Source organism: Sardina pilchardus, chromosome 7 (genome assembly GCF_963854185.1).
Source record: "Sardina pilchardus chromosome 7, fSarPil1.1, whole genome shotgun sequence".
NCBI classification, from domain to species: domain Eukaryota; kingdom Metazoa; phylum Chordata; class Actinopteri; order Clupeiformes; family Clupeidae; genus Sardina; species Sardina pilchardus.
The window spans coordinates 30,984,957-31,056,288 of record NC_085000.1 but is presented as its reverse complement, the minus strand read 5'-3'; the positions used below and the strand labels follow the sequence as shown (position 1 = coordinate 31,056,288).

Below are 71,332 nucleotides of genomic sequence, written 5' to 3'. Positions count from 1 at the left end.
AAGCAGTAAACTCTTGTCTGGCCTCAGTGGGACACAGATTAAGGCCATGTCCCGCTTATTCCCCACTGGAACGGTAGAGCTGTATGTATGTAAAATTGCGGCCAAAATCTATTAAGAAATTAAAACAGCAATAAAGACAGTTGAAGGTTTTTTGGGGGAATGTTTAGGAGAATGAGTCTGAGAGGATTTTGTTCATCTAAAGTGGCTTTTCAAAAAAAAAAAATATTTTCTAAACAGGGAAGGGTTGTAAGGGAAGCCTAAATGTAGACCTCCCTTTCAGTGGCTTTGGGTGGGTTGAATAGGCTTCTGTCTCCTCAGGATAATAATAATAATAATAAACAAAATAATGCATTTTATCTATAAGGCACCATTCAAGACTAAGGTTGCTTCACAGATAAATGTCTGAGGATCTTTTTACCATGAGGCCTCCCGTGTTGGAGAAGACTTTACGGGAGAGTTGGGTGAATGCAAGTGCACAAGGGCTGATGGACAAATGTTAAAAGATTCAGAAGCTGTATCCAACTACTAGGTGCAAGCACTTATGCTAGCATGTAAAAAAATAAACTGTAAACATCTCTGCACTGTCCAGTCCTGCATGAAATACGGAACATTGAAAAAACGAAAAAGTGAACTGAACGAAACTGATGTAACATAATTCATCAATAACTGCTGTACAACCTCCACATTTTTCTATGATGAATTGAAGGAAAAGGGAAAATAGGTTGATCAAATAGAGATGGATTATCTGAATAATTTGATCCCTCGAAGGCTTATACCCCAAATAGAGTCTGGAGACTCCGACACTCTCACAGTGCATGTTCTCTCTAACATATCACCCTCAATTGTTTGACGTTCTTGTTTGTCTCCATAATTTGGTATTTTAAACAAATTTAGCAGTTTTGGCTATAGTTTTAAATTAGTTGGCTGTTTCATGATTAAGTTTATGTAGGCTATAAGGCATCAGAGCTGCTAATGGAGACCATTAGGATGCATTTCAGGATGAAGAACTATCTTGCGCTTTGTCGTTAGATACATTTTAACGACAACTTGCTTGTGAGTCAACTAATCAAAGCAATAATACTACTACTACTAATAATAATAATAACAATATATAGCAATATATAGTAATGATGTAATATGATAAGAACAATATATAGTAATATATAGCAATATAAAATGGTTGATACATAGGCCTATATTTTATGTTTTAAATTGCTTCATTATACTCTTGGGTATCTTCATCTAAAAGGTTAACTTACCTGAATATGTGGTCTCAATGAGGTGCTGTTGAGGTGTAATTCACATCAGAGGGCCTTTATATGCAGAAAAAAGCCACTCCCTCTTCACTTACAACAACTTTGCACACATACAACCAATTGTGTGTATTTGGCACTTGTTTGTGAATGCTTCATGTAGTAACTTAACAGAGCTCTGCCCTGACTTTTGCCAATGCATGCACACAGACAAAATCAAATTTATTAAAGAATAAAAGAGTTAAAAAGTTATTTCAGTATGAGATACTGCCTATAGGAGGCAACTTAATTTTGCAGCAAAAATCATTATCTGTCAGCTAAATGTGCAGTGTTTTGTCACGCTATATCGTGAAACTTGCTGACAATCCGGCATGACTAAGAGGACTAAACTCATGTACAGAAACAGAAATGTGAGCATGTTGATTCGTCATAGCTTTCTGTGGTTCCAACTGTATGCAACCTAGAGGGAAAAATGGGAGAGAAGATGCTGAGCAGGTGCTCAACAGAGGCCACAAGTGAAAAAAAAAAGCGAGAGCGTTTCACCTGAGCTGTCAGAAGCTGAGGAGAGAAATGAAATACGGTAACGTTCTCATACGGGCAGCATATCTCTGTGTGGTGTGTTTTACCGAGATGCAGCATCAGATTTTCAGGCAAGGTATACTGTATGTGGTGTATGTCTTGAAGGATAGTGGTTTCCAGGAAGCAGGCTACAATAAGACAGACTCAGCAGTTTACCTCCTGAACAACTCTGATGGTAGAGGGGTTGTGACTGAATCCTCTATGGCCTTAATTTAACATGGAGTAACATTACACAAAGGTATAACCCTGACATTATCCAAAGGGGCCAGAGGCTCATCTGAATGTACATGGAGCTTAGGAGACGGTTTGAACTAATGGAGAAGGACCTTGTGATGCTTTATTCGAATAGTAGCCTAGAAATAAGAAACTGGTACTGTCATTGGCAAACTTTGTATCTCTGTTGTCCCTGTGTCCCTGCATAAATCTACTTCATATTAGTCCTAGAATTGAAGGTTTCTTTTTAATGGTGAATTTGGCAGTGTATTGTGATGACGATAACACTGAAAATACATTAGTAAGCGCATAACAACAGCAGCCATTGGGTCAAAGATCCTGAACATTTTTATTGTTCTTTTATCTCCGTACAACTTTGGACATATGGATATCCCCCGATAATCCGTGGAAAGAAATTATGGAGAAAAGCATGAGATGCTTAGAGGAAAACCCTGTTACGTCTTTGGAAAGTCCGCGGCGGGGGGTATATGACGCGGGGCCAGGCCCTCACACAAAAACATGGTTACGGCATCTCTGAGACCTGCCATGCCTCTCAAGATCTCTCCTCTCTTCTCTTTAAGAAGGAAAACAACACAAGTGCAAAAAGGTCACTTCTGGGTTTTTTTTCTGGTTTTATTTGGTACAAACTGTGCTGTACTTGTTTAACAGGGCTTTGTTTCCTCTTTGAGCTTCACCTCAATAATAGTTTTGTGGCTTTTTGGCTTCCGTGATAAGGACACATGTTAAACGTGACATGGACTTGGCCGCTTTTTGGGCTTTTTCTCCGTGCACGTTTTTGTACATGCGAATGTGTGTGTGTGTGTGAGAGAGAGAGAGAGAGAGAGAGAGTATGCAAGAGATGCAGGTGTTCGGTGTGTAGGAGGGAGTGCAGGTGTGTGCGTGTGGTTGTGTGTGTGTGTGTGTGTGTGTGTGTGTGTGTGTGTGTGTGTGTGTGTGTGTGTGTGTGTGTGTGTGTGTGTGTGCTAATATTCTGTGGGTTTTCAGATGATTATCAGTGCTCGGTATCAGCTGTGAAAGGATGAAGGTGTAATGTGCTTGAGCTGCTATTCTACAAAGTTCTGCTTCTAAATAAATACATAAATAAATACACATTTCATATGAATGACATTGACAAAAAGGTCAATAAAATGTTTTGAATGTTTTAAATAGTAAAGAATTGACTAATCTAAAAATAAAATTGTATTTTAAGTACAAGGTAGGCTATATAAAATATATCCCCTGGTAAATAGAAATATAAACAGAGGATGCATGGGTAGGAACATGGACAGAGCTAAAATAATAATAATAATAATAATAATAATAATAATAATTAGGAGAGTGTAGTGCACTCCAAGCTCTTACTCATCTATTTAGAACTGAAAAAGAACGATATAGATAACTGACGTTAAAAAGCGTCCTACAACATCTAGTTGGAGCCATTCTTTTGTTTCCACATGCTAATGGAAATACTTATGATAAAGTTCAATAGGCTATGCAAAATGTGTTAAGAGGCAGATTTATCAAATGTCTGAATACTGTTTCTTCATTCCTTATCATTTTCCTCCTTTTGTATTTTCCCACAAGGCCTAGGCCTACTCAGGGGTTTTATCAGGTCCCTTTCCACAGGTGTAAAAAATATCAAGCACCTAGAATGTGCTTGATTAATACACATGTGCAAAGGGACCTAATAAAACCATGAATACAAAGGCCCTGCTTTCTAGGATATCTCAGTAGTTTGGAAAGAACCTCAGTCTAGCAGATGCCAATCGCATAGAAGCAGCTGCATGTATGCCTTCTAGATACAATTACAAACTGATACTACCATCTAGTGGGCTTTTCACTAGGAGGTTAACTGCACCATGAAAGTGAATAAGTCGCCAAGACGACTGTAGCACGAACCTGCAACCGTGATGGCAGTCAACCCCTAAATTGATATTGTTTATAGTTAATATTGCTATTCTCCCTATAGTCTGACCAACGTTTTGAAATTGTTCACTGTTAAATGTAGGCTATCGTTGTATTGTTTTTATTTGTATGTCGCTTTGGATAAAGGAGTCTGCCAAATAGCATACCCATAACCATAATCATAACCTACTGCTTTCAAATGGGCGCGTTCGTAAATTGCCACTCCGTTAGTAGCCTAAATTCTGAATTATCGTGTTTATTTAGAGCGTGTCAGATTGAATGTATGAACGCACCCGTAGCGCTCTATGATCTTTGGGTCACAAATGTAATTTTGTGACGCAACAAACGAACCATGCAGAATTATAGCTGTGCCGCCAAACAAATTTCAGTCCAGTCTCCAAGTCCGGGTTAAGTCTGAAGTAGGCTAGGGTATCGAAGCCCCGGCAGGCTACAGGGCCCACCCACATAAATGACAGGTAGGGTGCGATTTTGTACTCGGACTGGTGCTACTGTCACGTTACGTCCGTATTTTCTGTCGGGGGAAATAAAAGCACCTCAACTGGCTTTTAGAGGGGGGCGTGTATGTTTGGAGCGACCGAAAGTAGGAGGGGGGGAAGAGGCTACCACCAACACGCAGCTATTCCTCTCGTTTTGACCGCGGTCAAATCATGGACACATAATTCTATCTATAAATAGAAACTTATTCTTGTCGATCCAAGCCGAACATCTGCTATGCGCGCAATGCACAGTAAAGTATCGGAATCACTGGGGAATAACGAAGCAGAATTCGCCTCCAACGCTGCTCAGTTCTCCACTGGCGGCGTGCAAGGAGACACGTCCTAACCGGGTCTAGACCTAAAGGGGTGGATGGTTTAAGTTGTAGCCTTCAATAGGTTAACGAGTTGCATTAGAGTGGTTGCAACAAGGGGCATGGCTTATATTAGCTGCTAATCGAAACATGACAAGATGTCACAAAACAATAAATTCTTAGCCATCCCGGATCAAGGCGATCTCTTCGTCCCGGTAGGGAATGGAGGATCTGAGAAGCGCAGCAATTCTCCCGCGGATGACGAGGACGAGGAACCCGAGGATGACATTCGACTCATACCCAGGTCCTCTCCCGTGCCCAGGAAGCGCGGCCCATCAATTGCTGATGAGACAGCGGAGTATATGCGAATTCGACTGGCTTTTAAACGCCGAGTGTCATTCGCCGATGCCACAGGTGGAGAACTCGTGGATGTGAAAGAATTTGTGGCCTTTGATTCAGATGATGATGAAAGCGCCGAAAGATGGGAGGCAGAAGAAGCCCGTTATCGTGCAGCTGTGCGCGAACCGACTTACAGCATGTATCCAGAGTTTCAGGGCTTAACCGGCGATGATTTGAAAGCGTCGGTGCGCACCCACAAAGTAGAAGTGGAACCTGTGTCTTCTGACCCTGATGATCCGCTGACATTCTCCGGAACAATTCGTGTTCTCAATATTTCGTTCCATAAGTCAGTGTATGTGCGCTCTACCATGGACGGTTGGGGCACCTACTTTGATTGTCCGGCAGATTATGTGGAAGGCTCTTACGATGGAGAATCCGACCAGTTCTCATTTAAATTGTCGTTTGCTCAACCTTACCTTTTCCACGGCGCGCGAATTGATTTTGTAGTGCGTTATGAAACGTCAGATGGAGAGTTCTGGGCTAACAACAACGGCAGGAATTATTCGGTTACACTTATTGTTACGTTTGAAGACCGTGCAACTCACGCCTCTGCCATGGATATGCATAACGTACGAGGTATACTTAAGCCGCCAAGACCTGGGTAAGTATTTTGAGTAGCCTAGTGAGTATTTTGACCGGTTAACCTAGAGCACTAGCAGCGGAACATATTGTACTATGTTGCCATGCGCGCTCTCTCTCTCTCTCTCTCTCTCTCACACACACACACACACACACACACACACACACACACACACACACACACACACACACACACTGTTGAGTGGGGAATTGAATAAAGGCAACCGCCTCTTCCTTAATTATAATATACCCCCAGTGGCATTATTATCAGTGCCTTTGCTGCTCTCAACGGAGCGTGAGCCTTGCCTGGCACTAACTGTAGCCTACTGGCTGCTACGTGTTTTCAGGCAGGTTCGTCTCCGAAGAGGAAATGCAAACGAAAGCCATAACACTTCGCATATGGTCAGAGATGACAAACGTCACTAGTCTGTCAAGTCATTCCACTTGCAGAACATCCAGATCTGGCCTTCAGTCGATAGTGCACACACCCCTCAGAATGGCAACAATCCAGGAGTGTGAGAGGAGCTTGAAAATAGGACAAGGCAGGTGTCGCTTTTAGCCTGATTTACCCCTGACCTTTCTGCGGCAAGTGGTGGGAGACAGAAAGAGAGAGGAGTGGGAGACTGGGCTGACTGACTTCCTGCTCTGACTGCAGTGGTGTCTGTGACGAGGGCTGAGTGATCATCATTTTCCTCCTCGGTATAGCGACTAACCCCCCACCCACACCCCATCCCTGACACACACACACACACACACACACACACACACACACTAGGCCTACCCTTTCAAACCACATCATCATTCAGTGCGTTTAACGTGAAAGGGCAAAAAAGAGTGGGGCCCAAACGGATCCATACATGACAAGCCATAAAGGTTAGCTACATTGTAAAGCGTACCTTACCTAGTCTAAGCAGTCAAAGGTGGATTCCAGTATGGCAGTTCAAAGGATGTGGGTGTAGCACCTTCACATGTGATGTTACTGAAGTAGGCTAAAGTTACTCGGGCATGTTCTAGACTGCTAAGTTGTCAAATCTACAATTGACAGCTATAATATTATTTCTCTTGTGCATTTGTGCATGTGATCTTACTTGTGCACTTATCATACCGGTGTGTCAGGTTAACATTTCATACACCAAGCAGAGACTAGCACTTGATGTGCTATGTGTGTCATATGTTACTCATGCAGTTTATAGGCTATTTATTTTATCATTCTCATAGATCTACTGCAATACCACACGCAGATGCCGTGCAAAACGACTGCGTTTCTTTGGAGTGATAACAAAAGAGGACCGACTAAGATGCTCCGCATTGTGGATACATGGCCCAGCAGATTTACAGGGTGCTAATACGATGGCACCTCGCAAACCACATAGGTGACCACGAGCAAGAGCGAGAGGCCATCACGCGAAGCCAAGTATCCTAGCAAAGGGTAATTAGAGCAGGTTTTGGGCGACTGTGTTTGGTCAGGTATACCGCGTGATTTGTCATCCGCATGAGGTCACATGTAAGGGGAAAAGGGTGAAGGTTTTGAGGGGGCGCGGCAGGTGGAGGAGGGTAGGGTAAGATGGGGCGGGGACGGATAGAAGGCTAGGAGTGTGTGTGTATGGGGGGGGGGGGGGGGGGGGTTCAGGACAGTCCTCAGAATCTCTGAGGTCCTACGCTGAAGCAGCTGAGATGGTATCACTGGAGGCAAATGCCACCAGGGTCATCGTGACTTTCCACTGGCGGCTCTTAAAAGGAACGGCAACAGGAACAGGCATGTGTCTCGTAGGACCTGGCCTTCTGAGGAAAAAGGTCACGTAAACGTACACCGTAAATTGCCACAACTTACTACTGAGTCGTATAAGAGACCGGTTTCACCCTTATGGCCATTGCGTAGAAGTGCATGTGATAATGGCGACTCTGAGCCAATGTTTCATCAGTGACTTTTTATTAGTTCATATCATGCAATCCCCCCCTGCCCCCAATAATGATGAAATAGACAACACGTTACTACTCTCCACTCCAAATTGGCTAAAGGTATTTTTAGCTTCCAGTGAGAAGAGTTTCTTCTCCTCCATTGCCAGATTACAGCACAGCCTTTCTGTGATCTTCACTACACATTAATCTCACCATCTTCCACTAAAAGAATCCTTGTAGAGCCTTACATCCCACATCAACTCCCATAGGAGTCAGTGCCAAAGGCTAAATGTGCCTGCTGTTGACCAAATTAGGCCTGTGCATTCTGATGTTTACCTACATATTCTCAAGTCATACATGACCACTACATTCGTCTAATTGTTTGAGTTGGCTGAGTGGCATGGAATGTGATCTTTTCAAACGACCCTCTGTTCCTCCTCCAGAATGGACTATGATGACTCTGAGGACTACGATGATGAAGGTACATGTGAAAAGGCCCGATTTAGCCATTTCGACACAGCGCTGAAAGCTGCTGTCAGCAACGTAGTGCATGAACACTTAAAGGTTAAAAGTTTGCAACTGTGGCGCAAGAAACGCCTAGGAATCACACTTACCATGGATATTACTCTATAAATCTGTGGTAAAGAGCTTGCCTGTACATTTTGTACTAAAATGGCATGACGTCTTTCCACACGTAAAGTAGCTCTTATAAAACATGTTTTTTATTTTGTTATTTTGCTGAGCCCTTACAGTAAATTGTGTTGACTGTTGACAAACGATGATTGTCTAAACTATAAATAAACATGAATGAGTTTTACAGAGCTATTTTAATCAGTGACAGCTAGTTAGGTTACCTGGCATGGCATGGCATTGCATGCTGTTGAAGCAACGTGTTGAATGACTGGAATTGTGTGGTCACTGTTTCCATGAACGATGCAAAACAGAGCGAAGACAATAACGTTTTTATGAGCACACAAATGGAACCAACAGTTGCAGGTCAGGACCATGAGGAGCAATTAGGCTAACGGAATCTGACAAGAATTGTTTTGTAAGACATGTGGTTTTCACCTTTCGTCCTGGACATGGTTAGACAGCAATTGAATCAAATAGATGTTCTAAGAAGAGGTCTGGGACTCTCTTAGGCATGGTAATCAACACCTAGGGGCCTAATTTTAATGACACAGTGCAAAGTCTTAAGTCTAACTAAAGCTAATTTAATCTCAAATCAAGGAAAGTGTGCCAATTCGCGATTTTAAACACTATAGACATGACCTTAAAGGGATAGTTCGGGTTTTAAGACACGAAGTTATATGGGTTCCCTGTCAGCAACGTTGTGCATCAGCACTGACTTACCCCCCGACAGCGTCCTGTGAGCCGAGATCCAGCCGGTTTTTGATCGTTTTTGATGCCGGACTATTTTCTTCAGCAAGTTTCTGGGGTCACGAAAGTAAAGTGTTTTTCTTCTCAAAACCATATGCGTTCAACAGAGTGATATATTTGCACCACAAAAACGTTGTCCAGCTGTCAGTAGCGCGCAGTGATAAGAATCGCGAAAAATAAGTAGGCCTAGGCCTAAGTGATAACGAGGTTTGAATTTTTCCTGGACAACGTTTTTGTGGTGCAAATATATCACTCTTTTGAACGCATATGGTTTTGAGAAGAAAAACACTTTACTTTCGTGACCCCAGAAACTTGCCGGACTACTTTCTTCAGCATCAAAAACCGGCTGGATCTCGGCTCACAGGACGCTGTTGCGGGGTAAGTCGGTGCTGATGCACAACGTTGCTGACGGGGAACCCATAACTTCGTGTCTTAAAACCCGAACTATCCCTTAACCACAAACACTGATGGGTCAGCCCTGTGCTCCCACATGTGTATTCATGGGTTTCATCAGGTCCCTTGCCACAGGTGTATTAAATCAAGCCCCATGCATTCTGTATTCATAAACTAGGTGCTTGGTTTTATACACCCGTGGGAAGAACCTGATGAAACATGAATAGTTCATGCGCGAGAATTCTGCTTGTTGATGACTTGATGATTTCTTGTTGTTTTGAAAGTGGCTGTGGTAAACGGCAGTAGCAACACCTGCAAACATCTAACATTTGCAGTTGGAGGAATATGTAAATTTATACAGCAAAGGTAAATACATTGTTTCCTGACTGCCCGATGTGGTTTATTATCAGTTTGTAAAGGTTAGACGAAGTAGGAAGTAATGTTACGATTCCCTGAGCAATGTGATTGGGCTGGCCGTGCCAATGTCTACTCCATTACATAACATTTCCCAATGAAGAGAACCCAGGCTGTCTTCATGAAGTGAAACAGAGTAGTGAGTCTGGTGAAACCAACTACTGAAATTGCACATCAGCAGGAGGCCATGGGCTCATAGGTTTTGGTAATAGGAACTGAAATGCGATACATTTACCATCAAAATGCAGTGCTGCATCAAAGTGCTCATTTAAACTCTTTACCACAATGCACAGCACTGTTTGAGCTGCATACAATGTACTTCACGCTGCATAGTATGATGAAATCATGGCAGGTTGTTCAGATTAAGAACACTTTTATATTTTCAGAATAGGTCTCTGGAGTCCTTTGCTTTTAGTTTAGAAGATATATTAAGTGAAAGCATGATTACGGTGCTAGTGGAGTGACTTGGGGGGAAAATGGGGAAATGTTTTATTGTGGCCTCATCAGAGTCGACTTCCTGTTGAGTCATTAGATGGTTTCCTGTTCTCCTGTTTTAACACAGGGGCTAGAGGGGAGCCAGAGAACCAGCTACGTCCGGTGCACCCTGTGATCGTTCATCCTGAGATGGACATAGACGTAAGTAGGCCTGCCACAGTACCACTCAGGCACTTAATCCAGAAAGAGAACACTCAACAATGCCTTCTTAAATATTATTCTATCCATCAAACTATTTTTAATATTCTAGAGTAAAATACAGTGATGTACTGTAGGCATAGAAAATCACAATATTCACCTTACATGTGGTAGATGTTTAATATAATATAAAACAGTTGTAAAAGTGAAATTGAAAGGTCACTCAATTTGTATTTCAACACATATCTTTTCAACATCAATATCCTAGAGAAATAATGAATAGTCGTGCTTGTTAGTGGTCCAATTGTTTGATGGATATTATAGCACACACACTGATTCCACAGCTGGCTGTAATTGTGTAACTCTTATTTAAATATATAAAACTGCTCTCGGACTTAACCAAATATGTCATACAGTGTTTTAAGGGCTGACAAATTCTGCAATACTGGATGTTGATTAAACAACATTTATTTCACAAGACTTACAACAGACACAAACAACATAGCATTGACGCAACACTTGTGAAAAAGGAAAGTTAAAATAAATACCTACATACATAGTACATGACACAGATGCAGAAATACATGCATAATACAAACGAGCACAGAAATTAAATACATTCATTGTTGTTCTAATTATAACTCAGGAACATCATGTTGACAAATGTATCTGATGTAAAATACTATTTGCTTATTGCTGGCAGAATTAACCCTGATAATGTGTATGTATGTATAGATGTTTGTGCATCTAATTAGTTTATGTACATGTGACTATATGTTTGCGTCTCTTGTTAATATGTTTGTGCTGTACATATAGGCTGTATGTCTGTTAAAGTAAAAAATGTTATAAAAGCACAAATATCCGCTGTTTCTGGGTCGTTATGTTGGCTTCATTTATAAAGAGAATGGAAACATCATTAAAATCATTAAAAAATGATTCATTCAGACCAGCTTTGCTGCTAATCTCACGTCATTCAGTTATAATGTCAAGATTAAACATATTCGTCCACTTCTACAAACTGACAATTTAAATAATAATTTCAGATACTGCAGATATACATTTGAAACTTGTTATATTTCATATTTAATATGCCATATTATATATCTCATAAAATATTCTAATGAAATTCTTTTCCCATTGCTAATAATGTTCCTCCTAATGGTTATGTTGGTTTTTTCCTGTTTCACCTCAATGGCTGTTTTTCTGTTGAACACAGCTTATTGAAGCTTCCGCAAGACATTAGGTAATGTGCACAGAGCTCGTTAACTGTCTGTTGTTAGTTCGTCAACTGTCTGTCACCTGCATGCGCTGACCATGCCCCCCCCCCCGCCCCCCCCCCCATTCACCCATGCATCTCCCAGATGTATTAATATCGTGATAGAAACAATAACAGAGGATGGCCTCTCACAGCCTGATTCATCTAAAAATCATCCTTCTTAATCCTGCCCCTGTGAAGCCACACTACAGCATGGTTTAGTCTCCCAGCTTGAACACACTGGATAGAACTCAGCTGATAGTGTGTTGTATTGGCTAAGTGGAATGTGTTCAGATTCTTCTGTTTCCAGCAAAAACAACAGTGACGACAGGAACAGGATTGAAGAATGCTCATGAAATAGATCTAAATAATGTGAATTAATACTCTTTCATACACTTTCAGTGATCACCTGGAATTACAACACTGGACTGTGCTTCCAAAATTGGAAAAATGGAAACCTGTTCTTAAAACACATTACAATCATACATATTAATATTAATCATTAAACATTTTGCATTTCATACAGTATGCCATTGTAGTTAATGGTAGTAATTTAGTGTCCACTTAAAGGTGCAGTCAGCAATTGTGCATGTCATTGCATTTTTCTTATTTTTATGTTATACTTAAAAGTTCTTAGCAGATGCTTGTCCAAACAATTTATTGTTTATTTTAATCAAGGACCAAACCAAACACACCAGGGAGGTATATCACCCCTCCCTTCAGCATTCTCAGAGAAACTTCAGACAGTGTTTTGTTTTTGTTTGGGGGACAGGCTGACCCCAATTTGTTTGTTTCCAGTTTTTCGGAGCCTGAGCTGCCTACAGAGACCCTTTTTTTCCACAGTGTACGGGATGGGCAGCTAGTGGATCATGAGTTTGCTGAATGTGACAATCACGTACGATTGCTGACTGCATCTTTAATAATGAAATAAATACGATAATCAACAATCGAATAAAACATAAATAAATACATTTACATCTGTGTCATAATACAGGTACATGTTTTTAATCTAAAACAAAAACTTAATTTATCACATATCCAGAAGAGTTCTAATTAATGTTTCTGTAGGGTATAAATTCATACACATATTGTAACTGTATTACAAACTGAATTTAAGGATGATTTGCAGAATGACAAGTAGAATCAGTTTCTGTTATGCTTGGCTACTTGATTTTTGTCAAGTGTGTTTGTGTTTTATGACAACACAATATATCAACAGGAAACATTTCTGCCTTATATCCTGTATTAATTTGATTTGAAACATTCCAGTGCCATAATATGTGTGTGTATTGTCTTTTAATTTGACTTTGAATATACATTAGATGTCAAAATGTTGACATCTTTGCTTTTCATGTACTGTATGTCTATAGGAGCTTCATTGCCACACTAAATGACGCATGGTTGTGCACTGATGTGCAGTTATGTGATGCATTGTGTTCAACAGAGGTGTACTTTGAATATACAGTGAGGAGAAAATGTATTTGATACCATGCTAAAGTTGCCTAAAAAGAGGAATATAAAATCGTCATTTGACAATTGATCTTAATGTCTTAATTCAAAAATTGAGTAAAAATAAAACCGCTAAGTACGCCAATTTTCTTTGTGATGGAAGAATGTTTCGTAAATAAATAAATGTTCTTCCTAAATGCTAGGGGGAAGTAAGTATTTGACCCCCAATGTAACCCTATGGGAATTCAACACATAGGGTTAACATAGGGGCGGGCAGATTTTTATTTTTTAAGGCCAGCTATTTTATGGATTCAGGATATTATGCATCCTGATAAAGTTCCCTTGGCCGTTGGAATTAAGATAGCCCCACATCATTACATACCCTTTACCATAGCTAGAGATTGGCATGGTGCTTTTTCCAGTAGGCCTATTAGCCTGTTTGATGTTCATTGAGCTCAATGCAAATCAAACAGGCTAATAGGCCTACTGGAAAAAGCACCATGCCAATCTCTAGCTATGGTGAAGGGTATGTGATGATGTGGGGCTATTTTAATTTCAAAGGCCAAGGGAAATTTATCGGGATGCATAATATCCTAGATCCATGAAATAGCTGGCCTTTAAAAATAAAAATCTGCCTGCCCCTATGTTAACCCTATGTGTTAAATTCCCATAGGGTTACATAGGGGGTCAAATACTTCCTTCCCCTAGCATTTAAGGAAAACATTTATCTATTTACGATACATTCTTCAATCACAAAGAAAATTGGTGTCCTTGGCGGTTTGATTTGTACTAATTTTTTGAGTTAAGGCATTAAGATCAATTGTCAAATGATGATTTTATATTCCTGTTTTAGCAGGGTATCAAATACATGTGCTCCTCACTGTATATATAATTATGTTTAACGATTTGACTGTAAGAAGCATGGGGATATGTACATAGTGAAGAAACCCAGTACGCCAAGAATGCTCACTATATGTTGAGACTGAATAGAGGCTCCTTTATTTGGCTCTCTTGGGAGACAGCCAATGGGAATTGAAGTAAATGGGAGGACACAAAGCACTTCCTGGCAAATTCCCTTAACTACAGAAGCTGAAAATATCCATGCACTATGTGAGGGGAAGTCAACTAAGAATGTGGATCACCAAAACCTCTTCTGTGGTCTTTTTGACATTACGTATTCAAACAAACACCCAAGACCATGTCACACAAATTATATAGGGTGTTTGTTTTGTTTATTATCCTTTTTAAAAAAAAAAGAAATCCTCATACATTTCTATTGTCTATTGTGTAAATGTCACCTGCCTTTTGTTTTGAATAATGGTTCACTGAGCACCCCTGATGAGTCAGTTTACTGCTTCAGCATGGTGTCTGAAGGCTCAGTACTAATTCTTTGGTTCTTGTTCTCAAACGTCAGGGTTCCCACTGTCAGGAAAAAATTGTGTATTTATTTCTTTAAAAAATTATTCCCATGCCGAGCCTGCAGACATTTTGGATTATAGTGGATATGTACGAAAGCTCTTTGAAAAGCAATGCCATGTTATTTTTATGTGTAAGTGGCATGGTATTATTATTGATTTCATGTTTTTCTTTTCTTTTAATATAACTAAATATAATTTTTGGTGTTAACGTGTACGTATCAAAATATTTTATTGATTCTTAAAGCTACCAGATTTCATAGGAGCCAGTTTTTGTGCTCTGCATGATCAAACCTGTGATAAATGGTCATGAATAGTCACAAAACCTTTGTATTTAGGTTAAGGAACCCTGATTATTGTCATTAGCTGGGATTATTGTATCTGTGTTTGTCTGTTGCTTGTATTGCCTGTCACTCTCTGCCTCTGTATTACAGGTGGGAGGTCAGGAGCAGGGATCTCTCTCCAGCACAGACCCTTCGCAAACAACAACAAAAACAACAACAACAACAACTGCAGCAACAACAACAACAATAACAGAAGGCACACCCTATTTTAGCACTACCACTGACCTGACTGCTCCAACCACTGAGTGGAGCCCATGCGTTCAGCAAGACACCACAACTCAAGCCAGCACTTCCCTGCCACTGCCAGGACCAGAACTTGGATCAGACCTGAACCACCCACCACAACCACGGCAAGAGAGCCAAGACAGTGAACCAGCAGTCCAGGATGAAGTCCAAGATGTAACTTCAGTCCCAGCATGTCATGGTGAGTTATCAGCCCTGGCACAACACACTATCGCTGAAGACAACCTTGGATTGAGGTCACCCTCAGAGACCAGAGACACAGACCCTAAGCCTGAAGTAGCAACAGACATACCTCATCAATCAGACCTTCTTGCCCGAGCTCCCCCGTGCCTGTCACTGGGTGAAGAAATGGATGAGAATAAGCACAAAGACACAAGGCTCATGTCTGCTGAAGAAATGGATGCGAACAAGGACAAAGACACAAGGCTCACATCTGCTGAAGATATGGATGCGAACAAGGACAAAGACACAAGGCTCACATCTGCGGAAGATATGGATGCGAACAAGGACAAAGACACAGGGCTTACATCTACTGAAGAGATGGATGCGAACAAGGACAAAGACACAAGGCTCACATCTGCGGAAGATATGGAGGAGGATTTTGAGGAGCTCACAGCGTTAGCAAAGCAGGAGCCTGAGATCGAGGAGAAGATTGACACCAGTGAGAGGTTTGAAGGGTCAGAGGAGGAGCCTATAGAGGTCGAGAAGACCGATAACAGTGAGAAGTTTGAGGCATCAGAGGAGGAGCCTGGAGAGATCGAGGAGAAGATTGACACCAGTGGGAGGTTTGAGGGGTTAGAGAGAAGCACCATCACAGAGTTGGAGTCACCAACAAGCTCGGACATCCTTGAGGAACATGTGAGAAATGGGAGCACAGAAGTCGTTGGAGTGGAAATTGTTCTGGAAGAAAATGCTGACCTCGAGGAGGTCCCTCGGGTGAGCCTGGGCAGTCAGTCGGAGATCTCTTGGGGCCCAGAGCTCCGACCGACAGAAGAGTCTGTTCAAGCTGCAGGAGAGGTTGTGTCTTCCTCAGCAGCAAGCCGTTCACTGCCAACCCACCAAAGCCCCATCCACCCAGGGCCAACAGGCGAAGACAATACAGCCCTGAGCCAGGTCTCTCTCTCTGATACCATCTCTGATGCTGACAAGTCACCAAGACCACTGCAGCACCCGAAGAAGCCATATGAGCCACCTGCATTAGAGGAATCAACTGCCTCCTTGGATTCAGAATATACCAGTCATGAAGATTTGGCAGTTACGTCCGCTCCCAGACCAGACGAACAGAAAAACTTTGCAGAAGAAATGGCCTTGCCACAGTATCTCACCATAGACTCCCACACAACTACACTATCAACCAGAGATGCATCCCACGTCCCAGAGGAAGACTATCTTGACGTCCCTGCTGGTACTAAGGAGAAGAAGTCCCCTGTTGAAGCCTCCTGTCCAGCCATCCTGACCCCGGGGGTCCCCGAAAATGCACTGGAGTTGCCCGGAGACTCAGTGGGCACCCTGGACGGTCCCGTCAGCATCTGGAGGACTCTGAGACCTGCCATGTTTGGCATGAGTGTGGTCACCTGTTCCATCGCAGCCGTGCAAGAACCCAGCATTCTCCTCGTACTGGGACTCTACTTAATTGTTCACTGTTTCTGATCCATCTTCCTTTCTTTCCTTTTTTTGCTATTCTTTCTTCACTTTTATCTTCTTGAGTGCCTTATTGATCAGTCCAAACCTATCACCAACATACATTGCAATGTTTGAATTGACACATTTCAGTTTCTTTCATTCATTTCAAACCCATAAGCACCCATAAATATGCATACTTTATATATTTTTTAAGTTATACGTCAGTGCAGTTTCATCTCTACTAACTCTGGTCTTTAACCAATGCACAATTTCAGTAACTTTTTGCATTAATATTTCAGGTCCACATGACAAAGCAGCTAAATGTAGCAATCACCAATCATATCCGAAACCACATCTTCAAAAATCTTGAATGGTGCACTCAATACTGTAACAACATTCATAACAATGGCGATCTAGTCTACGTGTAGGGTGAAGTCAATTATATTTACACTTTAACATTGGCAGTGTAATGAAAGTGTCTGGCGGTTTTTGCCTGGGATGTGTGTTTTCTGAAGGTTTTAAGCATGGTATATGATACGCAGTGGGTGCCATATTAAATTAATTATGATCCCAATTTAATACATTTGAATGAATTGGGGAAAAAAGGATACAATTATACAAAACATACAATCATGGCTGGCTTTTATGTAAAAAAACTACAAATATGGCAGGCTTCCCACTGGCGATGAGTGTGAGGGCATCCTGTTGAAGGATATCTGTGCATGAAGTGAATGGTCTGTGACGTGCTGGAAACGTTGGAGAGGACGTTGAGACAACAGAGATGGAAGTAATGTCTAGGATCAGACATATTTTCCCCATGTATGTTTATTTTCCCATAAGTAGTTATATTTTTGTGCATAGAAAAAGTATTTAAATCAAAGGCCAGCAATAAATCTCCTTTATGAAAGTAATTTAAAGAGGATAGGCACGTGGTTGACATAATATGTGCCAATAAATGGTTTGATAGATGGTTTGCCGAGATTAATGGTAAATTTCCTTTTGTGTGTGTGAGTGTGTGTGTGTGTGTGCTGTGTGATGAGTATTCTCTGTGTGTGTGCGCGTGTGTATGTATGTATTTGTGAATATGTGTTCCTGTTATAAATACTCTTCAGATATAATGTATTACATTCAATATCACTGCATGGATAACATGTTTCTCGTCTTACAAGAAGTGTTTCATTTACACTAAAACTGTTGTATTCAGCCATTAACCAACAAAAAAAGCACTGTTTTAACCATATCTGAATTGATGTGATTTGTCATATTCTTTGAGTGTCCCATTGAGTGTTGGGAGTGTATATGCAACAAACCTAACTCAAATCTCACTGTGGTATACATGTTGAATCTGGGACTGCAATTTCACGATTAAACATGTTCAACAGCACCAAAGCGTGATCATGCATGCAATTGACCCCTGCACCCTTCACACGGTTTTTGGCTGTAGGAGTAGGCGTACAGTAAGGAGAATCCTTTACATGTTTACATTTGCAGGCTAAGGCAGGAGTTTTTATGTGTGTATGTATTAGAGGCAGCTCTTGTGCTTGTGCACACAGACTGGATGGGATTCATTTAAATGACCTATGCCACTGATATCGCTGGAAAGGTCACACATTGCATAGAAGTCAAGGCTTCATGTTACTGGGGAGGCAGGCCACCATTGTAAACTGAGACAGGTGTGAGGGGACGACAATCCCTGGGGCTCAGACCGCCCACTTCAGGCCCTGTGTGTGTTTGATCCGTCACTGTTCTGTAGGCTATTTATTAGATTATGTAGAAGGGCAACATACATTTCTCATTGTTTACTGAGAGCATTTATATAAGGTCACTGAAAATGATTTATTGATTTCTTTAAAGACAAACATAAATGATATAAACATTGTTGCAATCTTTGAAAAGCACATTGTAAAACACATTAAAGATGACATAGAATGGATGAACGAAGTACTTTACCTTGTTCTCTGATGTTAACACAGAAGGCATGCAACTTTGGCCTGTCAACAACATGCTCACATGCTGGTTTACAAGCTGATTTACAACCTTATCATTACTATGGGGAATAATAATACGACCCATTTTGGCAGATATCTAGCGCCCCCTCATGCTTATCTGGCACCCACTTCAATAATTAAGTGAGTTGTACGCTGATGGGCTTCCTGTTCTGGTATTTTCATTCTGTGCCATCCTTAATTCAATAATCTGGGGCACATTGTGTGTAAGCTGCAGGACAGTGTTTTATGCAAGTTAAAAGAAACTAAACCATATAAAAACCATATTAACTGTGCCCGTGTATTAACCTTTTGCAAAATCAATGTATAAACACGGCTAATAGTCTGGAAATGACTGTACACGTTTTTAAAACTACACTCAGTACACTACAGTTTTATACTAATGTATAATCCATAAGTGTCTCCCTCACAGTATGAGTCAATCTTGGGAATAGGTCTACCTTCTCAATGTGTTAATGTTATTTTGGATGCTGGGTGTGGATGCAAGCCTTAAACGTCGTGCAGCGTATTTAAACCTTAAATAAATAAAAGATTTATTTTAATCTAGTAGGGTAACGTGACATGGTACAGGAAAAGACATCTCTCTGTCCAGTTGTTTGGGCTATGGGATCTAAATTATGATTTAGGAAACTGCTGTCATATTGTGGCAGATTTACTACTGTGAGGGGAGAAGTCATTTATTGGTCCCCTGTGCACATGTACAAGCATGAGACTTACATAACTATATGGAGGAACACATAGACTCATTGCTTTCTGTGTAATTTTGTTTGTATGTTTTCAGATGCTAAACCACTGAAATATTAACAAATTGAAACAGTCCTGAGGGTGTATCGGAATAACAACTCCAGATTAGAGAAGTTTGAAGCGTATATGGAAATAAAAAGCAAAGCAAAAAAGCAACTGTGAAGATTTAAGTGAAGTGAGCTCTATTTGGGGCTTTTTGGCTACTCTGTCGCTCCCTGAATAAACTGTTGCATGCCCCTCTAAACAAAGGCTGCTTTCTTTATCTCAGCAATGCAGTTGCTGCATGTCTGAGAGGCCTCTTATTTCTTCTATGTGCAAATGTGATTTCTGAAGAGCCAAATCAGATTTTAAAAGCATGGAAAATTAGTAAACGTGGACATTTAAACAAAAGAAAAGAAAACAAACAAACCAAAAAAACACCACCACAAACCAAACACTTCATTTGGATTTGCACAGAAAACTGTAGTGGAAAATGAAAACGCTGGCATGGAGAAGGCTGAACATTGTCTCACATTTTTGTTACAACCATTCAGCCACATAATACAGGCATCAGCTGCCTCTCAGCTGCGTAGATCCTGACACAAAAACATGGCGATGGGCATAAATTGCAAATTCATGAGCATGCAGCCACCATGTTTGTTTTTCTTCAGCAACACAAAGGCAAATGATGACGCAAATGATTACAAGGGGAAAATGAACGGTCAGAGCACTGGACTGTATTGAGTCTTGCAGAAATGTTGCGGAAAAGCCGGAGATAAATACAATGCAGCGACTCTCAGGTGATCACACTCTGAAAAGGAATGTGTTGAAAATAACACATCTCTATGTCCAGATAAGGACAACACAGTTAGTGTTGTTTCTAACACATCCGTTTTTAGAGTGCAGGGTTCAGCTTTCCCTCAAAATGAGAAATGACCAAACAAGTAAAACTGTCCAAAAGACTAAACTAAACAAAACAAAACGTAAGCAATGCCGACAGTGATTTGCACAGTAACAACAGGAAATAAAAGGCACAGAAAATAACTCCAACTCCTAACATGGTCATGATAAATTGAGCAATGGTCCAGAATGAACCTCAGATAAAGTCATCACAGCAACTCTCTCAAGGCTACCGTTTAGCTCTGACACACAGATGACCAAATAAAGAGAGGGAGGCTTCTCTTTTAGGCCCCCTGACTTAGTCGGTCCTCTAAATAAATTGGGGTCTGTCCCCGCTGAGCCAAAGTTCACTTGAGTGTCTCAGAAGAAGATCAAACTGAAGACAGATTTGAGTTCAAATATTAACCCCTTACAGACTACTTCAAGTCACGCTGTGGTTTGAGCAAGAAATCACACATAAGTCTGATGTTTGCAAAATGTTTGGACAAAAAGGGCAGCGTGAGAATTTCAGGCTTCAACAGTGCAAAGAATCAGTTGAAGTTTTTTTTTTTTTTTTTTATTTTTACCCAAATCACCCACACCACCGGGCCAGAGGCGTAAGGTCATCCCACTTCCATTACACAGTAAAGGCTCTCAACCCACATGTAAACGTATCACACATAAGAAGCCAAATGGATCTGATAAGACTAACTGCTGTGTGACTTTGCTAACACCAAAAACCACCGTCTGAAACTACAGAAATTACATGTCAGAGAGTGCCCCTCGAAAAAAAAAAATTGTTTCGGAAATGGAAAATGGTGACTTTGGTAGGACAGTTTGCAGCTGGCCTACTTTCAGAATTCAATTTATTTAAGGGTGTCTGAAAGGCAACCGTGACAGGGGGGTTTTCAAGCTATTCAGAGACAAATTCTGCAAGGTCACACTGGGTTCCCACACATTTTTCACCGACAAAATTTCAAAACTTTTCCATGACTGTTTAAAATACCCAAATTTCCATGATCGTTAACAAACCTGCAAGTAGAATAGTTATTTATCAAGCAGTTAGGCCTAATTAATTATTGAATGAAAAATAAACAACCACCTCAATTTATTTACTAAAAGGTTAGAAATCGTTAGAATAAGTTACACCATAATAATAGTGAAAACACCATCACACTTGCATTCGTTCGATAAACACAAACTTCATTAGACCTAAATAGAACAAATGAATTAAATTACTTTTCTAAATCCATTATTTATCGAATATGATACACTGCTCAGAAAGTTAGGTATATCTGGCTTTCGGGTGAAATTTAATGTACAGAAAGTACTGAAACATTGAACTGTTAAATTCACATGTAAAAGTTAGAGTGGATTTCATGTTCATTCTGAAATTTTACCAGAAAGACAGATATCCCAGACTTTTTGTGAGTAGTGTATATGAAATTTCTAGGCCTGGAAAAAATAAATCTTCCAAAATCCAACATTTTCAGGACCAAGGGAACCGTGGCAATAGTGTGACCTCATAGACAATCTACTAAATCAGTTCATCTAAATGACCAATAAACAGCTTTGAGATAGACATTTTACTCAATGATCAGATAAAAAAAACTATCAATTTTGAGAACATCTGCCAAAAATACCTTTATAAAACCCTATTCTATGAAATTGTGTTTCTGGGGTAACCTTTTATTTCACAGTACATGTTTTACAGTAAGGCTTTCCCATTTTATCATCAAAATACATGATTTTTAAACAGGACAAAACAGCTAATTAGCTCAATTTGAATTTCAATTGTAACAATATCAGACTACAACTGCCTCTGGCTGCGTGTACTCATCTCACTCACACAAAAACAAGAGAGTACATCAATTGAGCCAGTTCTGTTTTCTTTTCTTTTTTTAGGTTTAAGGCAATACATCTATCATTTACTGAAAATATTTTATCACATTTCTTTTTTTAAAGTACAGAATAAAAAAAGTATAAAACATTAAAAATGACTTTAAAGGGTCAAATAAAAAAAAGAATAGAAAATGGCAAAAATAAAATAAAAAATCATCTCAGTGATAAACAATCGCTACCAATCCCCCCTAAATTACCACGAATAGCTCCCTGTACACTGACCCTTATGATTGCTAATGAATTTACAACAAATATTTTATAAACATTTAAAATCACAAGGTGTGAATGATGTCCCTTTAAAAAAGAGAGGGAAACAGTACTGAAATAATATAACTGGTGTCATGTGTCAAAATGCCAAAAAGTAAAAGGGAAGGGGGCGTTGAGAATGACATAAATAACAGCAAATCTATTTGTATCTAAAAAAAGTGCTTTACATATTTACACAACGGTATCCATGGGGAAAAAAATAAATGTATATAAAACATAAACTACAGAGTTCTTTTTCGAACAGAAATATAAGCTGGAGGGCATTATGGATGTAGTCCTTCGACATACTTGAGAAGACAACTTTTTCTCCGAAAAAAGAAAGGTTAAGAAAAGAAAAGAAATGACACTTACATACACTTCAGTATAAGCTAATATCTCTCAAAGATGGTTGAATAAAAACATTCTTCATGCAATCATGTTCTGCACACACATGGTTTTGGTATCCAGTTTCTTTTTTTTGGCATCGCCAATCTAGAAGAGGTATTTCCGACAGGACTCCACACCACACTTGCACTCCACACGCATGCGCTTCTTAGGGGAGCCCGGGAGCCCAGTCACATTGAAATTAGAGTCCATCTTTGTGCTTTCGGCATCCATTGGATCAACTGAGGGAGAGAAGAGAGAGAGAGAGAGAGAGAGAGAGAGAGAGGAGAGAGAGAGAGAGAGAGAGAGAGAGAGAGAGAGAGAGAGGGAGAGAGGGAGAGAGAGAGAGACCAATTACACACACTTCACACTTCAACACTATGCATATTTATTCTTTCCATTCTGAGGTTGCTTTTATCCCAAGGGAACATGCAAGACACGTAAGCATAGATCAGGCTCCCTGCTGATGATGGGATGTGTGTATGTTTTTGTTTATTTAGGATGCCCACTAGCTGCTCATCAGTGAGCATGCTAGTCTTCCTGGTAAGTTACAGAAACATTCAACAGTCAAGTAATGGTATTTACCACAGACCTCCTGAACTCAGAAATAAAACCTCACAACTTGAAATTAATCATGTAAAATCATGTGAAAGTTCCACTGGTAAAGAAAAGAGTGCCTGTCCAAAGAGAGAATGTTCCAGAACACTTACTCTGCATTTTGTAGTCGAAGGTGAGTTCCTCTCCAGCTTTGATGGCGCGTGTGGCGAAAAAGGCTATCCTTGGTAGCCTCTCGTCCAAGTTGTCAATGAAAACGTTGTAGACTTGAAGATTTGGATCGCACTGGAGAGGAGCATCCATAAATGAAAACCATTTTAAAAAACAAAAAACAATCACTTTAACTTTAAGTTAGAATCTTCTTCTAGATTCATTCAAGGGTTTGATTCCCACCCCATGGTCCTTTCTGGATCCCACCCATGCTCTTTCTCCCATTCACTCTCCACTGTCCTGTCATTAGGCATAAAAAGCCCCAAAAAAGACAAAAATCAATTCCACAATTCTTGAGTTTAAGCCAAATTCTAAATGCTTCACTAAATGACTACTGCAGAAAGATATTTTTGAGTTACAACGAAAGTTAGACATTAATTTTAAAGAGAGTTAAAAGTTTTAAAAAGTATGCAGTTTGGGCAAGTTCTTCACTGTTTCTTCACGTTTTTTGCTCTCAGGGTTCTCTGCAGAGCTTCCCCTACAGGGTGTGTATTTTATCATACTCCTCAATCAGACAGTCTGCTGTTTCGCGAGGCTGCGAGCCTTTCTGTTTGTCAGTGCAGCAGCCCACCAGCCCCAAAATGGAAAGGGTGTTTTTTCCACTCACAGGTGCTTAGGTGGATGCGAGACAGCCACCATTTCAACCCGACAGCCACCATTCAAAGACATATAACCCTTCCAATGACTCCGAAGCTGTTCAGTTAAGGTAAATTAAGCTAAAATAAAAAACCCTGCATAGTTCTCCTTTAAACAAGGTGCTCCTCTGCTCAGGTATACACATCACACCAGGTCCTCAGCTTCTGCCGTTGCTCTGACCCTCTACAGGCCAATTTAACCAGTGACTGACTCATCCAGATCAAAGCATCAAAGTCCTACTGAACGGGTCAAAGGTCACCAAAAATGATATTGATTTTATCTTTTAATTCGATATTAATGATGGCCAAAAATACACTTAAGTTCAACGTTCAAAACTGAGAAAATTATTTTCCACTGTATGCAGTGGTGTGTGTAATCTGACTATCTGCGATTGCTCTATTTTTATGTTTTTTTGTTTTCATTCTGTTAAATTTCTAGTCTATTACTAATATTGGTACTTTGTATTATTATCACAGGCCATATGATTTTTCTTGATACAGCTCATTTTAATAGCTATGTAACATTTATTGATGTGATTGTCAGTCATGTGAAGTAAAGTAAAGTGATTGTTACTTAGCAGACACTTTTATCCAAAGTAACAGACTCTGGTGTGTTTGTGTCTGGTGCGTCTGTGACTCAAACCTGAACCGACCAATAGTCAGGTGGTGACAATACTGCCGTTTCACAAAAATCCGCGAAAGAATGGTTTACCTCACATGCGTCTACTCTACACACACACAGGCAGGCTATAGGCATGTCACTTACACTGTGGTTGACAAAGTGGGAAATGTTGCCATAGTGGGCTGCGTCGACAGTGTACTCATCGTCCACATAGTCCAAGTCGAACAGGTACGTGGTTCCTTCTTTGTCGTAGATTTGACCTCGCCTCTCCGCTTCCTCTGTTGTGATGATCTGGAATAGACCAGAACACAATCACGGGTCAGATGCTGAGGACATTTATCCAGTCAAAAGTAAGAAAATTAACAGGGCATTACGATTTTGCATACGCTGGTACTTTAAAAAAAGGTGCTTTTTCAGGTGAAGCACTGCTACTTGGGCGGAGTGCTTTGCATGCAATACCTGAACAGCTACAAGTTTACTTCTGGAAATTCCAAGTAGCAGTAGTTCGCCCTGCATGAACTAGGTGACATATGAACATTTTGCTTCTTGAGCACTACCAAATATATAATTTTATGTCTCTGAAAATGACTGAAAATCAAAACAGTCCCTTATTTCATCCTTAATATATCTTCATGCTCACTGCAGGTAGAACATTTAAATATGGACACATTGGTAATGTTTTTAAAGGAAAAAACAAAGATCGATACCAACTGGATACAACAAAACAATACAATGTAATACCCGCAAACCTCTTTTTGCACTTTTCCCCAAATCTATGGCCTTGTAGAAAATCAATGAGCATGCCATACACACTTTAAATGGTTCAATCACACTAAAAGCATGCTTGTTTTGCATCCTACAAAGTTTGAGCTGGCTATGCCAAAACATTGCTTCCCTGATAATTTCAGGCTGTAAAACAAATTTTACAGGCCATGGTTTTGGGACCCATTCAAGATACAGAGGGGTTGAACAAAACCTGAAATGGTGCAGCAACAACCTGTGACCTGAAACGACCCATTTATGGCGTCCACACAAAGAACCCTCGATTGGGGGGAAAAGGTCTATGTCTACGTTGTTCTTCAGAGATCTTCTTTAGAAACAGGCCTACTACACAGAGGCAGGGATAGCCATCTTTATCAGGTCCTGAAGACATTTTAAGGGACATTTTAAAGCTATCCCTACTCTTTACATCCGGGATTTAATATGACTGTAACTGCCCAAACTAAACAATGTATCACTCATCAAAAGGTGAAGAAACCTTCGGACACAGAACAGACTGTTCCACCGGGACAGGATAAAACCCTCCGTATAAACAGACAGTTCCGGTCCTTGATTATGATCATACAAATTATTCTGCTTTGTACAGCTGTGATTGAATAACATCTGTATTACTCTGGCTGCCTTACTTTGCTTAGCGGAAGAACAATGATTGCTATCAATAATTTGTTGCATTCTCGGTTACAGTGTGTTTATTTTATGAAACCTAGACAAGTATACAACATCTTGCTGTAAGTCACTTTGTTTGAAAGCCTCTGCGAAAGGATTAAAAGTATTGTATTGTGCTTAACAACACCGCTGGCAGTTCCCTGCAGGAGCTTTGTTAGTATAAGTAAGCATAAGTATACATACTCTTTTGATCCTGTGAGGGAAATTTGGTCTCTACATTTATCCCGATCCGTGAATTGGTGAAACACACACAGCACACAGTGAGGTTAAGCACACACCAGCAGCACTCGGGAGCACTAGGAATTAGGCACCTTGCTCAAGGGCACTTCAACAGTAGATGTGGGCTCAACCACTCCCCCCGCCCCCCCGCCCATATTTTCCCTACTAGTCAGGGATCTAACCGTTAACCCTTCGGTAAGAAACCTGAAGCCGTACCCAGTAGGCCACAACTGCCCCCCAAAAAATGATTCCCATTAACCATCCCTTTGCCTGACCTACCTCTCCCACATACTCCATGACGAAGCTGTTCTTCCGTATGCGCTCCATGGTGCGCACGCCCCAGCCGCGACCGTTGTCCGTGCGGAAGATGCACAGCGAGTAGCGAATGCCGCGCTGCACCACGCGGTTGGAGCACTCGGGTCCGCAGCGGCAGCGCTTGTTGCACTCGTATATGGGCATGCCGGGCCGCAGGCGCACCTGGCCCAGCTCGTTGTACGCGAAGCGGTGCTGGGAAGCGCCGGCGCAGCAGCCGTTCGCCGGCTCCTCCAGACAGTTTGTGCACTCGCAGCCGAGCGCCACCTCGGTCAGCGAGATGCCCTCGCCCACCTTGTAGTCGTTGATGTAGGTGAAGTGGCGCGGCGGGCCCTCCAGGTCCACGTCGTTGCGCACGAAGATGCGGCCGCCGCCGCCGCGCTGCATGTTGAGCGCCGTCAGCTTGCGCTCCCAGTGGCCCAGCGTGACGTGCAGCTTGGCGCGCTGCACCATGTGGGAGGCCGTGGCGGGGTCCAGGCGCCGGGGCACGGCGCGACGCTTCTGCCGCCGCATCTCCAGCGCCAGGTCGTCCCAGAAGCGGCTCAGGAGCCCCACGCACTTGAGGTTTTTGCGCGGCTCCCACGTGTTCATGGACTCGGGGAAGCCACGCCACTTCACCAGAAACATCTCCTGCGAAACAAGAACCATGACGATGAAACATGGCAACTAGGCGTGTGTACTGTAGGTGCATATATCCATACTGAATCGTTTAGGTACAGGATAGTAGGTTTTATATGTATACCAAATTGAGTCTTTAACAGTAATCAATACCAGGCTTTTTCCACTTGCGGACCACGTTTCAAATTTCAGAGTTCCCACATAAACATACTGTATGAAGTGTCCATATGTCCATATGTCAGTTTAGTGTCAATGTCAAAAAACATGACAACTTTTCAAAATAATATTCCCATTGCGCTTCAGCAATATTGTCATTGAATCTTAGGTCACTTGTACCTACTGCCAGTGTTGGGGGTAACAAGTTACAAAGTAATGCGTTAATGTCATTTCATAAATGTATTCAAATTTCAGTAATTAAGAGTTGCCGAATAACTGAAACGTCCGTTCCTGCCTTACTCACAGTATCTCTAATAGACTTATTGCGCAAAGTAGTAGTATAGAATAGCCTAAATAAAATACACACCAAAGTGTGATTTTTGTGACTTCCTCCTCTTGAGCAAAATATGCAAAAATATCGCATTTTCGTATTCCTTTGTCTAGATTGGAATGTTTTTCTCTACCACTTAGCTTGGTCCTGCACTGGACATGGGAGTCCACACTCTTGATCATATAGGAGGCATGAATGCTCATGAGTAGGCTACAACCCATACATGGGTTAATTTCCAGCACAGCACAGTTGTAAAACCGTTGTGTGAGAGTTCTCAAATAATTGTTTGTGAAATTCGTAGAAAAAAACTATCTTGGACTTCCATTTTCACAATGAAAACAGACATGCTGATCATACTTTTAAAAAGGCATAACATAGAACACCAAGTATTTAACATCAGTCACATCAACACACCTAGTATTATGTCTGACCTTACACACATACTGATGATCAATACTCTGTTGCAGCTACCTTTACTTTCTGTTCAATTTACAACTACACAGCAATGTGCAGTATGCTTGTGATAATGTCACAACTTGTATTGTTATATTCTTGTGATAATTAATCTCACAACTTGGAAATCACTTTTTAAGCAAGTCGAGCAAACAATTCAAACTAATCAATGGCAATAAGTTAACTTTTCATCACAAAAGCAGTTCACCTGTGGCGGTGGAGTCATTCCATTCTTTAGCTTTTCTGTTGGGACTACCCTTTTGTAGCTGCATAGATATTCCACTTCATATTCAGTCAGGTTATGCTTTCTAATTCCCAGATCTTTGCACGTCACTCCCTCCACACGGCAGAGGGACTCCAGCTCGTCTGTGGTGGCTTTGCAAGGAACTCTGCATTCTGTGGTCACAAGAAAAGTCGGGACGTTTTTAGGAAGGTTAACAAGTTGAGCAACTGTAAGAAAAGTCAAATACAAATGCAGTGTGTATGAAACCACGTCACTGTGAAGTTTGAGCACGAAGTATTTGAAAGGGGCCAGACAGAGCACTATTGTGTAAGAATACGTCTGGAGTGGGTCGGAGTACGATTCTTGCAATAGCTTTTTTAAGGAAGAGATCGGAGCTAGTGCAAACATTTAAGTAACTAGTCCACCACACTGAATCCAAAGATCTTCTTTGTAAATCTACTTCCGATTGTGCTACCTAAAAGTTGCTTATGTTTTACGACCCTGAAATTCATAAAGCGTTTAAACTAAGTTTCAGGCTCAGCCTGTTGCTTGAATCAATCGATGCGACGGGTGTTAACACAGAATGCTCTTAATCTTTATCATGAAGTTCTCCCAATATAACAGGAGCATATTAAAGCTAGACTGATTCTGGGATTTAACAGACACTGACGTTACGTACCGTTAAGTTATTCATGATCATAATTAATCCACAACTGGTGTTAAAGAAACGCTATACGAAGCATTGCATTAAATTAATTGCGAGCATGGGCGGAAAACGTTTTTCAACACCAAGTAATGTTAACGTTAACGTTCTTGCATGTCTTATCTATCTGCACCAGTAAGATAACAATGGATGCCAACTTACGTTGAGCTAAGAACACGATTTGCTATGTAGCTAGCTGAAGTTGAATATCGTTCCTGCTAGCCACATAGAGCTAATTGCCAAGCTAACATCAAATGGAAATATTTTTCCTTGTGTGATGTAAAACGCACAATCGTTTTGACAACAGCACAATCAGCTGGCCTAAATCATTTCGGTGGATTGTCCTCGAAGACATAGTTAGCGGTTCTACCCGGCTAACCTGCTAGGTAGTTAGCTACATAAGTTAAAACTTGGCGCTAACCGTGAGCTGTAATAAGGAATGACAACAATCAAAGGAGATTCTTGTTGCAGTTAGATCTTATACGTTTCACTACACGTTCCGATACAGGCACCATTTGCTCCTTGTGTTGTCTTGGCTGAGATGATTAGCTACGTGGTGATGTGGTACTTGCTATTTTGTTCCTCTTTTTAACTTGAAAGAGTAGTCTTACCTTTCAAATTTTCCGCCATGGTTCCTACCACCGCCAAAACGACGAAGTAGTCGCTGTCAATCATTGGATAGGAAGTCGTACGAGGGATAGTCTGAACAACCAATAGGAATTGACTTTGGAATGCTACGTATAATGATTTGCACTACTTTGTAATTCCGATGGGGGCGCCGTTTTGGTTGCACTTGGTTCCACTGGTGCTACAAAGTGCATCTGTCTCAATAGTAAATTCAGATTCAACCAGCAAATAGTGAGGAAACCACCAATGACCTGATATATGTCATTTATTAACGTTATTTCGCAACAATGCATATCATAAATACAACAGAGAGTGGTTTTGTAGTGTAAGCCGGCATGACTTTTACAGTAAACACACAAAAGAGATAACATCTTCTAAGAGGTCCCATTTTGATATGTTTCTATCTCATTTATATTAGTTTTTATGCATTTTATTTATTTTTTACTTTACATTAGGCACTGCAGTGCAGTGCCACATAGTGTCGTGCAAACATTTTCAGACCAACATTGACAGCAGACAAAAATGCCCACTGAAATAAGGACATGTAAGGGACTTCCCTGCCAGTATAAGTCAGTCAGTCAGTATTTTCTAAGCAACTGTGATAATAACGCACTTACAAACAAACAGGTAGCAATGCACCTCTTATTGTTATCCAACCCCCCCAACCTTTTTTGTCAGACAAAGGCGATTTTCTCTTTGACGGCTTGAGAGCCTGGAAGAGACGAGCGAGTCTTTTACCCAGTGAGGTAAAGGTCTAATTGCAAATGATGGGAATGGACAGAGGAACAAACGGACGGAAAGACCAGTGCGCAAGCTGTGGTCGCTAGCGCCGCGTGGAAGCATGGTGTTGGTTGCTGTGGTTACTTCTGCTCCCGCCTCCAGATGATGACCATGCCGGTGGCGTCCGAGGAAGCGAGGAGGGACTCGTCGCAGTTGAAGCTGACGTCCAGGACGGGGCCGCTGTGGCCCTGGAGCTTGTTGACGATGGCCTTGGTGTTGCGCTCCACGTCAAAGAAGTACACGCACGCGTCCTCACTGCCCGTGACTAGGGAAAGAGAGAGAGAGAGATAGACAGTTAAGGTGAAGATCAAGGTGAGACATCAGAGAGCTTGCTAAGTTGCTATCATCATTCTAATAAATTGTGTCTCGTTCTTAAAACAATAAACCACATACACAAGATCCTTTCCAAATGTCTTAAATATAGAACAGGCTTAAAAAGAGAATAATATTCTGCCTTGGGCTGGACATTCAGCAAGGTCACACAAATGATGCTGAGAAGTGTTGACACATGGATGGATGCTTTTGACAAACCTAATTTATGCTTCGTCATGGCGTGGCATGTCATGCAGCTTGACTGCAAGCATCTGGTGATGTGATATTTTGGGGACTCAAGTCGCACAAATCCTCTGCGGTAAAACTGAGGTTTGTAGTTTTTGATTGAAATAATTTGCTAATGGAAGATTATGACAGCACAGTTCTGTCATAAGAGCCATATGAATCTGTCTAGTTTTCTTTTAAGATTCAGTTCAACTTGCACCTATCCCATGTATCCCTACAACTGATGCTAGTACTAGACAGATAAAAACTATTACACAGTGAATGAGCTGGATGGGCCCCAGGTGTGATAACATCCACTCTCTTTGGGCCCAAGAATCAGTTCTGTTCATGCACTTGAACAACTTTATTGTTGTACCAGACGAGCTCCCCGTACAACGTGGATCATTGGGTATTAGTAGCAGTCACCTACCTATGCAGGCTCCCTGCCTGAAGGACATGAGGGGGCAAAAGATGCTGTGGAGGGGCTGAGAGCCGTGCTGGATAGGGAAGCTCCTCTTCAGCTGCAGAGTGCCCTCGTTGTCCACCACCCTGTTTGAAGGAAGACACACACACACACACACACACACACACACACACACACACACACACACACACACACACACACACACACACACACACACACACACACAGAGAGAACACACACACAGAGAACACATACACACCCATTTAGCTCAGAGGTGATGTACAAGTCCATGAGATGCTATTCACAACACTCTGAGAGAAAGTAGTCAAAGATGTTTCAACATACTGACAGCACAAGTGTGTGAAAATGGACCAAGTGCTAACTCTGTATCGCATCCTTTCAAGCTATGCTTCAAACTACTAGGCATTTTTTTTATTTGAACCTGTTCAGCTGTCAAGGGACATTTACAGTAGATTAATTTAGAAATCATTCGTGAGTCAAGCAGCCATGCCACTCATATGCATGCAAAAAGAAAAGCATCTGAAATATGTTCTCCAACATTTTTCCCATTCTGGAAGGCTCTTCAAAGCTATTTTTGGATCCATTAGAAGTAATTATAAAGAAGCCTGAGGGGGTCTTTTGATGTAAAGTGGAGCAATGACAGACAAAATCTCTTCAACGCTTTCACTTCTAAACAGAATCAGAAACAGAAAGTTCTGAGGCAAGACAGCGGAATCCTTGAAGAATTCCAAACAGCTGCTTTCACCTCTATACGAAAAACCCTGCTGACCTGTAGAGGAGCAGCTTGTTGACGCAGGCATTGACCAATAGAGAGGGGTCCCTGGCCTCACGGCTGATCCAGGAGCGGGCTGAGATACTGGAGATGGGGCTACCCTCTGTCACCACCAGGCGCTTCGCTTTGGTCAGTTTGCCTGAGGAAGATGCACACAGGGGACCGGGTCAAATACTGTACTCATCTCCACATCAAAACACCTGAATGAAGTTTTAATCAATGGCACATTTAAATTAGTCATCATACTATATAATCAATCAATATTACATTATATACGTGTTTCTATTACAATGTTAGCTGTTATGTCATAACAGAAGTATTGCAAATGTAATAGTTTTATGTCATTACAGAACTATTTACAATGTAATAGTTATGCGGTTATGCAACTGCAGGAAAACCAAGCCAGAGATCATCTATCTATGATTCTCCAGCAGATAGTCAAGATGACACCGTACTGTACCTGTGGCCATGTCGAACAGGAAGGAGAATATGCTTCCTCTGTCGTCTCCGGCCCACAGGATCTTTCCGGGCGCGTCGAAGGAGAGGGACATGACTCTGCCCGTCAGCTTGCTGGAGCCTCCCTTCACCTTCTTCCCCGTGGAGATGTTCACCACCTGCAACAGGTGCTTACTGTTCCCCACCTACACACACACACACACACACACACACACACACACACACACACACACACACACACACAAATTGAATATACTAGACCATATTACGCCTAAACAAAACGCACAAGAATTGTGCTTACACTTTTGGCTTACACTTAAAGTAGTAATGGTAGCCTTACTGATTTGCAGTAGTTAGTCATGGTAGAGTTAATTATTGGCTTACAGCAGATAGATAGATAGATAGATAGATAGATACTTTATTGATCCCCAAGGGGAAATTCAATTCAGTAGTTAGTAATGGTAGTCATACTGGTTTTCAGTAGTTAGTAATGGGAGTGTTAATTATTGGCTTACAGTAGTTAGTAATCGTGTTGTTAGTTGGGCAGACTCACCACCGTGAGGTTGTTGTTCATGGGCTGGAAGGTGCAGCAAAGCAGCTCACTGGCCTCGGGGTCGCTCACTTCCCGGATGCAGCGCCCGTCCTCCGTGTTCCAGATCCGCAGCGTGCCGTCCTGAGACGTCGACACGATGACGTCATTGCTAAGCGACCAGGCAAAGTCAGTGACCGGCCCCGCGTGGCCACGAAGCGTCACTTTGACCGCCGGAGGAGATGGAGACAGCGTCATGATTGACAGGGTCCCGTCCAATGAGCAGCATGCCAGTAGATGCTTGTCGTCATTGGCAAACTGCAGCCTTGGAACTACATGGAACCCATGAATCAGACAGGAGAGAGAGAGAAGACCAGGAAAGCAGTTAAAACCACAAATGGCTATAATGTTGGTGGAACTACATACATAGCCTTTTTGACATCAGACCCTTCTGAAACTGAGAGTGGGTCTGGGTATAGGTTCATTGATTTATGACTTTCAGAAGGGAAAACAAGCAGTGAAAGTAGACTTAAAGTGGTGCATTACACTCATTCCAAAATCGTTTCAGAAGTTTAGCAATCTTGTAAATTAAGGTTTTAAATATAGTTGTTAAAGCAATTCCAAAGAAATACACGTCCATGCCAGATTAGTGATTGTATTTGCGTGCTTGCGTTTTAGGGACAATGGAAATGGGCTCTCTGCTCTTGCAGAGCAAGTCCCAAATTTGCAGAAAGTTCATATGGGTATTCCCAGGCTGGGAACTACACATTTTACCCGCTACTTTCCAAGGACTTTCCAAAGTCGTGAGGCTACTACTAGTACACTACCTCATGACTTTTTAAAAATCATTTTGATATGTATAGCATTTCATCCATTTGAATGTTTTCTTTTTCCTCTCCCTAAGAGAAAACACACAGCTATGACAGCTTATGAGTCATCCTCTGCCCCCGCAGCTATTACTGCTGAACACCACTTCTGCTGAACACTATTTCCCTGACTTAGTTCACCTTCACCAGCTGTCGCGGTCCACTGAGAGGGAATGAATCAGCTGAATGTATGACAGACAGATGCCGACGTCCCGCCGCTGTGCCCTCAACTACCACGACAACACTGTATTTGGTGTGTACGACATAGCTAACTCTGACCTCTGCCATCTAGGAATGTGCCAAGTCATAACTGTCTAGGATTTACCAGTACAATTCCTGCCCATGATAATAATTTGTAATATGACAATATTAAGGATAGTCTATAGTTGATGGCATGTTTGAATATACGCCCACAACGTGGACCAGCTCACAATGAAAACAAGCATGGCACAGAACAGAGTTCAAACTAATTTCTGATCATTTAGATAATCATAGCAAGAATTAATACTGTGATATAGTTTAAAGTCTATATATGGCCCATCCCTCCTGCCTGGCTGCTCTTCCTCACCAGCAGAGTCCACGTGTTGGTCGAAGATGTGGTGCATGCCAGCGAAGGCGTAGTTCTCACTCAGCGTGGTGTCCCCTGCCATGGCACGGCTGGCCTCCGCCACCGAGGTGGGCACGAGGCTGCCAGGGGGCCTGGGACCAAAGAAGGAGTTTGGAGAATAACGTTAACAAATACTACATAATGTCGTATAGTTCATGTTTTCAAGAGTACAGGTAGTTCTTTTGACGCAAACGGATATGTTGTGCACTCTCACATTAGTCAATAAAGTCTTTGCAATTTAGTTTTTGTTCCTGTGGCGCAATTGGTTGAGTAACTGCTGGAACAAGGTGTGCTACTAACAACACCAAGATCAGGGAGCTGAGTTCCACATTTATAAGAAACTGATGACAATGTATAATTGTTATGAATAAAATGATCTGGTGATTAATAACCAGGTTTTTCTGTGTTCATGTAAGCTCCATATCCTGAAAAATCGGGATACGCCTCATAACCAGGATACTGAAGAGCAAGTAAACGCATTCATAGATTTAAGCAATAAGCCCTGAGAGGCCGTACTTGGCACAAATTTAATAACAGCTAAGGGACGTTGTTAGGCATGACACGCAGGCGGAACTATCCATTTTAGAATCATAACTTAAACTTGTCAGCCTGATCAGGTCCCATCCCAGACGTGTTGCTGTTGTTGTTGTTGTTGTTGTTGTTGTTGTTGTTGTGGCATTACCTCTCGTCGTAGACGCCGGCGCGGTTCATCTGTGCTTGCAGCTGGTAGGAGCCTCTGCTCACAGAGCGCCTGTGGCCCCGAGCTCCCTGTGCCCTAGGGTCCTCCTCAAAGTCCTGAGAGGAAGACGGACGGATGGAGCGATAGAGAGAAAGAAGGACAAGAGAGAGAGAGAGAGAGAGAGGGATAACAGATTGAGAGAGACAGAGAGACTAACTCTCATGCAGTAAAAGCATGCTTAATTACAACCTCATTACACAATGCAGTCCCAAGCCATGCAATGCAGACCAACAGAATTAAAAAATGATACAATCATGAACAGAAATGAACATGGCAACTTAAGAAGGCACTATCAATACAATCATGCATTTATGATAATGAACCTTTTCACTTTCACATGAGGCTGATTGGCACTGAAAGTGCCTCTGCCTCTAAACAAACTTCCTCAAAGATTATTTTTTCCACTATGACCGTGATAACCCTGTTTTTTTTGTACTTTTACTATGTCTGTTTAGTATCCCTTGCAGTGCTGTTACTGTTACTCAAGTACATTTTAATGTCTTTCTTTCTCAAATGTTTCTCTCTCAACCTTCAACTTTATCTCTCCTTACTTCTTCATTATTTATCTCTGTCTTTCTTAGGCTCGTTCTGTACATTCATGTCTACCATTCCACGGTCCATGAAGACGGAGTGTCATAAGGGCTATCTATATGTCTGTATCTGATCTGTAGTAACCTATCATGACAACCTCTCAAAATCTCTGTTCATGTTTCACTCTCTCTTTTGTTTTTCACTCTCTCTCCTCATTCTCTCTAATCTCTAGTTCAAAAAAGCCTTCATCTGTCTAGTGTTATGCTGGAGAACATTGGTTACTCTAACCTTTATATTCAGATCCCTACTTCACTTCTGCTCCGCCCCTTCTCTGAAGCTAACTTGCTGTTGTTAAAACCTGCTAAGACTCAAGAGTCATTCTCACTGTCTGCCTTCTCTCTTTTTCCTCTTCTTCCCCTTCTCTCTCTCTCTCTCTCTCTCTCTCTCTCTCTCTCTCTCTCTCTCTCTCTCTCTCTCTCTCTCTCTCTCTCTCTCTCTCTCTCTCTCTCTCTCTCTCTCATTCTCATTCTCTCTCTCTCTCTCTCTCTCTCTCTCTGTGCTCCTGACCTTTATTTCTGTTGATAGTTTTTCTCCTTTTCTTGGGCTTTTCTCCTTTCTCCTTCTCATTCTCATTCTCCTATATCTCTCCCTGCCTGTGAGCTCACTGCTGTAGATTTGTGCGATGGCTGTTCACAGTGGTCTGATCAGATGTCTACTTATTTCACTTCAGTATTTTGCTCGTCTCCCATCCCTCCTCCCCTAATCAATCTCTTTCTCTCTCTTTCTCTCTGTGTGGGCCTAACCTCCATGCGGTCCAGCGTGGTGCGGGAGCTGCGCACGCTGCTAGCCCTGAAGCTGCTCTGCTCGGACAGAGGCCCATAGCGCAGGGCCAGCAGCTGGCTGCGTACGCGCAGGTACTGCTTGCGCAGCCCCGGCTCAAAGCCGCACTTGGCGTTCTCGCGCAGCAGCTGGCTGCGACGGCGGATGTACTGCGTGCGGAACTGGGGGAACGTAGGCGTGCGGTAAGCATTGTACCTGCAGAGACAGTGGCACAAACCATACAGGGAAAAAGGTCAAAATAAAACACACGGACACTCACAACCAAAACACACCATACAAAACTAAAACAGCAGCCCAATGAAATCCTGCACCCAGGAAACAAATGCAACAAATGCAACTTTAAGTGGCATGATGAGCGTAGGTACTGGCAATTATACTGTCCATCCGAGCAACTAAAATTTCTGAGACTCACCTTGCGTCGACTGCCAAGACCTGCTGCCAAACTGCAGCCATTCCACACAAGGTAGCAGGGTAGCCTAAGGCAGATGTGGCGTCAGGAAACTTTGAAGACAGAGAGAAAGAGGACAAAGTTGTTCAGTTATCTCGCATACAACTCCATTTTACAAATTGACCTAGAAACCTGAACCTTGATCAAAACAGCCGCCTATCAGGAAGTGACAGCCGTAATAACAGATTTCTCCCAGGAATATGCCAACGTTAATTCAATTCTGGGGAGACTGGCAGTTACAGTAATGAGCAGCTAGGCGTGCAAAACGATTTAACAAGGCAAATAGCTAAAAAATGAACAAAAATAAGCGACGACAAGAACCTCAGACGTCGCCGACATCATCAAGCCCTCGGAGGAAATTAGCTAGCCATGCTGCATGCTAAGTAGACAGCTATCCGACTACTACTGTTAGCCAGAATTGTGGCAGGTGTTTCATCCATTCATTTGTGATTGAAAACAGTCATGTACACATGTCGTATAGACAATATTACGCCACTAACGTGTTATTAGCTCGTGTAACACTGACAGATGTCGGACTAGTAACGACAGGCCAAGATGTCAACCCTGGACCACAGCGGGTCATGCTAGCAAGGTGCAATGTTTTGGGAAAAATCCCTAGCAATGCTAGGGAAGACGTCAGATATTGCTAGCTTATTAGTTAGCAAGGTGGACGGTTTCAATGGATTCGAAACAATAACAGTGGGTTTTCCACCATACTTATAGTTTTCCCACACAATATAGATGATCATAAAGATAAAGAATATTTTGAGTACCTAATATATCTTATATGTCTACAGTATGAATCATTTTTCTACCCACCTTCTGTCCAGTACCTTTCACCGATGCATTTTGCTCTGGACACTGACAGACCGTAGATAGGTCATGTGACATGATTTCACCCATCCCATTGCGCTGCCAGCTTTGCCAGATCTACAATGTATACGGATCAGAATAAATCAGCCGTAATGCATACGTTTACTTACACTAATCAGTTATACGTGGCAGATGCCGCAATGTTACTATTTTGTGAACACATTTAAGGTTTAAGGTACTTCAGGGCGTGTTCGTAATCCTGTCGAGGGACACAGATGCGGTGGAAAAATGTCATTCATCATGGTGACACTGTTTGCTTGAAAGGCCTATATGGACATCGGTGTGGTGATATAGCTCTGAATTGTGTAGTGTTGTATGACTGTGAGCAACATTGTGCAACATTGTGAACTGAGATCAATTTGATCATTTAGTATTTAAGATTAATAGCCTAAATAAAATAATGTAACAATTCTCAAGACATGTCACAAGGGCCTTCCACCTCCCCTTAATATTAGACTCGAGCCACACACACTAGGAACAATATTTAGAAAGCAGGGAATAGGCCTAGACCCAGATCAAAGTTGACCTCTACTGTATTTCTCCATTTCCGTAACACTGGGCATATGTTTTTAGCAATGTGTCAGTTCTGTAATGACCCCTTGACCTTCATAAGATCACAGCCCTTCTCTATCAGGGCTGCATTCATGAATCTGAAGGCCTTTCCTTTGACTGTGCTAAATGACCATCCAAGATGATCCAAAACATGTCCATTAACAACTGATATATGCAATGTTGAGAAGATTGCACTAATTCTGCCAATCAAAACACTGAGGTGGACAACTGTAGGATGTTTACCATGTAACATATATTAGGCCTTCTCAGTGTTGTTGCCAGATGCAACACATCAATACAGACATTGCGTGTTAGGTATAATAATTGTCAGCCTACATACATATGATGTAATTCCAAAGTGTATAGCCTACAGAGCTTCGTTACTATGCTAATTAAAAGCCTATATGTTCTACATGTATGTGGGCCGCTGTACGTGTGTTATATGTGTGACCTTTCATATTCATAAAGACAGTATAGAAGCGAAGCATCCACACGTCTGGGGAGACAATGGCAGGATTATCTCATGGGCACAGGCGTCTGCTTTTCACCTGACCTCAGCAAAGCCTGATGGGATGGCGGGCTCGCTCTGTAGCTGACGGGGCTCTTTGCTTGTTCTGCGCACTCTTTCGCGAAGGGGCCCCAATGGCCGCCGCATTGACCAGCGCGAGCCATAAATATGCGATGGGAACAACGGAGGTCACTGCATTTTCAAATAGAGTGCAAAGACTTTGGAGTACAGCCAAAATGCCAGGAACAAAAGGTATACGAGGAAATCTCTAATATTTAATTAATAATTTACATTTTTGAATACAAATTATGGGGTCCATATATAATACTTGTGTTGATTTTATAATCACTTTGAAAATATACAGTCACTGTTTGTCTACTTTTGGTCATAAGAATAGCTAAAGACTGAGAATGGAAAATACAATTTCCTCTAAAATGTCTAAAATGTTTTATGTGTCCTCTAGGTAATAAATCGGACAAGAAATCAGCCACCAAGGTGAGACCAAGTTTTGTTTTGAGATGAAATAGATACCACTCAGTCCAAATAGAATCATGCATGATAAAGAGATCTTTGATATGACATACTATGCCTAAGTTATATAAACAGTCTACTGACCCTCTTTATGCGTTCCCTCAAATAGCAGCCTCAGAGTCCTAAGGAGCAACCGAAGAAAGTTGATCAGAAAGGAGATGACAACAAAAAGCAAGGAGGTAAGCATTGACCACTGAACAGCCACCAGACATGACACAGATGTGGGGTGGCGAGGAGGCATCTAGATTAAGAGATATCATCTACATCAGCTAGTTGGAGGACGTGACTGTACCTTAGGGATGCATGCAAAATTTGAGTAAATATCTAAGTCTAAGGACACTCAAGGTCAAAACTGTGTGTCTTGTTTTCCGGTTTGATTTGATTTAAAATCTAGACAGACAGATGGAATTCTATGGAATATTCAATTAGGCCTATGTCAAATGGAATAAAAAAAAAAATCAGTCCCACACTGGGAAGGTTTCAGCATTTTTTCTGCATGCCAGAAAAATCTCTCTGTACATTCATATTGTCACCCACATAATTAATGCTTAAAGATGGACCAACCACTTATTAATGCTGCAGTAATTACTCACAGTTTTAGGAACACAGACTAGCTCACATGCAGTGTGGACCTTGTACAGTACATGCTATACTAAATACTCAATTATAGTAATCAAATAATTATAATAGTTGTAGAATAACTTTCTTAACAGCAGTGGGGTGGCTGTGCATCGGTTTGTGTTCGGTTGTGTTTCCAGTTAAATTATCTGTCTGTGTGGCTTTCTCTCGCAGGACAGCCGAAGGGAGAGAAGCAATAACTTCCAAGCCTTTGTGAAGATGGCTCTAGAGACACTTCTGGGTTCCTGTCGCCGTAAACATGACGGCCCCCGGGGAAGGCAAGGCTGAGATCACTAAACCACACCCCTCCCCATCCACCATCCCACCCTCCTAGCCAATCAATGGCGGCTCATCTCGTCTTGTCACCATGGAGATGACCTGAAGCCTCCGGTCAGTGTCTACCTCAGTGTCTGCCAGATCCAAACGTCTTCCATCTTCCCCCTCCTACTGTCTTCACCTATTGGCTACTCAGGATTACGACATGCTGCTGAGGAGCTCCGTTGATGAGCCAATAACATGAGATTTTGCTCACAACCCTCTTCCTGCCCCACCCTTCCATATCTGACTCCGCCCCTTTTCAGTGACTATCTGATGGTCCTTACCGATCTTGTAAATAAAAAAATAGATAAATGAATAAAGACAGTAATATATTGGATACAAATTTGAGGGTCATGAGGGATTAGTCAAAGAGTGTGTTGTGTTATATTTTAACATCCAGTTTACATGACATTGTAAAAATATCAATCAATAATATATGAAAACTCACATTTCCTTCACAATATTCATATTCGGTTTTTATGAAACTCAGTCTCAAGATCACCTCTCTGATGCCTGACAAACATGTAGAAATACTCAGACACAACAAAAGAGATTTCAGAAGTACAGTTTCTTCTGGTTAAAAATTTAATAAAAGCATCACACATTTTCATATTTCATCTTCTCACACGCACACTCACATATATACAGTACCGAGTAAAAGTGACACTAAAGTATAATGTGTTGGGAAAACTTAAGAAAAGACGAATATGAAGAAATTAGTTCAAAGTAAGAAAAAAAATTACAAAATAGAATTAAGTTATAAAGACCAACAATGTGCATAAAGTGTAGGGTATCAATTCAATGACTTGATTATTCCAGTTGGCACATTGTTCAAACAACATATTCAAGTTTCCATTTTCAGTGTAAACTAGCTGTTCTATTAATCAAAACATTACAAAGTTGTACCCCAGTCGAGATGCCTAAATATACATAAATTCAAAACATGAAACAAAAACTCGCCATTAAAGCAACACTAAAGCACTTTTCCTCTGTCGCACACACGCTATTTGTTTATCCAGCAAATAACAGACAAGGTAGAATATGTTGCATGATTTTATGAAAGTATGATGTATTGCGACATTGAAGCAAGTCAAATTCGTAGTTTCTGATGTCTCATTTCATCGGACTACAGATACACTACCCCACCTCGTAAAGTTACATAGTTATCGGTTATATAGCCGATAGAGGGCCGTTCACCCTGTTACGAGTTAATGAACCGCTGAAATGATTTTGGAAACATTATTTTAAGGTACGAAAAACTCTTTAGTGTTGCTTTATCTAGTCCAAGACTAGTCATTGAAGTTGAAGTAACTTTTCTATAACAAAGGATAACATGAATATAGGCAGAGGCAATTATAGCAACCGAAGGGACGCCCTTGTTTAAAGTTTAGAGGGTCAGAAGAACAGTGACTCCTGAACAGCTTGATCTAGGGCAGATGATGGGCAAATCCTAGGCTGAATAAACCCAGCCTGATCTGCCGTCGATTTGAATTTCGCACTGCAGCTAAGGCTGGAAACCTGCACATCTCTCTGCTTCCTGTCCACGTTTGCTGGGTCCAATCATAAACTAGCTTAACCAAAAGGCGCACCCGGATCGTTGGTCTGATTGAAGGACAATCCAAATATGTACAAAGTAATTTGAACTATGCCCATTAATCACGCCTGTTGTGCAGTGGAAATAAAGTATAGACTCCCAGGAGTAATGTTTAAACCTAAAAGATTGAGCTTAGTATGGTGATCTATCCGCCATCTACAGTATAGGACTGGTGTTCAATTCTGTCCCAGCCCTTCTACTCCACGTGTATCAAGTCATCCAATCTGCTGTGCAGTGTGCACATATCCCATCCTCCCCTGCTCTTCCTGTATGCCTCATCAGTGACACTGTTCCAGAAAGAATACACAAAATGATCTACCATTTAAAAAATCTATGATAGTTGTTCAATGATGTTTTGGGGTAATGCAGCCCAAGAATGGCATTGACACTGAACATACAGTACATAATATATCGAACCAAAGCATATTTACACTGACTACAATTGACTTTAATCAGAATACTTGGAACCAGGACGTACGGGAAACAGGTATAGTGCAGGGAGGGAGCTCTAAGAGGAAGTGACCTACAGGATGCACGGGCTGAAGCTCTAATGCTACTTCTCTGGAAAAACAAATGTGACTGCAAAACGACTGTAACTCATGTCTCATGAAAGCTACGCTAGTGCACTGTAGACTGCCAACTGTACACAGCGACGGACTCAATGGTTAGGATAGTTCTGAGCAAAGTCTCGGTTCACTCCAGTCTCAGTTCACACACTGACACACCACCAGACCATGTTCTGCCGTGTGTGTTCACTGACTACTTGCTACCATGCTGAGAGTGATTTGATTGCTAGTCGCAGAGTGTGATATGTTTTAATATAACCAACTGGTAGATGTCTCTGAACACATGCAGTGCTGGGTGGATGAGCTCGTAACAACACTAATGTGTGCAAGCTAGGGCTCTGAGCTACCTGTCTCATCCAGCTAAAATGGCCCTAAACTTGACAACTAGGCTTCTATTTATAGCATCTTTGACACGGCTGAATGGAATGGCCTGGTGCTGTGTGCGTATGCCTTAGGCAGGGAAAGACAACTCAGCCTCTCTCGAAAGCAGCACAGCACACGGCTGGGCTCCAATGCTGCGTCACTCTACTGACTTACCACTGGAACGTGCGCTCATGTGGCTGGTAAGTGGGAAATGTTACCACTTGTTAACTCCCCACTTTCGAAGTCAAAGCATTCACTATGTTGAGAGACGTAAATTAATTTTCCTGGGAGCTCTCCCAAAGCCCCCATTTCAAACTGGGAAATTTCAGTTCACGTGTGACATCCCCTAAACTCTAGAATTCTCCCACTTCCCAGTTGTTCAGGAATGCACCATAAGTCTAAAGAGATCCCTCACTGCCAGTCTAATTTAGCTTCCTTACATAGGAGCACTGACCATGGGTCATGAGCCCGGTTCTGTATTGGCCCATCCATATTGGGTCCAGATCAAGTTCTCGACTAAATGGATATCTGGGTCATCAGCATCACTTGTTTGCAGCTGGAAACCTGCACACGCGGGAGCTCTCAGACAAGCTAGTACTTTCCACAGGAAAACAAACTCCTCTCACAGACAGATGGGGATACCGTGCCAGGTCTAGCCGAGGAATCATAAACTGAAACCACTTGTCCCTTATCACAGGGAATGTTAGTTTCCCTTCTTTTCAAATAATTAAATGCAGTTATTCTTCACATCAAATATGTCATCTTTTCCCTCTCCGTGTGTTTGTGCTCACTGTAAACTAAATGACCGGCATTCTTCTTGTAACAAGCACAGTAAATGCAGGTGAATGAATGAGAATAATATAAATAAGCATACAGCAAATGAGAATAATATAAAAGTAACCCACGCTCAGCAATAACTGGAGTCTGCTGTGCTGTTGATCCAGTTTGTCAGAGGCGGTGCGGATCTTCCTGGTTCAGACATGTGCAATAGTAGTAAGGGCCAGGAGTGTTTGAGCAGCATCAGAGTGCATCAGTGGTTGTTGACAGGATGTGTGTGTGGGTGGGCTGGGGGTCTCTATTTGCTCTGTTTGTGTGTTGTATAGTCCATAAGTATCTCACAGTGCAGTCACAGAGCTCAGTGTCCTACAAAGCGCTGCCTCACTGAGACAGGATTGGATTGAAGCAGGCCTTTCAGCCCTGATGTGATTTATTGCTTTCCATTTCCTCCCTCTCTTCTCTTCTCTTCTCTTCTCGTCAGTTCTCCTGTTCTCATGTCCAGAAGGATATTGTTCTTCCTCTGTCCTCTCTCGGTCCTTACACTGTTAGAGGATCATACGGTAGAGCACCCAGCTACCGAAGGTGACCCAGTGACTGGACCAGCTCAGCTCTGTCCACTTCCTGATGGTGTGATTGGCTATGCTGTCCTGGAAGAGACAACCAAGCAACATGTTCATGGTGAGCAGTCAGATGCAGATCAATGTCGGTAAAAAAGTCAACATTACAATACATTGATCACATTTATTCATTTGAAGTCACCACAAGGAGCTAAATAAATGGATTGGTGATTAACTGATTTGTTAAAAGCTGGTAAAAAAAACATTTCACTACAATTTCTAAATATCCAATTTACATAAGACCCTGTAAAAAGTTGGCAGACCACAGCGACTGCAGAATACACTTTGTAGGAGGGTAATAGGCAAGAAAATACCTGGCCGTGAATTACATTAGTGGCCTTCATAATTACTGCTCATTTGGTTAATCACCAGAAGAACGCTGCCACTGTTGACACTGATCCCTACATAGCCCCCTAGAGTTCCATCAAAGAGCATGTGTGTGGGTGGTGAAAAAAAATGCCATAATGCTTTATTCTCTCTCTGACTAGATATTTTTTTTCTCTCTCAGCTTTTGTTCAAACGTGGCATAGGGCCTACTGTCTGGTCTAGCATAAACTTTCTTTGTGGCCGAGTATCATGGGCTGTTTGGAAGGTTGTACAGCCGTGTTACAGTAGTTGTTTCCTTACCTCGCTCTCTTCCATGTCATCTGAGTTCGAGTCAAACACAGAGCCCAGATAAACCAGATGCAAGAGTGTCAGTCCACTGAAGATGAAGTTTATGAGGTACACCCACAAAGCCTGAGGAGTATTTGGAGAAGGGGAATTAACATTATATCCAGAGGGAGTGGAGAGCAGTAACTTATTATAAAAAATACACCGTATTGTTATCAAAGCTGTAGAGATACATCACCTTCTTGTGTGCATGACTGCAATCTGGTTGGCACCGCCTGGACAAGATGCATGCATTCAAGATAGTGGCTAGTCTTCTCCTCAACACTGGAAATGTAAGGAAACACATTAGTACGGTAGTATGCCTATGAAAGGAACACACTTTAATCAAAAACACCGCATGAATTCAGCATAAAATAGGACAAAAAGCCCTGTGGTCTAAAACAGAAAAGCAGTGAATCACTCCGGTTGCTGGTGCTGCTGCTGCTGCTGCACTGCACCGTGTGAAGAAGACACTACTCTTTGCTCTTGTTTGAAAAGCATCCCCTGCGAATTCTCCAGGCAGCGAGCGGAGTCTTACCATGCTCCACATACGTAATGAAGCCCAGAGATAAGAGAGCGGCCCCTAGATGGAAGCTCAGGCCCTGTCAGGGAGATAAGAAACAAAGACTCTGAGATTGTACAAAGAGAGCTAATGCCCCCACGCTCAAGCCGGAACTGAAATGATAGGGCACAGGCTGGCTGTGTACACTGGCAAAACTACAGACCAGCAAACAAAGGACCTGATATTAGGGCTGCACGATATATCTAAAATGTATCGTTATCGCGATATCAACGCTTGCAATGGACGTACCGCAAAGATTACTTAATTTTCGATAAAATTCGATACATTTTCTGTGCCGTGCATTCCATACAGTCTATCATCAGATTCAGACCCCATTCTGCAACACGTTCTTGACTCAACAAATTAGTGGTCAGAAAACCATGTTAAGTTGACATGCAGTTAAATGATTATGTTTACATTTATTACAAATTTTGAATGCTTTAAGTAGTTTTCAAGTTTTTATTTATTTCAACTTAATTTTGTTGGCCGTAGCAGAAAATGTTTCAAGGGGCCAAGATTATTTATGTCTGGCATTTCCATTGTAGCTGCATTTTTCCCAATAAAAATAATGTTGGAATGGAATCAATGCATTTATTTTTTAATAGTCTGCATAGTCTATGCTAGCAGCAAGAAGAACGGAGAAAAACATTACATATTTAAATATCGCAAGTTATATCGTTATCGCAGTACTCAATAATGCTATCGCATATCACATGTTTTCCTAATATCGTGCAGCCCTAACTGATATCATTCAATTCAATTCAATTCAATTAAAAAAAAAACTTTATTTATCCCTGAGGGGTAATTTCTCCATGAAGGCACAGTGACATGTAAGACATAACATAACATATAAGACAGACAGGGCAAAGGGAAGAACAGAACAGGCATGGGTGTAAGGGGGGGGGGGGGGGGGGGCAGAAGCATAATTATTTAAGTTCAAAAGGGGAATAGCCTTAAGTAAAGGTAGCCTTCCTCCTGTTAGTCCTGGCAAGAAGACAGTGCAGATGCCATTATGCATGTGCTTTACTTTCTAAGGTTAATTCCTTAGGGAACCCACTTTACCCAGACCAATACGAATCACAAGGTCAGGCAAATTTGGATGTCATTGCATAGATAACCTTTTGCCTCATGGTCTCTTAGACGTAGAGGGCTATTTTGCTGAAGCAGTATAGGCATCACAGATGTGCCTTTATTAAGGGATGCACTGCAGGTTGAAGTCCATCTCAGCTAATCGTCCCTGAAGGCCATTGCCATCTGTTTTATTTAAATTATTAACATGCCAGAGTGCATCAAGAACAAATGTGCAGAATGACCTTATGCCTTAGCATGGGACATTGAAGGCATGGTAATGGAAACACAGACTGTACTCACGTGAAGCAGTGCACTGGCTGTGTAGGTTATAAGGATGGCTGTGAAACTGCCAAATTTGAGAGCACTTTTAAAAACATCTGTGTGGGAGACAGACAGACATAGGAAATACAGACGAGTAAGATGAGTCACAAGAAACTGCTCTTAATCACCCTGCAAACTACAGTATATTAAGTCAAAATGTTTGTGCTGTTCTGGCTCCATAACTGATCGGATATGGAAACTAAGAAGACATGTAGGAGAAACAGTGTCTATATACAGATCGCCCTGGTTCACAATCTGACAGCCAAGCCTACACACTGTCTACTAATCTCTTTCCAAATGAGTGATCACTTAATTGGGCGGCATTTAGTGTTGAAAATGTATTTACTGCTGTTGCCTGAGGATATCAACTGCTACCGCATGGCTGACTGGGTTCAAGGCTTATAATTTAACAGACAGTAAAGCTCAGCAAGATACTGCTACACTGCTGGAGAGACATACTGTAAGTACAAAATAGAGACAATGTGAAATCCGAACAGTGGGTCAAAGATGAGTAAATCTGCACACTGGAACAGTAGGATATTAAATAATTCATCAAGAAGAATCCCTGCACCTACTAATGCACACATTATTGAACATTCATTTACATCATAGGAAGCCCGAAGAAAGTCTGCCACCAAGCAAGGGTACGAGCTAAGAAGCAAAGCGACAAGGTAAGTGAACCTAGATGTTCCAAGTTAGATAGTACAGGACAGAGCTATGAAGTAAAGAACTTGACTAGAGGGGCAGGCATTTGGGTCAAACTATTCATCTGTAATAGCTGGAAGATGTAGAAGAAGTAGAACATCCACTGGAGACTCATCAAGACACTTTCTTAAAACAAATACCCAAGTCACTCAATTTTCTGTGTAAACCCTTGACTGTTCCTCTAAACACACAGAGAGAGTGAGCAAAAATGAGCCAGCAATTAGCCCACTTCACAAGATGTCTCCACTGTGTAAACTACTGTAACTTCCTCTGGAACAGCATAGTCCACAGAAAAGACAAAAACAGGAAGACATTTTACTCAGCCAATTATGGGATCATCAACAAAGATGGACTCCTGGACACTGTGAAATGGGCTTATTGGACGAGTCCTTGCTGGATTGCGGAAGCTGCTAAATTCTATAGACTATAGTGTAGGTCAGAAAGACTGGAGGCTGATAGTTTGGTTTGGTCTGTGTGGAGAGCAAGCCGAGACATCAGCAACACTCACATGTATTCAGCCACTGAGACATGGGCTGGTTCCAAGAGGTCACCACGTCCACCATGGACCTGGGAAACTCCACGTTTAGAGGCTTTGCCACCGTCAAGTCCCTGGAGGACAACAAACCATTGGTGGAGGTTATTGTAGGTCAAAGGTGAAGCGGGACGTTTTTGCTGTGTAAACCAAAAATAACCAAAATACTGTATCTGTAGACTTACACAGGGCTACATTGGGCTACATAACTGAAGTGTTCTGTTCACGCAGTGTCTGCTGCAACAATTAGCTTCCACTTTAATCAATGGATCCGGCTATACCAGACGTGATGGCAGCACATACATTCCAAACTATTAGACCAGTCTTCCAAAACTACCCATATGGAAAAGATATAGAAAAAACGTATATGCTAGCAATGTGTTTTATATACAAAACTTGTATGATTTACTCTTGAAAGTGGCCCCTTTCTCGTTTTCCTCATACAACGTCATATATAGTCCTTACAGGTTACAATGTTTTATATGTTTCCGATTACACAGATTTAGCAAGGATCTTATAATGGTTTCACTGTCATATAAACACCTGATAGATTTTTTATATGCCATATAAGTTTTTTCTATATCTTTTCTGTATGGGTAGACCAGTCTTCTAAAACTATTTTTACGCTATGCGAATGGAGCGCTTCAGGTGCGTACGTGCCGTAGCCTCTCTGTTACAATAACAATGCAGCAATTCATATTGTTGTGTAAAGAAGCGGCAACACTGACCACTTAAGGTTCTCCTTCTCTTCTGTGAAGCCAGAGCCTGCCAAAGTGGTGGTGGTTTCACTGAGGTAACTCACAAAGAAGTTGCTGAAATGGAAGGAGAGGGTATTCTCGTACCCCAGCAGCCACCTACAGAGGATGAAAGAGAGTGTACGTTTAGGAGATGAAAAACAAGCTGAAACAAGCAGCTCTGGGCAGCTGTGCTTAGGTGCACACTTTTCCCTCTTGGATGGAGAAAAGCTTACCTTGCAAGACTCCCCCTGCGAATCAGTGAGGCGAAAGAAAAATTAATAATTAAACTCTGATGCATAATAAATACACATACATTCCCTCACTCCATGCACATGTATTGTATGCAAATTGAATACATCATTCCATAACTCCATAGACAAGGGACATTGGGAATAAGAGTGTCAAGGTTGAAAATGTGAGGTATTTAAAATTAGCTGGTACAGTAGTTACCTGTTCTTTCGTCTCTTCTTGCTTTAGAATGATGACCAAACAGTGCCAACAGAGGAAGTGACGGCAAAGAAGAAAAGCAGAGTGGATTTAATCATCACCATCTTCATTTGATGGCCATACATAATGGGATTTACACACTCAACAAAAGCAAGCTACAGCCTTTTATGTGAGTCTGGCTTACTCTGTAGAGCAGAGTTGCCTAGTTCTACTCTTGAAGCAGCCTCACCATGCACATCTCCTGTATAATTCTCATGGTCAGGAGCAGAGCCGCAGGTTTTCGATAGCTCTGGTCTGGAGTAGCTAAACTCTAACTTTTGCTAACTGTTTACGTTTAGCTAAATTTGATTAAGTGTACAGATTGAAACGGGGAAGGATCAGGGTGGGATGAGGAGGAGGGAGGGTGGCAGGAGCCTCTCCTTAGGTGAAGGTTCTAAACCATTTGTTCTAGGATGTAGCTTAACAGTCTACTCTGCACTGTGCTATCAGCTCCCAACTCGTTGACTCTCAGGACCACAACAGTCCCCAAAAATATCGAAAGAGAGTGCAGGGGGACTAAATGTGAGAAGTTCTCTGTGCTTACCGGATCAGTCTGTCGGTGAGGATGGGAATGAAGTAGGGGAAGAGGTAGGGAGCTACACAGTTGGAGACGAGCAGGCAGAACAGACTCTTGGCCCAGCTGGTGAAGGCCTTCAGGAACCACCTGAAACTCTGTAGGGAAGGAGAGACCACGTCAGCATACAGGTCGAGAGCCAAAAACAACTCATGCTCATCAGGCACCAGTCAGAAGGTACTATAGACCCCTTCAATGTTTGTTAGCATCCAGAGCCCATGTTGGGTGCACGCGCAGCATGGGGTCAGGATAATGGCGGAGCTAATAGACCAACATGTTGAGCTGTCAAGGTATGCACAGTCATTGTTTTCCCAGAACTACAAACTGTACCGTAATAAATTAGTCTTAGCTGATGGTGATAGTCTGCCTGATCCTGAGTTAATAACAGAGTGGGTAGACAACGTTAGCAAGTGGCCAGCCAGAGATCCATCGGCCTACCATATACGGCTATCTGGTTGACAAACCCAGTGTGTACACATGTAAATGTAGAACAAGTAGACATTTTCGTTTTTCCCCACACACACAATTCAGGGATGGAAAGCTTTCTGACCCTGATAGGCCTGCACATTTTTCTGTGACGTGAACCATAAATTGGTCAATAGGGTGCTGTCCTTCCAAACCAGGCTTGCACATCATTCATCCCTACCAGTATTACACTTGAATAAGCTAGCAATGGAAAATAGTTTGATCCTGTGTGATGATACTGCCAGGGCTGATAGACAAGAAATTATCAAATACATTCAATGACAATATAGAGAACAGCCTTTATTGGCATTGTACCTGAAGCCTGAATTCAGGCACCATGCCTGAACTCTATCAGGCCTGTACCACACTCTGGTACTATATAAAAATATCACTGATGATATTACACTTTAGTATTAATACTGGTACAACACCACATGTCACCAAGTATCTCTACATTATAAAATTGTAGGCCTCAGCCGTGGCGCAACTGGCTGGGGCACGCCGGCGACCCGGGTTCGATTCCCGCCCCGTGGTCCTTTCCGGATCCCACCCTGACTCTCTCACCCATTTGCTTCCTGTCTCTCTCTACTGTCCTGTCAAAATTAAAGGCACAAAAGCCCAAAAAATATACTTTAAAAAAATAGTATAGTAAGGCAGTATGCACTACTATTCTATAATATAGAGATTTGTGGTGTTGCGTGTTGTTTTTATCTAGGGTTATGGGAGGATTTAGTGGTCCTGTTGTTGTCTGCTGTATGTTGTCTGTATATTTCATGTGCTGTTTGGTGCAAAATTAATTTCCAAAAGGATCAATAAATACCTATCCATCTATGATGACCTGACAGATGCACATGAGAATACTTGATTTAGACTACACCATGGTTGATAACGGGACTGCACTCTGGATAGGCAATCTGCTGGGACACACTTTGGATAAGCCAAGTTATAGTGGTAATAGCCTACTTATTGATGGCTAACTCAACACAATCAAAACTACTTCAGAAAATGAATGAACACAAGATCAATGGTTAGACTTGAGATTATGTAACCTTCTGCTAAACTATGATCATTCTGTCAAACCCGTCATTCCGGGTTTCCGTCTACTCACTGACACTGACTGTTACGTTGATCTTGAGACACTTCCACATCTTCCCTAGCCTTTGTTTTAAGTTTGTGGGTGGACTTACCAGCTGGCGGCTTTCAACTGCCTCTTTGTAGCTGTTGTAGCTGATCCAGGGTCCGAAGATGACTGTGCCCACAAAGTAGATGTAGCCCATGAACTCCACGGGAGAAGGGACACTCTCCACTACCCCCCTGTCCAGGTCAAAAGCCAATGAGATGGCTTTCATGGCCACCACCATCTGGGACACTGAAGGGATTTTCCAAAACAGAGAGATGAAAACAGACATGAGACATAACACACAGTATGAGTTGCAGGAGACAAATAAATGTGCAAACCAGCGGAAAAGAGTATTTTGGTCTCCCTCAGCAGATTTGACTGGATATGATATCCTATGATGTAATCTAATGGAACTACACCTTCAGATGAATTTAAAAGGAGAACAGTGAAGCAGACACTAACTCCAAAGTGACTAACCTCTCATTTTATGCCAAGTGGTGGTGTCCATCATATGTGCTTCGCTGAAACACAATAACAAAAACAAACAAAACAAACAATTAAAACAAAGACTGTTCAGTTACTCTTTAATACAATTTACATTGACATCTATTCATCTGGCAGGCACTTTTATCCAGAGTGACTTACAGCAACAGAATAAAATATAACCTAGCTCTACAGCTACACAATATAATACAGAATATGTTAACATTTAGGCTACAAAGCTGCACAATAGAATGTGTTAACATTTAAGCTACAGTGCTGAGGAGGCCTTTGTAAGGATTTACCACTGCACCTGTCCATTCTAATACAATACTGTACACATTAGTTAGTTAGGGTGCCATTTAGCTAACTAAATGAAAAGTATATATTGCCTGTACACACCACTAGGCAATACACACTTTTCATTTAGTTGAAATGGCACCCTAACTAACTAATGGCATTACCATGTGGCAGGTATTGGGCCAAACAGTATTTATAGTATTTACAGGACCGAGGAATCCCTCAGATTTATTCCCTGAAGTGGTATTTGCCATTAGGTTTAACAATACTCATCACAAGTTAGCGACACAAAGGGCCTTTTTAGGTCAGCAATCTGCCATTTCATTCTATTACTTTAGAGGCTAGATGAGCGGAGTGGATGGATTCTAATGAATTTAACATCTAATTCAGAGTATTTTTTTACATGCTAGAGATGACACGTACATGGACCAGACCATAGATCTGTACCCAGGTCTCCTACGATTTGATTTAGCCCTGCAGCTCAGGCTGGAAACCTCCACATTTTTCTACCCTACTTCCGTTCCAGATCTGTGGGGACCAATCACAAACTTATCCACCTGGCACATCCGGATCGTAGGCCTGATTGCTTGGTTGAAGGACTATCCAAATGTGTACAGAGTCATTTGAACTACGCCAGTTGACTACGCTTCTTGTGCAGTAGAAAATACAGAGCAGACTCCCCAAATTAATGTTCAATGTTAAAAGATTGAGCTTGGTCCGGTAATAGCCAGGTTAATAACTTACCCCAGCAGCAGGTAGATGACCACAGTGATGCAGAGGAACGTTCCACGGATGGTGGAGTGTCGGCAGAGGAAGAGGATGAGGTAGCACAGCAGACTAAGCAGGACCACCCACACCATGTGCAGCTCGAAGAACAGGTAAAGAACGTAGAACCCGCCACCCACGGTGCTCAGGTGTTTCATGTAGCAGGGAAGCCCTGTCCACATGGAAGGAGACAGACGGTAAAGTAAACAATCACAGACCCTGTTAAAGATGATACATTTATAATGAAAAGCAGAGGTGTAACAACACTAGCATCACCAGCAGTTCTTTGAATTGTCTACATAATATTGGAGCAGTCAGTCAGTAATGCACAAAGTCTGCATGCCTTACTGTTTAAGATCATCAAGTAATGTTGAAATGCTGTGTATTGGTCTGGATGATTAGGTGATGCTTAAATGCCTTGTCTGGGTTACGAGTCAGGGAATGCTCAAATGCCAAATGATGTTCAAATGAGTTACGCTTGTCAGATAACACTAACACCGACGTTTGTCAGGTAGCCTGATGCTGACATGCTGTGTGTGGGTGAAGATTGTCAGGAAGGTAGTGTAGTGCTGAAACGCTGTGTTTGTGTTTGGGTTAGTGTTGTCAGGTAATGCTGAAACGCTATGCGTGTTTGGGTTGGTGTTGTCAGGTAATGCTGAAACACTGTGTGTGTTTGGGTTGGTGTTGTCAGGTAATGCTGAAACGCTGTGCATATTTGGGTTGGTGTTGTCAGGTAATGCTGAAACACTGTGTGTGTTTGGGTTGGTGTCTGTCAGGTATGTTGGTGTTGTCAGGTAATTGTCAGGTATGTTGGTGTCAGGTTATGTTGGTGTTGTCAGGTACCGAGCCTCCAGAGGAAGCGGCAGGTTAGACAGATGAGGAGCAGCTGCCAGGTCTGCTCCAGGCCCTGCTGGACCGTAGGGAGCAGGCATCCCCCTGGCAGCTCCGCAAAGAAATCCTGGTGGCTGGGTGCCGCTGGCATCGTGACTCTATAAAGGACATTTGAGGGGAAGCAGCATTGTATAAAAATCATTAGTGCACACTTCTGCAGACTATCACTGTCACATTGTATTGGCATGAATATGAAACATTTAGGATATTCTGAATTCTCCCTTAAACTGTATATTATATGTCAAGCCCTCATCATACCCTACATGGTGTGAATGAGGAATTATTCTTGGTTATCACATATGAATCATATGAGAATCATATCTCTAATGAATCTCATATGTATGAATACTGTATATAAGACTCTCTTATGAATCAAAATAGTGACATAAAACTTGGGATGCATCTTCAGAATGAGAGGTCACATTATCAATCACTGAATTTTTCTGGTTAAGCAACCCACAGCCTGCTAGTCTACACACTCGGGTCAAGAACTCATGCATGCACTGATGCATATGATCTGGCCGCAACAGGAACTGGGAATGCCGCTCTTCTTGAGGAATTGTTTTAATTTAACTTAAGTGATAAACACTCATATGAGCACATGAGATATCATGGGTAGGCTATACATCTCCACTAGCTCAAATGAGCTCGGGGACTTATAGCCTATACAACCATCCGCAATGCAGCTGGTAGCCAAATACAATGTATTTCTTCCTTAAACAATACATTGTTCTGCTCTTATCGGACGACACAAAAACCTCATTCTGCAGTTAGTCAGCCATGCAGCCGACTTTGTAACCGCTGGATTGTATTAATCCGATCTGACTGGACCGGCAACATCCCTCCCTCTCGACTGTTCTACACTACCGGCTGATGCCAACCGCAGCACGGATGAGACCGTATTATGCTCCAATGGAATGTAGCCTACTCACGCGCTGAAGTGTGTAGGCTATTGGAAAATATCCTTTGCAGCCGGCGTATCTTCACTTGAAACGGGAGACTAAATTCCGATCAGTGGGCGTTTGGGTTCTCCTCCGCTTCATGGACGATGTGTAGGATGCAGATGATGCTTAAAATGTGGCCGACTCCTATTGTTGCCATTAGCAGCGACGACAGCTGACTGCGACTGCCCGTCACGCAGTGGGCAACTGAATGGAGACCACGTAAGCCAATCACTTTAGTCGCTTGTAAGGAATAAGCCAATGAAAACGTATGCTCGCTGAAAAAAAACGAGGGCATCGATTAACCGGTCTGAAATGGCTGGGTTAGTCAGGCTAGGGTCCAGCGGGTTTTCTTGTGAATTCTATGCGAAGCAGCAGCTGTCTGCAAACTGAAATAGGCTACAGTAGCCTACTCAAGCAGGATCAATTTAAATGACTTAAATGATGGGGGCTCACAATGGCCATATATTTTACACTCACAAATTCAGTCAACCATCAACATAATATGGATCAGTACATTGAAAGGAAACTCACCATCAAGTATTAAAGCCATTTTGCAATTCATTTTATTAGTAGATGATGTCTACACATAGCAGATGCATGGGCTATGACCAAACAATTGTGCCATGCATAACATTCAAACAACAAATGACATTCACAAACAATAATGGCAATGGTCTTACATTTTGATTAATATTGAAGAATCATGAGTAAGTTACAGAAAAGTGAAGTAGTGTCTTTGACTCAGACAAAAGAAGGAAACGCGCTGATTTCAGAACAAACAAAATCACACCATGTCATTCGAAGACCGGTAAATAGCTTGAGGCACTCTTTTTGAGGTAGTTCTCTAGGAAAGCCCATGTTCCATCACAAATCAGTAGAGAAATTGATAACACAGAGCCCAATTCAAAGGAAATCAACACAGATTTTTGTTAGCTTTGGAATGGACATACATTAGTAATGGACATAAATGGAGTACAGACAGCCTTTACAAAAGGCTATACGAAGGAAAAAAACCCCCAACAAAAAACACTACAAACCACTGGCCTGGAATGATATAGTGTATATATGCAGCACAAACAGTAGGCCTGACTTACTCAAGGTTTCATCTGGGAATTTAAATTCAAATGGAAAGCCACTCAAGTGCAATATGCCCAAATACATTGCTAACCTATACCTACAATTCCTGATTAGCCAGCAGCAATTCAAAGTGATATTCAGTTATATCTTGTACAGTCCAGAAGCATTGGAAATAGCAAAACAAGACAGAAAAGAAAAGGCATGATTAGTCAATCATATCATCAAGAATGGGAGACCTAATCGTCGCCTTCATAAAAACATTTTCTTGCATGCCTGACTCTGCCACCAACCAAAACAATACAAAGCGCAACTTTTTGGTGTTGGATTTAATCTTCCCTGCAGCTCAAATGCACCTAGGATTTAAACTGCGGCTGCATTACAACACCACCTCAATATCATACGCAACTCTCTGCATGGCCTGCAGCCTTTTGTCTTTCCTCTTGGAGAGGGCCGGCTGGTCGTAGTACGCGTCAGACTTATGTCTCTTTTCCGGAACGCCATAGAGCGAGTGCTCGTTAATGTTTCTGCTGACATCGATCAAGGACTGCTTCTTTTTCATCTTCCTCTTTTTCTTCTTCTCAGTTAGTATCTGCTCAATCCTTGTCATCACGTGGCTGGCAGAGGGCGCTTCGTCCTCGTCGATTGTGTGCTCGAACTCATGCGGCTCGAGCATGACGGGCATGGGCATCGGGGTGGGCATGATGGGTGGTGGCGGCGGCGGCGGCGAAGCATTGGAGGCGACGGGGGGCAAGGCGGCGGGCAGCCGCAGCTTCTCCAGGTTGTACTCGTGTTCCTGGCAGAAGAGCACGCCGCACTCCTGGCATCGGTACATCTCCTCCTTCTCGTGGATGGTCATGTGGCGCTTGAGGTTGTGGTGCGTGGTGAAGGAGCGGTCGCAGCGCTCGCAGGGGAAGGGCCGCTCGCCCGTGTGAACGCGCTGGTGCTCGTGGTGGTGGCTGCGGCTCAGGAAGCGCTTGCCGCAGACGGTGCACTCGTAAGGGCGGTCGCGGTCGTGGAACTGCCGGTGCTTGGCCAGCTGCACGATGGAGAAAAAGGTCTCGCCGCACACGTCGCAGGTGTACTCGCCAGAGAAGCGCGGCCGCTGCAGTGGCTCGGATTCGGAGGAGGGCAGTAGGGCTCCGTCAGGATCGTCATCGTTCAGGTGGGACCCCGACATGGCGGCGGCATGGTGCAGGTCCCACAGAGCCTCCTCTCTCGCTTCCTCATTGGCCAGCTCGTCCTCATCAATGCCATTCAGTTCATCCAAGGCCTGCAAGGCCTCCATTGCTCCCCAGTGGTGGTGTAGCCTGCAAGACAAATCACAACACATTTGAGAGTGTGCACTTGGAAGACTAATGTAAAACCAAACTTTGTGCATCCAGTAAGCACTAAACTTTTGGCAAGAATTTAAGACAATTCCATGACAATTTCACACAAATGTACACTAATGCATACAATATGCGTGTATACCAGATGTTCATTTCGAGTTTAGAGGCAAGTTGCAAACATGCAAACTGCAATACGATACAGCTCACCTACACACGTTATATAAAAAAATAAATTAGCCTCTTAAGCTAATGCATGAATTAGGCTACATGATTTTGCCAAAGTATCAAAAATGTTCTGCACCTTCGTACTATAGAAATCAACCAGTGTTGGTTGAACAAGTACGGCCTAATCTCTACCTTCCAAAATCAAATAAAAGGCTGAAAAGAGGTACGTGCCTCAAGCCACCTTAAAACGCCAACTTTTCACACCAGTGAGAAGGACGGTAGCTTATTTGTAAGCAGAGATTGTTGCGTTGAAATTTGCCTGCACGCAAGCTAGCTTGTTTATTGAGCCACGTTAGCATTTGAACCATGCAAAGTTATCCTAGCAATGTGCATACTGAACAAACATCCATAATACACGTTCAACTTCACGTTACTTACGAACTGTCATTCATTTTGCATGAGATGCACCATAGGATGTTTCAGCAAATGCATACAGGGATGCAAAATAAGATATAAATGATAGAGAAAGGACAACACAAACAATACAAACATTCAAGTTAGCCAACCGCTAATACCACAACAGTCACATTAGCCCTATGGATTCTTGGCTACTGTCCAGCGCGCGGTTTCTTTTACAAACACGCATGTGACGTAATACACCCCAGAAGTGCCCTCCGTAAAAACAATAACACTGATTGAAACATACCTCTGAAATATACAAATTAACAGCAAACAATACTTACTTTTCAGTTGGTGAATACATCGCTGCTTGTCGGGTTGTTTTTTGGGCTATAACGCAAGCTTCCGGCAATCCGCACTAAGAAAAGTTGTGCCTCTCCTTGAGCCCCCCCTGTACCCTGCTTCCCATGCCCAAGGTTCCTTGTGGAACAAAAACAGTTCCCGCCCAAGACGGTGACCGATCCACCGTGAAGTGCACTAAAAAGAAAGGTAATTCCAGTTGCATATCATTTCACACGTTTCAACATATCTTCCTGCAATAAACTTTAAGTATGTCACCAAATAGCAACGTTGCACATTCGCACTGATTTGAAGTGCTATTGAGTCCGCCAGGTGTCGCTCCTGCTCTTTGTATATTTATTCCCTAGAAATCTACGCGACCGCCCCCATGGCAGGCTACCGCCAACCGTGATTATCATGATTATTTCGCTGCAGAACATCTCAGATACGATTGACGTGTGTTGGCTACGTGAATAAGAAATTAATAGGTGAATGTAAATATGTCCCCTGACCCTCCGTTTTAGATGCCATTATATTAACCTTCATTGTCCATTTCAAAACCTTTGCATCCCATCTCTCTCTAGTCTACTCGTCTATAGTAGTCTATATTCCATCAAAAAGGCGAACGCTCGCACGCACGCACGCACGTACGCAAACACACACACACACACACACACACACACACACACACACACACACACACACACACACACACACACACACACACACACACACACACACACAGATAAAGCGCAATGTTTGTCAGAATGTTGAGAGTGGAAAAGCTCTCAAAACGTTCTAGACTTTTACGCGTGTTGTCTCCAAAGCCTCTCCAGCCTCTCCAAATGCTCCATCAAATGTAACTCTCATTAAATGAACACGGCTTTTTAATTCAATTCAACCAAAAAATAAACAAAAACATTGTCCTGCTCATCAGTCACTCAAACTAAATCGCCTAGAACATCAACATGGCTTGAAAGTAACTATTATGGTATTGTAACAGTGAACTACATGCAGCGCAATTTAGCCATAGACCGAATTTAGCCAAGTGAGGCATGTGGTTATCAGGGATATGTTTTGACAACGTGTGATGTAATCTTCCATCACCATGGTAAAGCGCAATGTTTGTCAGAATGTTGAGAGTGGAAAAGCTCACAAAACATTTCTTCTCGACTTTTACGCGCGTTGTCTCCAAACCTCTCCAGCCTCTCCAAAAGCTCCAGCAAATGTAACTGTCATTAAAGGGATAATCCGGAGTGAAATGCACTTTAGATCAAATTTTCGGACTATTGGGAGTACATACGTTGAGTTGACACCAAAATCATGTCATTTCGGATGTATTTTGAGAAAGTTCGAGTTCACCGTTTTTAGCCAAAACTCGTTAGCATGTAGCCTAAGTGACCGGGGCAGGTCCTTTCGCCACTACAAAACGCTATTTTTATACCTCTTCTACTGTTCCAAACAGCACTACACTTACGTGGTAGTGAGTAGAGGGTCCCTAAAGCCAAACCGAAGTATCCCCACGTCTTTATGTGGTCGGATAGAGAGTCCAGAATGAATTTAATCGAGTCAGTACCTTTCCGGAAATGTTAGTAAAGTGTTGTTGAAGCGTTGCGCAGCTGCCGCCGCGACATTTCCGGAAGGTACTGACTCGATTAAATTCATTCTGGACTCTCTATCCGACCACATAAAGACGTGGGGATACTTCGGTTTGGCTTTAGGGACCCTCTACTCACTACCACGTAAGTGTAGTGTTGTTTGGAACAGTAGAAGAGGTATAAAAATAGCGTTTTGTAGTGGCGAAAGGACCTGCCCCGGTCACTTACAGGCTAACGAGTTTTGGCTAAAAACGGTGAACTCGAACTTTCTCAAAATACATCCGAATGACATGATTTTGGTGTCAACTCAACGTATGTACTCCCATAGTCCGAAAAATTGATCTAAAGTGCATTTCACTCCGGATTATCCCTTTAAATTGGACTTAGTAAGACAGATGTAGTTGCATATAATATCCTGAGGGCGTTACATGAACACGGCTCTCTTGTAGGCTCGAGCCTCATAGTAGCAAACACTTTGTTGTCTACCAACGAGACTTTTTTCTGTGAATGCGTTTAAAGTAGGATCCAATTTTTTTTGAAGACATAATAATAACAATAACGTTTACTTTCTACTATGAAATCAGCTTTGAGTACAAAAAGAAAATCAGTTCTGTCGAGTTTGCAGTAGGCTAAATTGGTGAATCATGGTTTTGCTACTTTCTTGCTAACAAACTTGGGAAGGAAGAGCAACTTTTAGTAAAACTGAAAGATGTGTTTATAAAAAGCAGTCGGACCATGACTATGCCTTGTAACGAACTTTGGTATACTGATATCATAGTAAAGTATAATATTGAATGTGCTGGACGAGAATGTTAAATGTTTCCTCGCCACTCCTGCAGCCCTTTGGTTGCTACGAGAGATTGTTTTGACAACTTATGATGTCATGACAGGTCACCATGATCACAACAGAATGTTTGAGAAAATTATCAGAGACGACTCCATAAATCCCTCGGGTCCCTCGGTCAGCTGTCACAGCGTCCAGTTGGAAAACGTCTGTCAAGCGGTAGTTAAAAGTATTTCTGAGAATTCCTGAAAAGTCCATGTTCAGCCAAAGGCGCAGAGGCAACCCTGTGAATAATCAATCAGTGAAAGGTGGCGATTTCCATATTTGCGTCTGAATTAAAGTTGTGCTGTTTACGGCGTAGGCTACTGTGAGGATAGCCGACAATTCCCAAGGACTGAACTATATATATTTAAATTCAATTCAACCAAAAAATAAACAAAAACATTGTCCTGCTCATCAGTCACTCAAACTAAATCGCCTAGAATATCAACAGGGCTTGAAAGTTACTATTATGTTATTGTAACAGTGAACTACATGCAGCGCAATTTAGCCATAGACCGAATTTAGCCAAGTGAGGCATGTGGTTGTCAGGGATATGTTTTGACAACGTGTGATGTAATCTTCCATCACCATGGTAAAGCGCAATGTTTGTCAGAATGTTGAGAGTGGAAAAGCTCACAATTTACAAAACATTTCTTCTCGACTTTTACGCACGTTGTCTCCAAAGCCTCTCCAGCCTCTCCAAAAGCTCCAGCAAATGTAACTGTCATTAAATTGGACTTAGTAAGACAGATGTAGTTGCATGTAATATCCTGAGGGCGTTACATGAACACGGCTCTCTTGTAGACTCGAGCCTCATAGTAGCAAACACTTTGTTCTCTACCAACGAGACTTTTTTCTTTGAATGCGTTTAAAATAGGATCCAATTTTTTTTGAAGACATAATAATAACAATAATAAAAACCTCACAAGTAAAAGTTTGATTGTTTATATGTAGCTATACTCCTGCGTTTACTTTCTACTATGAAATCAGCTTTGAGTACAAAAAGAAAATCAGTTCTGTCGAGTTTGCAGTAGGCCAAATTGGTGAATCACGGTTTTGCTACTTTCTTGCTAACAAACTTGGGAAGGAAGAGCAACTTTTAGTAAAACTGAAAGATGTGTTTATAAAAAGCAGTCGGACCATGATTTTGCCCTGTAACGAACTTTGTTAGGCTATACTGATATCATAGTAAAGTATAATATTGAATGTGCTGGACGAGAATGTTAAATATTCCTCGCCACTCCTGCAGCCCTTTGGTTGCTACGAGAGATTGTTTTGACAACGTATGATGTCATGACAGGTCACCATGATCACAACAGAATGTTTGAGAAAATGATCAGAGACGACTCCATAAATCCCTCGGGTCCCTCGGTCAGCTGTCACAGCATCCAGTTGGAAAACGTCTGTCTAGCGGTAGATACAAGTATTTCTGAGAATTCCTGAAAAGTTCATGTTCAGCCAAATGCGCAGAGGCAACCCTGTGAATAATCAATCAGTGAAAGGTGGCGATTTCCATATTTGCGTCTGAATTAAAGTTGTGCTGTTTACGGCGTAGGCTACTGAGAGGATAGCCGACAATTCCCAAGGACTGAACTATATATATATATATATATATATATATATATATATATATATATATATATATATATATATATATTTAATTCAATTCAACCAAAAAATAAACAAAAACATTGTCCTGCTCATCAGTCACTCAAACTAAATCGCCTAGAACATCAACATGGCTTGAAAGTTACTATTATGTTATTGTAACAGTGAACTACATGCAGCGCAATTTAGCTATAGAATGAATTTAGCCAAGTGAGCCATGTGGTTGTCAGGGATATGTTTTGACAACGTGTGATGTAATCTTCCATCACCATGGTAAAGCGCAATGTTTGTCAGAATGTTGAGAGTGGAAAAGCTCACAAAACATTTCTTCTCGACTTTTACGCGCGTTGTCTCCAAACCTCTCCAAAAGCTCCAGCAAATGTAACTGTCTTTAAATTGGACTTAGTAAGACAGATGTAGTTGCATGTAATATCTTGAGGGCGTTACATGAACACTTCTCTTGTAGACTCGAGCCTCCTAGTAGTTAACACTTTGTTCTCTACCAACGAGACATTTTTCTGTGAATGCGTTTAAAATAGGATCCAATTTTTTTTTGAAGACATAATAATAACAATAATAAAAACCTCACAAGTAAAAGTTTGATTGTTTATATGTAGCTATACTCCTGCGTTTACTTTCTACTATGAAATCAGCTTTGAGTACAAAAAGAAAATCAGCTCTGTCGAGTTTGCAGTAGGCTAAATTGGTGAATCATGGTTTTGCTACTTTCTTGCTAACAAACTTGGGAAGGAAGAGCAACTTTTAGTAAAACTGAAAGATGTGTTTATAAAAAGCAGTCGGACCATGACTTTGCCTTGTAACGAACTTTGGTATACTGATATCATAGTAATTATAATCGCCTGGGAAGGTGACCATGAAATCAACATGGCTTTAAAGTTATTATTATGTTACTGTAACAGTGAACTAGATTCTACATGCAGCCAATTTAGCCAAGTGAGCCATGTGGTTGTCAGGGATATGTTTGACAACGTGTGATGTAATCTTCCATCACCACGGTAAAGCGCAATGTTTGCCAGAAGGTTGAGAGTGTAAAAGCTCTCAAAACGTTCTTCTCGACTTTTACGTGCGTTGTCTCCAAAGTCTCTCCAACCTCTCCAAATGCTCCAGTTGCAGCAAATGTTACTGTCATTAAATTGGACTTAGTAAGACAGATATGCATGTAATATCCTGAGGGTGTTTAATGACTAGACAAAAACAAATAGTCCTAAACAAATACAAACAAATGAAACAATCAAACAAACTATTGTCATGTGCAACATTATGCTCAAATTGCTAACTTCACACACCTGCAATTCCTGATGTTTGATGTGATGTCAATCACAGTAACATTACAACACCACCTCCATGTCATAAGCGACTCTCTGCATGCTATGTGCTTCTCTGTGGTCCACAGTGGCCGCCTCTCTTCTCCTGTAGTCGCACAACTGCTCATTATTATGGTACAGAGTAGAGTCATGTTTATGCCCCCTCTTGGCTGTGGGGGGAAGCGGGAGTGCGGCAATATTTCTGCAGGCATCAATCAAGGACTGCTTTTTCTTCAGCTTCTTTTTCCTCTTCTCTATCAGTATCCGCTCCATCCTCGTCATCACATTACAGGACGAAGGCACGTCACTGGTTAGAGGGAGCTGGTGCTTTGCCAGGAGCTTGACAGGCGTTTGTGTGATGGGAACCCCACTGATAGCAGAGAACACGGTGGTGGTGGCAGAGGGTGGCCGTAGCTTCTCGGGGTCGTACTCATGTTCCTGGCAGAAGAGGACGCCGCACTCCTGGCATCGGTACATCTGCTCCTTCGTGTGGATGGTCATGTGGCGCCTGAGGTTGCTTTTAGAGGACAAGGTGATGTTGCAGAACTCACAAGCAAACCGCACACTACTGTGCATATTCAAGTGATTGCTGCAGTTGCTGCTGCTTAAGAATCGCTTGCCGCAAACGGGGCACCAAAAGGGGCGGTCGGGGTCGTGGAACTGATGGTGCTTGGTCAGCGTTCTGACGGTGAGGAATGTCTCGCCACACTCCTCACAGGAGTAATGGTTTGGGTAGCGGGGCTGAGGCGGTTGCCTGGACACAGAGGATGGAGGTAGGGCTCCATCAGGTCCGACACTGGTCAGGTGAGATGCCGGCATGGCCGCAGCATGGTGCAGGCTCCACAGGGCCTCCTCTCTCACCTCTCTAGCCAGCACCTCCTCATCAATGGCATCTAGTTCCTCCATGGCTCCGCATGTGGCCGGGTAGCCTTCAAGACAAATAAAAAAAAGTGAGAATTAAATTCATCTGTGTGTTTCATGTAACCACCATACACTATCATGTACAACAGATCAAGCATATCAGGACATTTACTTTCTACTCATTAACAAAACAACATTCAGCTTACAGAAAAGAATCCATGAGTATGCAAAGCAACCATACATAACCCAAGAACATGTAAAAAGCTGTATCCCAACAGTAGGCCTACTACCATAAAATCAAATAGCTTCAAGACCATGCAACATGAATGATCTGTTGGCAAACACTAGGGTAAGATAAGTTGTATATCTCACTTCTTTGTCAAGCATTCAAACTATCACACAACCTCTACTCAATCCTCACATTTTACAAGATAATTACAAGAAGAAACAGCAGTAGTGAATTTTGATCTTCCTCAATAAACCCACGTTCATTTGGATCAAAGTCATACCAACAATGCAGACATAACTATCCACAATAACGTTGGGGGTATCAATTTACTTCTTATTAATATCATATCATATACCAGTGAAGCACAATCACCTATTTAGACATGTAAAATGTAAAATTCTGCACAATGTCAAGACGAATTATGACATTGTTGTTTGACAGCACTTCAGGCTAGCTCATATCGATTAGGCTACCATTACCAACGTCAAATTACCACAGTCACGTAATCTCACATGGTTCTTCACTTTTCCATAACACATCCAAGTATGTTTCTAAAACACACTACTTTGGGTAAATACCTGAGAGATAAGAGAAGTAACTGCTACTTTTCAGGTTCAGGGGTAAACCAAACTTCCCGGACAAAGTCAAATCGTGCATCTCAGGAGAAGAGTCCCTGTCCATATTTCAATACCCAGGCCACGGTACCTTGTGGAAAGTTTCCATCAGGTGTCGCTATTGCTCTTTGTGCGTTTCCTCTATAAAATGTTTCCTCGAAAGCATCTCAGAAGCATGTAGGGTAACGGTAAGTAGGCTACTAATCTATTATTGTCCGGTTTAAATCTCAAACAGGTTCTACATATGAGATGCAAACCATGACTAGCTAAAAAAAAGAAACAGAAAGGTCGGTGCGGATGTTCAAGAAACTGTCTCCTTCTTTGAATTGGGCTAGCCTCGCCAATATTAGATGTAGGCTAAATTTAATGTGTGTAAAGTGTAGCTTAGCCTTTAGGCAGGCAGTAGGCCTAGAGTAGACGTGTGACATTAACCAGGTGTGTGTCATGGTGGTGACCAAATGTCTGCAATGCACGTCCAGCTGTTATGCGCAGACTCTGTAAACACATGGCCAGGTAGGCTATTCCATCTGGGCCAGCTGCCTAGCTTGCTCAGGGTGCCACAAACATCAGAGCTGGAATGTCAGAGAAGCGCCAGTTCACCAGGTGGAAGATGGGCTTGAGGGTGGTCTCCTTCATTGCTCAAACTAAGTGAGCGTAGCCTAGTTGAGCCCAGGGTGGAAGTCTGCCCAGTAGGCTGATTGGTTTTAAGTTTGTCATGTGCTGTACGCCTTTTCAGTTGTCTGAGGAGTTGAAATGCTTGTATGTTTGTCAGTTTTGTTTTTATTCAGGAGCTCCCTCTCCTGCCTGCTGAGCTATTAGAGGCCTCCCTCTCCCCACTCTAGACAAAAAGGCTGAAAAGGTTTGAGCAGGAAGCAAATGTGTTCATCATGGGTATCTGATTGGCACAAGCAGTTTTTTTTCCCTCTTGTTGTCACTCACACAGTTATCCACATCCTTGCTGATATAATCCAGAGTTGGTTGGTTTATAAGTCAACAACGTTGATCTGAGAGTCTGAGTTTGTAGGCGGCAAACACGGTGTGGAAGAGCAAAGTCAGCATCCTCAACCAACCAGATCTTAATGGTCATTATGAGATTCACACATGTAATGATCAGGATGTTGGCTGCAGAAACAGGAGCAATGGAACAATATCAGACTGTCCCAGGTGGATGAGGGGAGTGGCTTTGCAGACATTAGACGTGACCCAAGGTTTTACCGGTATGTCCCTTGTGGTGCATGAGACATTTTGGTCAAATTGTAAAAGCACAGCATGGCTGCTGTAGGTTGCCACAGCAAAAACTAGATTTAGTATCTGCACTGAGGTTTGTCATGACTACTTAGGATTTGCATTATGGTGGTACTGTACATAGACTGCAGCATGTAAACCTTTATGACAGAGAAGGGTCCGTACTTACAGTATATAATAATGTTAGCCAAACCAGATTAGCAGAAAAGTATGACCAATTAATTTTGTTGGATCAAAATGAATTCAGATGACTTTTTCAACTCTTTTGGGTGAATGTGTTTGAATGTGAGATTGTTCTGTTGAGCTTAACGGTAGAAAACTGACAAGCAGAGAGATTATTGCTGAGGTATCCTGAAACAGGGAGAGGAACAGCAGTCACCCCATATGACCTTGATTTGAGGTCATGAGGGAACCAAACTACTAACCATGATGCAAAATCGAGGTATGGCAGTCAAAGCGCATACTCAATTGCCCTGACAGCACTCATACGTCCACACAATCCAATATGGCGCTGTCAGCCTCATGTTGTAGCCTGTCAAATTGTTACAGACTCTACATTCCCCCAAAACCCAGTCCCTGAGAGATCCTTTTCCATCCTGGGCGTAATATGTGTGTGTGTGTTTGTGTGTGTGTGTGTGTGTGTGTGTGTGTTTGTGTCTATATATATATATATATATATATATATGTAATAGGCTATATACACACATATAATAATATATAATATGTTATATATTACACGTTAACATGCTACATGACATTGGCAGGAATTCCAGAGATCAGTTCCAAAAAAGACTGGCTTGGCAATACTCACCTTTCTCTTTGTGCTGTTTCTCAGCACACACATGCACTCACCCTCACCCACACAACTGTACATCACTATGCACTGAAATATGATCATTGCCAACAGCGTATCATAACATTTATTAGTAGTGAAAGGGTTGGCAACACAAAAATGGCAGCAGGCTTCACTCAATCTTTTTTTCCATGTTCACTGATCTGAACATACGAGTCAGTAACAGAAAAACAAGACAATACTACTCTTACACCAATTCTTTTGTCATAGCACACCTAACCCCCATTCCACAAACCTATTTTTTTTAATACTGTGTGGTGTAATAGACTGTTATGGCTCACTATTGTGAAAAGAAAATCCCTTTTTCAGCTACAAAGGTTGTATTTCCTCCCACGCTTCAGCAAGTAGACAATGCATTTCTTTTGTAAATGTTATTCGCGGGATAGGCTTAAGCCCAGGAAAACAAGACAGAAAATGATTCAACAGTAAAAGCCACAGGAGCTAAATGATATTAAATTATGCTCAAGTTATTTTTTAATTCAGTTGGTAACACAATACATTGAGGGACAAAACATTTACTGAACAATTGAGTGAATTAGTGTGAATGAGAGAGAGAGAGAGGGAGTGTGTGTTCATGTATTTTCCCCATGTACACATTTCTCTGTTTGCCCCTTCTCTCTCTCTATCTATGTGTGGGATTGTGGGATTGTGTGGGTGTGTATGTGTTTGTGTGTGATTGTGTGGGTGTGTGAGTGTGTATGTGTTTGTGTGTGATTGTGTGGTGTTGTGTGTGTGGGCCTGCATGTGTGTGAATGTGTGTGTGTGTGTGTGTGTGTGTGTGTGTGTGTGTGTGTGTGTGTGTGTGTGTGTGTGTGTGTGTGTGTGTGTGTGTGTGTGTGTGTGTGTGTGTGTGTGTGATTGTGTGGGTGTGGGTGGGGGTGTGTTTGTGTGTGATTGTGTGGGTGTGTGAGTGTGTGTTTGTGTGCCAGCATCTGTGCGTGCTCCTGAAAGACATTTTGGTTTCCTCTGTTTCCCATCCCTGGAGAAACAAGTTGGCACTGTGGCTTGCCCCTTCCCCTTCCCTCTCTCTCTCCTCTCCTCCCTCACTCCTGTTCTCTCAAGGTGACACACTTCCATCTGCCCTTTCTCTCGTTTTCTCCACTTCTCTCTCTCCCTCCCTCTCTCTCTCTCCACTTCTCTCTCTCCCCCCGTGTCCATTTCTACCCTGCCATTTCCCCTCTCTTCGGTCGTTGCTATTCCAGTACCCTTCACTAAAAGGTTTACTCTAGAAGCAGAATCCCGTATAGAATTGTTCACATGTTGCTTGCTGCGTCTCCTTGGGAAGCCTGCATTGGTGTCCGTCTGCTGGGTATACATGCTCTTCTCTTCTCTCCTGTTCACTGATCATTGTGGGGTTGCATGGAGGGATGGGAGAGAAGCTGTCCATTGCTAGCAGAGCCTAAACCATATCCATAGCCTTCTGAAATACAGTGCGCTCTATATAGAACCATGCAGGCCCTAAATAACCTTTAGGGGTTCCTTTAATGAATACTTCAAAATGGTTTAAAGAACCATTTAGGGGTTCCTTTAATGAATACTTCAAAATGGTTTAAAGAACCATTTAGGAGGGCCATATGTGAAGCATGCAATAGAATCATTTTTGGTTCTTTATATACTGTAAGAGTGTAGTGTGTGTGTGTGTGTGTGTGTGTGTGTGTGTGTGTGTGTGTGTGTGTGTGTGTGTGTGTGTGTGTGTGTGTGTGTGTGTGTGCGTGTGTGCGTGTGTGCGTGCGTGCGTGTGTGTGTGTGTGTGTGTCAATGTGTAGACAACAAACACATTTTGTATGAGCCAACCCTGGAGCTAGGCAGCGGTGCGGTGTGCCAAAATATGTTTCGTTAAACGACCCCACCAGTTTGCTGCGATGGTGGATGCGACCACACCCCCCACATCCCCTATGGTGTGTTCTCATGGCTGCTCCTCTCCTCCCCTCTCCACTCTTCATCTCCCAGCACACACATCCCTCTTTTAATTACCCCTCCCCCCACCCCCTCCTCCCCTGCATCTCTAGGGGTAGGAGAGAGAGAGGCAGAAAGAGGGATGAGGGAGACGGAGAGATAGAGACGGGAAGAAGAGAATGAAATGCTTATTCCTCTAATGTGTGGGGTTTTTTGCTTCATAAACAGCCGTAACTACCTTTCATTTCATTAATACTGGAAAACAGCCATAAGCTTGTTTCATTTCATTACAGTAATACTAGACAATAGCCATAACTGCCTTTTATACACACCAAATGAATGGCATGATGTGCTGTATTAGTCTTGCTGCTGTAATTATTATGCATGAAAGCATCACTCTGCTCTCATCTCCTTGGGTTGCGATTTGGGCGTGGTATGTTTGCCACTCTGAAAGCAATAGCATACTGTAACATAACATAAGCAGAACTCAGACTGTGCAGATGTCATTCCTTCATTGTATTTTAGACTCATAGACTCTGTTTCGTAAAATCTGTGTCCCCTTGGTCAGTAATAATAATCAATACAATAACCTCTTTCTGTGTCACCTCCAAATTTAAGCTGCATTTAATTGATCACAAAATCCTATTTCTATTTGACATTGTGCCACAACTTGATCATCTCGCATGTCGTGGTCATTGTAGGCTTGACCCCGAGCTTTTCATCGACTCTATGGTGTTTTTGTTGTGTGTTCCAGGATAAGCTTCTTATCCTGTTTCACGGAGTGCTCCGTGAGCTTTCAGCTGGCCCTCATACGCTGTGGGCTGTGAGTATTACCGGTAAGCTGTTTACCCTCTGTATGGTGAGTGTGTATGTGTGGCTTGACTTGACTCTGTGTTGGGTGTGTCTCTATAGCTACTCAGTGCAGTTGTTGTGTACACCAGAGTGTGCTATTTGTACACTGGATCCCTTACCTATCTCTGAGTTATTACTATAGTCATGTAGTATCCTATCTAAACTCAATCTTAATCTTAATTTGCTCATTTCCAACAGTATTGTGTTCTGTGTAGACTTGGTTTGGACCTGTCCAGTGTCCAGTGTTTTGCCTAAACTGGCCTGGTGACAGTGTAGTGTTCAATATAGAGACTGAATTAGCCCTCTGATATGTGCATACCTAGTGTTCTGGGTCTATTGCATGTGAATACTCCTCTGTCTTCCTGCTGTAATGCTGCTGTGTATTAGCTAGCTGGGCGTTAGGCCAGCGCGGTGTGGCTGGCTGTGTGTGTGTGTGTGTGTGTGTGTGTGTGCGTGTGTGTGTGTGTGTGCGTGTGTGTGCGTGTGTGTGTGTGTGTGGGGAGGAGGTGATAATCAGCAGCGTGTCGTACTCTGGAGAGGGATGGAACCCTGGACCCCATCAGTCAGATGGACACCAGGAGGTTGAGCCTGTAGAGTGCAATTACACATTCA

General features: G+C 42.1%; 5 protein-coding genes across 7 annotated transcripts; 1 reads left to right on the top strand and 4 right to left on the bottom strand.

Moving 5' to 3' along the window:
* The first annotated feature begins 4,636 nt into the window (after window positions 1-4,636).
* On the top strand, window positions 4,637-17,765 carry si:ch211-167b20.8 (uncharacterized). Its single transcript, XM_062541779.1, has 4 exons — window positions 4,637-5,758; window positions 8,079-8,116; window positions 10,385-10,458; window positions 15,009-17,765. The coding sequence occupies exons 1-4, from the start codon at window positions 4,917-4,919 to the stop codon at window positions 16,809-16,811; spliced, it is 2,757 nt and encodes a 918-aa protein (XP_062397763.1). The 5' UTR covers window positions 4,637-4,916; the 3' UTR covers window positions 16,812-17,765.
* Window positions 17,766-21,464: 3,699 nt separating this feature from the next.
* Window positions 21,465-30,097, bottom strand: suv39h1b (SUV39H1 histone lysine methyltransferase b). 2 transcript variants are annotated; one of them, XM_062541780.1, is made up of 6 exons: window positions 30,019-30,097; window positions 28,690-28,877; window positions 26,891-27,553; window positions 25,091-25,237; window positions 23,635-23,764; window positions 21,465-23,166 (listed from the first exon to the last, which is right to left on the bottom strand). In XM_062541780.1, exons 1-6 carry the CDS (start codon window positions 30,080-30,082, stop codon window positions 23,033-23,035), a joined length of 1,326 nt encoding a protein of 441 aa, XP_062397764.1. In that variant the 5' UTR covers window positions 30,083-30,097; the 3' UTR covers window positions 21,465-23,032. The 2 variants fall into 2 exon arrangements, with proteins under 2 accessions (XP_062397764.1, XP_062397765.1); XM_062541781.1 differs by lacking the exon at window positions 30,019-30,097 and adding an exon at window positions 29,570-29,686.
* A 184-nt stretch (window positions 30,098-30,281) lies between these two features.
* On the bottom strand, window positions 30,282-38,477 carry wdr13 (WD repeat domain 13). Its single transcript, XM_062541778.1, has 10 exons — window positions 38,404-38,477; window positions 37,549-37,637; window positions 37,100-37,331; window positions 35,709-35,821; window positions 34,988-35,118; window positions 33,578-33,885; window positions 33,029-33,209; window positions 32,566-32,707; window positions 31,782-31,900; window positions 30,282-31,079 (listed from the first exon to the last, which is right to left on the bottom strand). Exons 1-10 carry the CDS (start codon window positions 38,473-38,475, stop codon window positions 30,895-30,897), a joined length of 1,572 nt encoding a protein of 523 aa, XP_062397762.1. The 5' UTR covers window positions 38,476-38,477; the 3' UTR covers window positions 30,282-30,894.
* Window positions 38,478-44,778: 6,301 nt separating this feature from the next.
* Window positions 44,779-53,842, bottom strand: LOC134086930 (protein-serine O-palmitoleoyltransferase porcupine-like). The gene is made up of 11 exons (XM_062540126.1): window positions 53,650-53,842; window positions 52,603-52,646; window positions 52,193-52,374; window positions 50,511-50,638; window positions 49,472-49,597; window positions 48,720-48,820; window positions 47,486-47,562; window positions 46,091-46,154; window positions 45,752-45,837; window positions 45,529-45,639; window positions 44,779-44,931 (listed from the first exon to the last, which is right to left on the bottom strand). The coding sequence occupies exons 1-11, from the start codon at window positions 53,826-53,828 to the stop codon at window positions 44,830-44,832; spliced, it is 1,200 nt and encodes a 399-aa protein (XP_062396110.1). The 5' UTR covers window positions 53,829-53,842; the 3' UTR covers window positions 44,779-44,829.
* A 2,210-nt stretch (window positions 53,843-56,052) lies between these two features.
* Window positions 56,053-58,950, bottom strand: LOC134087927 (zinc finger protein 480-like). 2 transcript variants are annotated; one of them, XM_062541776.1, is made up of 2 exons: window positions 58,819-58,950; window positions 56,053-57,889 (listed from the first exon to the last, which is right to left on the bottom strand). In XM_062541776.1, the coding sequence occupies exons 1-2, from the start codon at window positions 58,836-58,838 to the stop codon at window positions 56,959-56,961; spliced, it is 951 nt and encodes a 316-aa protein (XP_062397760.1). In that variant the 5' UTR covers window positions 58,839-58,950; the 3' UTR covers window positions 56,053-56,958. The 2 variants fall into 2 exon arrangements, with proteins under 2 accessions (XP_062397760.1, XP_062397761.1); XM_062541777.1 differs by lacking the exon at window positions 58,819-58,950 and adding an exon at window positions 58,514-58,759.
* Window positions 58,951-71,332: the final 12,382 nt, after the last annotated feature.

Bases quoted from the DNA above. Each gene is read 5' to 3' on its own strand.
- si:ch211-167b20.8 (XM_062541779.1), top strand. From the start codon at position 4,917: ATGTCACAAAACAATAAATTCTTAGCCATCCCGGATCAAGGCGATCTC. The intron at 5,759-8,078 runs GTAAGTATTTTG...TTCCTCCTCCAG, and splicing joins CTTAAGCCGCCAAGACCTGG to AATGGACTATGATGACTCTG. The intron at 10,459-15,008 runs GTAAGTAGGCCT...TCTGTATTACAG, and splicing joins ATCCTGAGATGGACATAGAC to GTGGGAGGTCAGGAGCAGGG.
- suv39h1b (XM_062541780.1), bottom strand. From the start codon at position 30,082: ATGATTGACAGCGACTACTTCGTCGTTTTGGCGGTGGTAGGAACCATG. The intron at 27,554-28,689 runs GTGAACTGCTTT...CTTGTTTCGCAG, and splicing joins GAATGACTCCACCGCCACAG to GAGATGTTTCTGGTGAAGTG. The intron at 23,765-25,090 runs GTAAGTGACATG...GCTCCTCTCCAG, and splicing joins CCCACTTTGTCAACCACAGT to TGCGATCCAAATCTTCAAGT.
- LOC134086930 (XM_062540126.1), bottom strand. From the start codon at position 53,828: ATGAAACACCTGAGCACCGTGGGTGGCGGGTTCTACGTTCTTTACCTG. The intron at 45,838-46,090 runs GTAAGACTCCGC...TTACATTTCCAG, and splicing joins CATTACGTATGTGGAGCATG to TGTTGAGGAGAAGACTAGCC. The intron at 45,640-45,751 runs GTGATGTATCTC...AATACTCCTCAG, and splicing joins GCAGTCATGCACACAAGAAG to GCTTTGTGGGTGTACCTCAT.
- wdr13 (XM_062541778.1), bottom strand. From the start codon at position 38,475: ATGTCACATGACCTATCTACGGTCTGTCAGTGTCCAGAGCAAAATGCA. The intron at 37,332-37,548 runs GTGAGTCTCAGA...CTGTCTCTGCAG, and splicing joins GTCTTGGCAGTCGACGCAAG to GTACAATGCTTACCGCACGC. The intron at 32,708-33,028 runs GTACAGTACGGT...CATCTTCCTCAG, and splicing joins CCTGTTCGACATGGCCACAG to GCAAACTGACCAAAGCGAAG.
- LOC134087927 (XM_062541776.1), bottom strand. From the start codon at position 58,838: ATGTATTCACCAACTGAAAA. The intron at 57,890-58,818 runs GTAAGTATTGTT...TTTGTCTTGCAG, and splicing joins ATGTATTCACCAACTGAAAA to GCTACACCACCACTGGGGAG.